Source organism: Chenopodium quinoa, unplaced genomic scaffold (assembly GCF_001683475.1).
Source record: "Chenopodium quinoa cultivar QQ74 unplaced genomic scaffold, ASM168347v1, whole genome shotgun sequence".
NCBI classification, from domain to species: Eukaryota; Viridiplantae; Streptophyta; class Magnoliopsida; order Caryophyllales; family Amaranthaceae; genus Chenopodium; species Chenopodium quinoa.
In genome coordinates, this window is record NW_018744239.1 from 12316289 (window position 1) to 12388377 (window position 72089).

Here is a 72089-nt window from a genome sequence, read left to right on the forward strand (position 1 = left end):
GTAATTATGTTTTAAAACACCTATTTCAATAATTTAAATCACCTACAATCAAATCCCATCAATAAACATTAATTTAGAAACCTAGGGTTTACAATTTGGGGCTTTTTAATTCAAAATCAAATCTGAAAATTTATATACAAAATACTTATTATTAAACATCCTAAAATCATCACAAAACCCAAAAACAATAATTTAATTTAGGTAGAGTTAATTAAAAATCAAAAGAAGGTTTTTTTTTTAAAAAAAAAAAAAGCGTGGCGCACGACCACCATGGTTGGGCGGCTGCCACACGGCCGTCTGGTGGCCGCCGCTACTGGTGTGCCGGTGGTGGTGGCCGCCAGCCGTGTGTGTTGTGTGGTGACGACGCCGACAGTGTGTGGTGGTGTGTGGGTGGTGATTAAAAGTAGAATAAATAAAATTAAGGGGAAAGAAAAAATTAAGGAGAAAAGAAAATAAGAGGAGAGAGAGAGAGAGTTTACCTTTGGGTGCACTCCACCTTAGGCATATGATGGGTATTTCTACCCCCTCTCAATCCCTCCTACTTAAAATTCCTTTACCACCCTTAATGATCTCTTTCCTAGTCAAACTTGTATTTTGACTTTCCATAAATATCATTGACTTTAAAATTTATCTTTTTATAAAATAATATGCCCCAATATTCTTAAATCGTTAAATAAAATATTTAAAGATTATTAAATAATTAAAAATAAACTTTTAATTAAAATAATTCTTTTTAAATTAATAAAAATACCATAAATAATTCATTTCGAATTATTTAAATACTTTAGGAAATACTTATTTAAATCAAAATACGTATAAAAATACGGGGCATTACAATCAAATCATGTTAATCGGATAGGCCAAATGCTTTCTGTGCCATTAATGGCATTTTCGTAATATTTCAACTTTATAAAGTAGTTTCCAATTTTATTTCTACAAAGTAAATGAAAAATTAGTAAAAGTAAATGAAATCAATCATAGTAAATAAAGTTGTCTTAAAAGTTAAAAAAAATAAAAAAAAAGGATTAAAAACTACAAAATTACAAAAATGCCATTAATGAGGGCGGGTGAAATGTGAGCCATCAGATGGAGCGCAATCAACGGCTAAGATCGGTTCTTAGTTCTTGATTAGGGGATTTTTACCTCACCACGTGGACCAATTAGAGTCCGACACGTGGGCCAATCTAAGTCCGCCACGTGTCACCCTAAGGAGAGCGTAAAGTGGACTTACCGGGGCTCGACATGTGGCAGACAAATATTCAGTAAGAGCTTGGCGACCTTCAAGGCCTAAATCCCAATACAACCTGTTAGTCCTAGGTCTCTTAACCTAGGATGGGCATGCATTTCGAGACCCTATAAAAAGGAGATGTTCCCACTTGGGGAACGAGAGCACTAATTATAGAATTAATTACCCACGAGAGTAAATACTCAGATATTGAGGCCGTCTGTGATAGCTGGATGATCATTTCTTGCCATAGAGAGACCTGATCCCACTTTACATTCTGCACTTTTTATCTTCCGAACACATTCTAACTTGATCATCAGAGGCGGACTCCAACCAACCGGAGTCGTCGTTATTTTGCAGGTACAGGCATCCGGAGTCCAATCTTGGAATTGTAACTCTCCCACAGGACACATAAAAACCCCAAAACATTTGGCGCCATCTGTGGGGAGAGTACTTCTAAGATGGTTTCACAAGAAACTATACCGCCTCATAATGAGAAACGACCTATGGACGACTTTGAGGTCTATTCGAACCATGACACTAATGACGACTTTGAAGTCAAAACCTATGTAGCTGTTGACGGTTCACTCAAAACCAGGCACACCCGTCCTTTAGAAATAAGGGAATGGGGAAAAGATCAAGTTGGTCTAAGCGAGCCAATTAAACAGCCGTTTGGACATCACCAGGCGGTAGAAAGCACAACCCCTATTACTCAAAACGAACTCATGGAATTGATGACAAGTTTCAAGGGGAAAATCAAAGACTTGATCAACAAGAAGATGGTTGGCTCAAGTAGAGGTCAGTCGGCCAAAAATAAAAAGCCAGTCAAGGACCGAGTGCCCACTCCCCATCCTAAATCAAAGGAGGAGAACCAGCCCTTGATTGACTTTTCCAAGATCCGATTTCCTGAAACATGGAAGAGGAAGGCCATCCTGCATGTTCGGTCGGATGGCTCAAAAAAGACATATTATGATGAAAAGTCAAAAATTGTCTAAGTTGGCTTCAACGTCGAATTACTCAGATAACTTTCAGAATAACTCAATGAGGTATTCGCAATCGAACCGGGAGAGTAAGTCAGGCGACTTGTCCGTCCACACTAGCCCTTAGATAATCCATTCGGCTCTGTATGTGCCTCAACAGCCATACATGTCGTATGGTCAACCATACATGCAGCCGATCGTCTTTGGGGGTCAAGCGACACAGAATGTCCAACCTTTGGACTGGCAGCTCCGTCTGCTAAAACTTGGGGAACAACCTTCTGTGTTCTCCAATGAAATAATCGAAGCGGCACGGCCGGCCAAGGTTAAAAATGTTCTGGTAGGTACCTATGATGGTACCACTAACCCAGAAGATCACCTAATGGCATACACCAACCTTGTGTACTTACAGGGGTTGGATGATGCTGCCTGGTGCCGATTTTTCCCGACCACATTGAAGGGCGTCGCCCAATGATGGTTTGGCAACCTGCCTACCAGATGCATCAATAGCTTCAAGACGCTTGCGTACTTGTTCGCTTCTAACTTCTCTATGAACATTCCTGCAAAGAAAACAAGTCTTGACTTGGGTGCAATACAACAGGGAGATAGAGAAGGGCTAAGGTCCTATGTTAGGCGGTTCAATCTGATGAGAATTCAGGTTCAAGGGCTGTCTAATAAAGTGGCCTATACAGACTTCTCCAAAGGTCTGAAGGACGGATCGGCCTTTAAGGTTGACCTCGTCAGAAAGAGGGTTGCTACCCTCCAAGAAGCTCTGATGGAGGCGGACGCCTATATACAGGCGACCGAACTCTACAACACCAGTAAGTAGTCGGACTTAAAGTAGTCTGACAGAAAAGAGAGTCGGCACACTCAACTGGCCTAAAAAGAGAAAAGAAGTCTGGGCGGTTGATGACCCTGAACAACCGTCCTAGAAGAAACAGAAAGAAAGTAAACTGTACGTCCCAAAGTACGAGTTTATTATGGACTGTTACTCCATCCTCATGGAGATCAAAGACCGGGTGACCATTGAGAAGACGGCTGCTATGAAAGATTCCGTCAAGAACCGAAACAAAAATAAATATTACCACTTCCATGAGGACATTAGCCATGACACCAACGACTGCTATAGTCTCAAGCGGCTGTAGGACTGAGTGGCTGATAAAGGGTGCTCAAGTCATATATTCTAAAGTCTAAGGTTACCCTGCAAACTAACCATGGGCGGTCGTCCAAAAAGAAGTCACAACCTACTAATAGTTCGGACACTGATGACGAACCGATCTATACAATAGCAGGCGCCTTTGCTGGAGGAGGCCCAACCATCTGGGGCACCAAGGACTACATCAGGCGGCTGGATGTCAACTCAATGGACGAGGGGAAGGCGTCTAAGGACACCTTCCCTGAAGTTGTCATCACTGACAAAGACAGGGGTAAGGTCAGGCGACCGCATGATAACCCCATAGTCATTGAATGCAAAGTGGCTAACCAGAAGGTAGGCCGAATCCTCATTGACACTGGTGGTTCGTCTGATCTCATCAGCAACAAGTGCTTGGCAAAGCTAAAGTACAAGCCTATCAGTATGCACAAATTATCTCATCCCTTAGTTGGTTTTGGGGATGGAGTTGTGCATCCGGTAGGATGAATCGACCTACCTATTCGGTTGGGGGAGAAGGGAGAAGGACACCACATGGTAGTTCGGTTCCTGGTCGTTCAAGACTTGACTGCCTACAATTTGATATTGGTCCGCCCCACTCTAAATGAATCCAAAGCTGTTATCAATCCATCCCTATGTTCCTTAAATTTGAGAAGGATGATGGAACTGTTGGCTCCTTAAAAGGAGATCAGAAGACGGCTAGAGAATGCTACCTCTCAGACGTCAAGCCTATTGTGGCCATATCCGACTAAGGTGAAGAGCCAATAGACCTTGACGAAATAGGATGTTGCGCCTATTTTAATAGCAGCCGGCAAAAAGAGAAAGGTCGAACAGTTGGTAGCTGTGAAAAAAGAAAAGCAATAGCAATCACTGACCGGGGAACAGTCAGATGAACTCCGTTCCAAGCCGGCTGGTGAACACAATGATATTACCCTAGACGACACTCGTCCAAAGCGAACTGTTAAGGTTGGGACAACTGCTTTTGCGAGATTGGGTGCAAACTTGCACAACCTACTGAAAGAATTAAAAGACATCTTTGCCTTTGAAGTAGAAGAGATGTCAGGTGTCAGCCCGGATCTAGCTGTTCATAAACTTGTCGTGGATCCCAAAAAGAAGCCGATAAGGAAAAATAAAAGGAACCACGGTGAGGAAAGAAGTCAGGCGGTAATCGCGGAAGTTAAAAAGTTGTTAGATGCTGGGTTCATTCGGTAATGCTACTTCCCGGATTGGGTGACCAATGTTGTACTTGTTAATAAGCCGAATGGTACCTGGCGCATGTGTGTTGACTACACAAATTTGAACTAGGCATGTCCAAAGGATAGTTACCCACTTTTAAAAATTGACAGTTTACTCGACTCTACAGCCAGCCATGCCTTGATGAGTTTTATGGACGCTTACTCAGGCTTTCATCAGATACCCTTGTGGAAGAAAGATCAAGAGAAGACGGCGTTCATACTGATTAGGGGTTATTCTGCTACACCATGATGTCGTTTGGTTTGAAAAATGCGCCTTCCAACGGATGATTAATATAGTCTTCATTAATCAAATTGGGAGGAATGTAGAGGCGTACATTTATAGTATGACAGTCAAATCCAAGCTACAGACAGATCACTTTGCTGACCTCCGAGAAACGTTCGCCACACTCAAGCGGCGGAAGGTCATGCTCAATCCCAACCCAGAAAAAATACAGGCGGTCATTGACATGAATTCACCTCGCACTGTAAAGGAAGTTAAAAAATTAACATGTTGTCTGGCGGCATTGGGGAGATTCCTCAGCTGATAAAAAGAAGAAGCGGGAAAAATGTGCTTTTGCGAAGGAAGAAGTAAGCTTCCTTGGACATTTTGTAGGAGGAGGCCGCATAAGGATGGATCCTAAGAAAATCCAAGCCATTAGTGATTGGCAAGCTCCGAAGAACGTCTCAGAGTTAAGGTCGTTCTTGGGGTTAGCTAATTACTATCGCCGCTTCATTCAAGGATACTCAGAGATAGCAAGTGCCCTCACGGACTTGTTGAAGAAAGACAACAAGTGGAATTGGTTGGAGAAACAACAAGGGGCTTTCCTCAAGCTCAAAGAAGCAGTGATGAAAGAGTCGGTTTTAGCCCTCCCTAACATCAACAAGCCGTTTGAAGTTTAGACGGATGCGTCCGACTATGCATTGGGCGGGGTCTTTCTCCAAGAAGGCCACCCAGTTGCTTATGAGAGCCGGAAGTTGAGTGGTGCCGAAAGAAGGTATGCTGCCCAAGAAAAAGAGTTGTTAGCCATTGTTCACTACTTAAAGGGGTGGAGACACTACTTGTTGGGGGCAAAGTTCATTGTTCGCACCGATAACACTGCAGCTAGTTACTTCCTCACCCAACCAAAGTTAACGGGGAAGCAAGCTTGTTGGCAGGAGGTACCAGCAGATTTTGATGTGGAGTTCATGTACAAGACAGGACCTAGTAACAAGGTCGCTGATGCTTTGAGCCGTCGCGCCGATCTGGCCCCCCTAAAGAAACTATCCCCATGTCAACCAGCAACGTCACCACCTCAGTCAAAGAGCAAGTCAAGCAACACCTCTCAGAAGACCCCATGACGAACACTATTAAAGGGCTGATAGAAGAAGGAAAGACAAGACGCTTCTGGATAGCAGATGGGCTCATTTACACAAAGGGTAACAAGCTATTCATACCAAAGGCGGAAGGCCTGCGGAAGATGCTCTTAAAAGAATGTCATGATACCCTATTGGCCAGACATCCAGGTTGGCAGAGGACTTTAAGCTTACTCTCTTTGGGGTACTATTAGCCGGGAATGAAAGAAGATGTCATTAGTTACACCCGGACCTGCTTGGTTTGTCAACAGGACAAAGTAGATCGTCAGAAACCTAGAGGTCTCTTAGATCCTCTACCTGTGCCGACGCGTCCATGGGAAAGAATATCTATGGACTTCATCAGTGGTCTCCCCAAAGTGGACCAGTACTCCGCAGTAATGGTGGTGATCGACAGATTCTCAAAATATGCCACCTTTGTTCCCATGCAGAAGGCTTGTGGTGCGAAGGGGACGGCGACATTGTTCTTCAAACACGTCGTGAAGTATTGGGGGTCGCCCCAAAGCATAGTCAGCGACCGAGATACAAGATTCACGAGCATATTTTGGACAGAATTGTTCCAGCTGATGGGGTCGGACTTAAACATGTCTTCAAGCCACCACCCTCAATCTGATGGCCAAACAGAGAGATTCAATGGTCTCTTAGAGGAATACTTGAGACATTTCATTTGCGCCAATCAGAAGGATTGGGTGAAGCTCCTTGATGTTGCTCAACTTTGCTTCAATGCCAAAAAGAGTACTGCATCCAACAGAAGCCCATTTGAATTGGTGATGGGCCAACAACCTATCCTGCCTCACACCATAGCCATACCTGAAGATGGGAGAAGCCGCGAAGCACGGGATTTTAAGCGAGAGTGGCAGCAAAACATGGAAGTTGCTTGCGCATACTTAGAGCGAGCATCGAAAAGAATGAAGAAGTGGGCTGACCAGAATAGAAGACCGCTAGAGTTTAGTGTAGGGGACATGGTGATGGTGAAAGTCCTCCCATAACAGCTCAAGTTCCTTAGAGGAAGAGATCGCAGACTGATCAAAAAATTATGAAAGCCCCATCCGCATCCTCAAATGGATTGGGAAGAATGCTTACAAGGTCGAGCCGCCCACGTGGATGAAGATACATCCCGTCTTCCACATCAGTCGTCTCAAACCCTATCATCCAGATCCAGAAGACAGCAACCGCAACACAAGCAACCACGCCAACATCAGAACCAGGGCAAGAGCCACACCAGCAACGGAAGAGTGAAGCTGTTATTTCTCTTTCTTTAAGTGTATGTTTTGTTTTGTAAGTCGACGAGGTCGTCGACGGCTTAAGTGGGGGAGGATGTTAGAATCCGCCTCTTTCTCTATGTAGTCCCCCCTTCCTTTTTCCTTGTATTTTCCTTATGTAGTGTCTTCTAAGTCTTTCTTTTTGCTTTCTAGGCTCTAGGGAAAATTATTGTGTTACTGTAGTTTCAGTGTTCACTAGTATTTCTCCATGTAATCAATATAAAGCTCTTTATGGGGCGAATGGTTGAATTAATGAAAGCTCCTATCCCGGTTGCCTTGCTTTAAGACTTGTGTGTTGATTTAAGCCTTTATAGATATTGTGCTTGCCTTGTTTTAAAGCATCCCCTCCAAACCAAGAGAATCTCAAAAGACGCCTTCTTTATCGTCGGTCCCGCTTGTGCCCGCTTCGAAATATCGGTCGTCACAAGCCCCGACTCCGCACCCGTTGTTGACGAGTGCTCCCTTAAGATACCTTTGTTCCGTGTTGCTGTGTGCCCACGAACCCCCTCCGCTCTAGGCTTGCGCCCTTGTCGCTAGAAGACAAGTGCGCGCCGCACGATCCGATGTCAAAACTCTCGAACCGTGACACTTTGGCATCACCACATGCATAAATGAGATTGAAATTTGATTAGAGAATCTCACAATCACATAACCGCACAACACCACAAAAGACAGGAATGGATGAAACAACAGGGAAGTAGCAGGGCCGCAGCAACATAGCGACATGTAGTAGAAGAAAAGGGGAAAAAAACTAAAAATAAAAGGTCGAGAGATTATGTTACCTCATGAATTGTTTCAATGGATTAGAAGAGGAACTAAAAAATTGCTTAAATGGAGAAGTTAGAGTTCCCGCATAATTCAGCTATCAAAGTGTTCTAAATATTAAAAAAAAAAAACAATCAGAATTATCGCAAAACAAAGAACAATTCAGCAATCAAAAATATTTTTAATAGAAACGATTTACAATTATCAAAAAAAGAGGATCAAAACAATCATACTCACAAAAGATCGAATACAATTGAAAAAATTAAGCCGAAAAAATCGAACACAAATCGAATAGATTAAACCGATAAAATCAAACACAAATTGAAACAAATTAAGCTGTATAAAATGGAAAAAATTGTATAAATTAAGCATTAGACATTGAAAAAATGTATTTACATAGAAGAATTTAATTGTGAATTCATGAGCTTACCAAAATTTTGTGATGTATTTCCGCCTAAAAATACGCTTGTAAGAGAGAGAAAATGAGAAATAGCTGCACAAATTTTAGATAGAGTGTGAATACTGTGTGATGCGGGAAAAAGAAAAAAGAAAATATAAGCTGCAAAAATTACAGAAATGCCATTATTAAAAAGGATCAATGGTCTAGATTTGTTCTCATATAGGTTAGAGTTCTCACATAAGGGGTGTGTTTTCACAGGATCCCATTTCTATATGTGTGTGTGGGGAATGGATTATGGGAAAACAAATCTTAGGGTGAAAACTGAAAACGATTTATCCTAGCCGTAAATTATAATATAGCGGATGACATCCCATCTAACGTTTATATGCTGATATGCTGATTTTCTCTCTCCTCCCACGAAAACATGTGTTGTTTTCTCTCTCGTCATTTTCTTTCTCCTCAAATCCCCAAAAATCTCCATAATTAGAGCACATTGAAAGACTTTTTCAGCGATTTCCAGTCATTTCTCTCGCAATTTGGTAAATTAAGGTATGTTTGTTCAAGCAACTTAATTTCAGCGGTTTTGTTAATTTATTTTTTTAAATTTTTAAGGAATTTGTTACGAAATTGCATCAATTATGTTTGATTTTTGTTTATGTTCGAAATTGCATCAACATTTTATTTTTTGCTATTTTAGGCCTCGATTTCTGCGATTTTTTTTTCCAATTTTTGGTTCGAATTTTCAACTGCAATTTTGTTAGATGTTTTTCGAATTTCCAATATTTTTGTACTCCAATTTTATTTGATTTTTACTGCAATTTTGTTCAATTTTGTACTGTAATTGTCCGAGGAATTTTTGATATTTTCACTTAGTAAGTTTACCTCTGAAAAATATACTGGAATGTTTGGTTTGGATAGTCCATTGTTAGAGTTCATATGAGATTGCAAATAATATTGAAGCATTTACTGTCAGTTGCACAAATTTGTTTTGAGTAACTTAATTGAGCTGTGTTATTGGGTTTTTTTTATCATCTAATTAGGTTCTGAATCTTAGGTATCATGCTATATGCTTGCAGAATATAGATACTTCAAATCCCGCAGCTTTCGTCAATGGAGAATCGATTCGCTTGTATGTTGGGCGGAAGGTTCAGGTAGTTGTACAGGTGATACAATCTGATGGCAGTTCTTTGATTGGGAAATCAACTGATGATCATCAGCTCGTCATAAAGGGTTCGCCACCAACTCAACCACTTACCAAAAATGTTGAGGCTATTGGTATTGCTAAGAGCAATCAATTGGTTCGTGCAGAAATAATGACCAACTTTGGCTATAATTTTGGTATGTATAGTGAGCTCGTCTCTTTATTGTGTCAACGTGTTTGGCTGTTTATTGTGACAATTATAGGTTTAAATTGCTTAACCTGATTTGCTAGAAATGAAATATCTTTCTTTGTTGCACTGTATGGGATTATTTGTAGGTGTAGTGATTCACATACCCTGTCCCAAGAGACACAACTCCGTTAAGTTGGAAATTTAGTTGTGTCCTTGTGTGTGTTGTCTGGTGGTGTGCTCTTTTCTGAAGTCGGTCATTATGGCTTGAATTACGCGTTGTGTTCTTGTTATATTCCTGTATCATATCCCATCTCCTACTGGCTGCTTTGCTTGAGGGGAGGTTTGGGGTTGTGAGTCTGTGATGTACTAATGTGCTCTTGTAGTGTCTAGGTTTTGATTCACTGAAGCATCTTACGTTGTTAGGTATTGAGTATTAACAAACTACCTACACCCAAAGGGGAAGTATAATGGTGTGTAGAGTGGTGACTGTGTACATATGTAAAATCTGATCAGAGACCACAATATAAATGTTGTACCCCAGGCACTGTATTGACGATATTTGATCGCTGTGTAGTGGTTTAATATGGTGATAATTGTAATTAAATCATCATATACATGGTTTTTTAGCTTGTGTAAAGTGTATCCGAGTATTAGCTCTACTTTTGTGTCGAGCTGTGCTGAAGACGTTATTTTGTTGTTGTTGATGGCCTTGCTGTTGATTCTATACATGCTGATGTGTTGAATGTTAATTGACAAATTCTAAACAAAAGCGTAATAACATATGCAATTCTACTATATGGTAGTTAGTCTAATGACTTATGTTGACTTGATCAAGGCTTTTAATGATTCTTTGTTTTGCGGTTTGTTGCAGATCCACAAAACTATAATCAATTGTGCCAGCTTATTGCAAATTTGCAATTGGTCGAGCACCGTGTAATCACGGGATGTAGGTTCGAATCCTACATAGACTTCTTTTAATACCCTTTAGTTACCCTATTTTTGTATATACCTTAATGTAAATGTTGTAAAGATTGATGTAGTTATCCTATTATTATATATAGTGACCTCTATGTAAATATGGTCAAAATTGAAATAGTTACCTATTTTTGTATATAGTGACCTCTATGTAAATGCTGTCAAATTAATATAGTTACCTTATTTTTGTATATAGTGACCTCTATGTAAAGTGGTCAAAATTAAAATAGTTATCCTATATCTTTATATAGTGACCTCTATGTAAATGTGTTAAAATTGATATAATTGCCTTTTCTTTTATATATATATTGATATTCATTACTTTTATATATAATGACCTCTGTATAAATGAGTCAAAATTGATATAATTACCTTATTTTTGTATATAGTGACCTTAATGTAAATGTGGTCAAAATAGATATAGTTACCTTGTTTTTGTATATAATGACCTCTAAGTAAATGTGATCAAAATTGATATAGTTACCTTATTTTTTAATATAGTGACCTCAATGTAAATGTTATCAAAATTGATATAGTTACTTCATTTTTGTATATAGTGACCTTTATATAAATGTTGTCAAAATTGATAAAGTTACATTATTTTTATAAATAGTTACCTTTATGTAAATGTTGTCAAATTGGATAAAATTGTGTTATTTTCTATATTGTTACCTCTAACCATTGAGTATGTATAAGGAAAAGTTGGAAAGATCATTTGGCTTTTAAATCGTTAGATCTTGTTAGTAATAATGGATGGTTGAGATTTTCTATTTGTAGTTTTCACCATAAGCCCTGTTTTCAGCGGAACTACCCCGTTATATTTATATATATATATATATATTATATGTACATATATATATATGTATGTACATATATATATATGTATGTATATATATATGTATGTATACACACACACATATATATATATTAGATTTCAGAAAAATTGTATAGGTAATTAAGCAATTTACGAATTAAAATTTTTTTCTATATAATTTGGCCCCCCTAAAAAATAATGTTAAGGTCTACCACTGTCCAAAAGTAATATTAAAGTTTTTTAGGGTAAAAATACTCCAAGTGGCCCAATTAACGGGCGACACGTGTCCCTATAGGAAGATGACATGTGTCAAGCATAAAGAGCACCTGAAATGAAAGAAAAGACCCCCTTACATCAGGAGGTCCAAATCCCTAGAAAGCCGCAAAATGGCGCCACTATTGGACACGTGGCATCACCTGATTGCGCCGTTAATCAGAGCCCAGCTTTTTAGGGCATTAACCCTACAGGGGCAAACATTTCCACCCCTATAAATACCCCAATCATTTATGATGGGAGGGGTAGATTAAGACATATCATTCTAAGAGCACTAAAAGCTCCAACTTCTCTCTACTTTCTCACTCTACATTTATTCCGTTTCCGGTCACTAACTTGATCGTTGGAGACAAATGTTCCGTCAAACGGAATATTCGTTATTTTGCATGTGTCCGCGTCCATCCGACCGTGTTCAAGACCAGTATCTTGAGTGATTCCAAAAAACCCGGAAACATTTGGCGCCATCTGTGGGGATACTCGTCTGAAATGGCTAAAGATGGTCAAACACCCAGTCCTAGTGAGGACGGACATGTAGAGAATCTCATTGCTACAATCAACATAAGTGATCCTCTGACTGCTTCATTCCATGAGGCCGAGGATCCTCCGGTGACTGTTGGTTCCTTGAAGGCCGCTTTGAGCAAGCTCCGAAGGTAGCTTGATAGTAAGATCCCTTCTTCTTCTAGACAGCCTTCCAGAAGGGAAGGAGAAGGTGCTCAAAAGAAAACTCAGAGCAAGGCGGTCAATGTTGAAGATGCTGGGAATACCCCATTCCGACGACATGCAAGGTCACCAAGGGTGCCTCGGACGAACTTATCCAGGCTCCTTGAGAAAACGCAATCGGCTGGGGGCAGATCGGGTAGCCTCTGAGGCACCTAACCGAGCCGTCCCAACGCTAGAAGGATGTGAGGGATTATCTCCAATACAAGCGGCGGGAGCAGGCACACTACTCGAACACTGCCTCCACTCCTACCATGCCGGATAATTTCTTAAACCACACCCTTTCCAAGCATACATGCTCGGCCAGGACCAGCAGAAGTCAAGCTCATCGCACTCCAACTCAAGTTCCTCTAACTCAACCACTCTAATACCAGATGCCCCAGAACTATGGCACAATTCTGCCACCTGCTCCCCCTATCTTTGGACAGTACGGTCAGTATGGCCAGCCGTATGACCAGGCAACTTCCCTGGGCGGACCGGCTGCACAACCTCAGCCCATTGATTAGCAAATGCGCTTGTTGAATCTTGGTGACAAGACGCCTCCGTTTTCTCAAGAAATTCTCAACTCTCCCCAACCAGCAAAAGTGAAGAGTGTACTTGTGGGTGCCTATGACGGTACGAGCAACCTAAAAGAGCACGTTACCTCGTACAAAAACCTGATGAACCTACAAAGTGTGGATGATGCCACATGGTGCAAATGCTTCCCGGCCACCCTCAAGGGTGTGGCACAAGACTGGTTCAGTAGTCTTCCGGCCGGATACATCAATTGTTTTACAACTCTCAGTTTGTTATTTGTTGGAAACTTCTCCTATAATATCCCACCCCAGAAGACTAGTCTTAACTTGGCGACCATCGTCCAAGGAAAGAAAGAGGGGTTGCGCTCGCACGTCTAGAGGTTCAATAAGGAGAAAGCTCAAATTCAGAATTTTCAGGATAAGATGGCCTACTTGGAGTTCCTTCGAGGTTTAAGGCATAATGGTTTCAAGTTTGACTTGGTCAGGAAAAAGATTCGGACATACGTAAGTGTTCTGCGGGAGGCCAAATCATATATAGAGGCACTTGATTTTTGTTCTCTTACGATATTAGAAGAGCCGACCAAGGGGGCCGAGAAGAAACAACCTTCTCGGCAAGACTTGGCCGGTAAAAAGAAGGAAGGAAGCAACCAAAGAAAAGAAGTTTGGGTGGCCGACTGCCAACAGACAAAATCAAAGAAAGCCAAGACCTATGAGCCCCAGTATGAGTACAACAAGAATTGCTATTTAATCTTGATGGAGATAAAAGACAAGTTCGAGTTCGAGAAGCCACATCCTTTGAGAGGGCCGACCCAGTACAGATTCAAGAACAAGTATTGTCATTACCACAAAGATGTGGGGCATGCTCAACTCGTACGTTCTAAAGTCCAAGTTCACCTACTCTCGGACAGACAATAAATCCTAGAAGAAGAGAAACAAAGAAAAAGAAGATGATGGAAAAAGCACTGATTCAGTGTTCGTGGCCGTTATATCAGGCGGCTTTGCTGCAGGTGGCCCGACCCTGAAAGGAATTAAGAAAGATCCTTGGAATTTTGAAAATGTGACGCACACCAAAGGGGTAAAGGCTGAGCCCTTCCCAGAAGCGACAGTCTATGAGACGGACCGAGGCAATATCAAAGCCACTCACAATGACCTCAAGGTGTTCATCTTGAAAGTCGCAAATTTGAAGGTTGGACGAGTGCTAATAGACACAGGCATCTCGTTAGATATAATCAGTTTAGCATGTTTGAAGAATCTGAAGTTCCCGGAGGACACCCTGAAGGATATATCTCACCCGTTGGCTGGGTTCGGTGGGAGTATCATTCACCGGGTCGGATGGATAGACCTGCCCGCCCGATTTGGAGAAAAGGGAGAGGGAAGGGACATGGTCGTCCTCTTTCTAGTTTTTAAAGAGCTTAGAGGCTACAATGTTATCATCGGCCGCCTAACTTTGACATCAGCTAAGGCAGTAATTGTCCCTCATTTGATGCTGATGAAGTTTGAGCGGTCAGTCGGAAAGATAGGTTCCATTAAGGGAAATAAAAAAATGGCAAAGAATGCAATTCGTTGGTCGTGAAGCCAACAGCGCGCGGACATAGGAAAGCGTCCGAGCGAAAGTCCGAAGAAGGGTCACTCCAAGCATACCAGGTCGGCCAGAAGCACAAGTCGATCAAGAAAGAGCAAGCATGTCTGCTAATGACCGTCGGCCGACCAGAAGAGTTAAGGCCACAGCCGGCCGACGATCATACGGACATAATGCTTGACCTAGACCAGCCTGATCGGATGGTCAATGTGGGCACTATGGCCATAGGCTTGCTTGGAGATGACTTGGTGAGTCAGTCAAGAGATTTCAAAGATGTGTTTTCTTTCGAACTTCATGAGATGCCGGGTATCAGCCCTGACTTAGCTATTCACAAGCTGGCTGTGAATCCGGTTGTGAAGCTTGTTCGACAAAAAAAGAGAAACCATGGTGAAGAAGGAATCAGGCGACCGCAGAAAGCTGTTGGATGCCGATTTCATTCGGCAATGTCACTATCCTGATTAGGTAGCAAATGTAGTCCTTGTTAAGAAGCCGAATGGAATTTGGAGAATGTGCGTAGACTACACCGACCTCAACAAGGCATGCCTAAGGGTAGCTTTCCCTTGCCAAAATTGACTGTCTGGTTGATTCAACGATCGAGCATGCCCTGATGAGCTTTATGGATGCATACTCCGGATTTCATCAAATTCCTTTGTGGGAAGAAAATAAAGAGAAAACAGCGTTTGTGACCAAGCAGGGGCTATATTGCTACAAGGTTATGTCATTCGGCCTGAAGAATTCCCCTACCACATTTTAAAGACTTGTGAATACGGTCTTAAGAGATCAGATTGGCCGGAAGATCGCCGAATAATAGGTCGTGGTCTACTATCCTAGATCAAATCAATAATTTATATTCCTAATCTTACTCTACCAAGTTTACACAAGATAGTGGAAAGCTAGGGTCGAACCACAAGGACTAAGTGTGTTTATTTGAGCTAATTAAACTAGTAGGAAAGTTGTGAGAAAGAGAGAGAGAAACGACTAAAACACTACTACAAGCAATCGACAAAAACTAGGGAAATTGGAATCCAATTACAATATTGAATTCAATAACAAATTACGACTAAAAGATCATGATCTCAATTACGAACAATCAACACATTCAACTCACTCCAGCGCAATTAAACATGTTAATTTATACTACTAAGCTAATTCACTCCCACACAACTAGCCTAGCAAAGGTATGGAAGAATCTAGACTCTCAATCAAATCACTTCCGCAAAATTGATTGAAAGCACAAGTAAAAACCTAGAATCAATTAGCTAGAAAGATTCTAATCAATGTAAGCATCATCCACACACAATAATCAAAAATCAATTGCATACTAATCATAATTAATCATTCAATTCATCAACATAACCTTCATCCATATCCCTAGAACAAAATCTAAGCAATCATAATGAAGAAAAACATGGAAAACAAGGTAAAACAAGAATTAAAGCAAGAATCAAACAACTAATCTAATTATCTACTCTAATCAACAAAAAATTAAGCAAAAACAAGAATAAAGGAAAGCAATAAAGGTGAAAGAAAGTTAGAAAAAACTCATTGAATAGATGAGAAGAGAATCCACAAAATTGCTTCTTCAAGCTCTAAAATCTCCATTGAAATCCCAAGCTTCTCTCTCTAAAACTACTCCTAAATTAGAGAGAGAAATTCCTAATCTAAGCCTAATCCTAATTAGAGGAGAGAGAAAATGTAAAAATCTTCTCAAGGAAGTCTTCCCAAAAGCCCCCACAAAAATAGGATTGTACACTCTTTATATTACAAGAAGAAAACGGAGAAAAATCGAAGATTAAACGCTAAGAAAACCCAAAAGGCCGCGCCCGCGCTCGACAAGGCTGCGCCCGCGGTGAGGCATCTCCAGAGCATCTACAAGAATCTAGTCAAAACTAGAAACACACTGCAGTCGTGCCCACGATGGCAGTAGCCACGCCCACGGTGGCCTGTGTTGTTTGCTGCCGCTTGGAAGGATGCTCGGGGGGTTCTAGCCTTAAGCGCTGCAATTGCTCAACTTCTTAGATTCTTCTTAGCTTCAAGGCTTCTTCTATTGAACTTTCGGCTTTCACTCGGGTCGTAAACATCGAGGAAAGTGCCAAGTACCTAGAAAAATAGAACAAGAGAGAAAAGAGTGAAAGATCACATAGAAAAGCACGTAAATCAAGCTAGAAACCAAGAAAAAAGCACATTGTTCACGACAAAGGCCTAAAAACATAAACTAAGACTATATTAACTAAAACAAGACTAAAAGGACTAGAAATAACCAAGAATGACCAAAATAAACCTAAAACTAAGAGAGAAAAACACCCTAAAATGTGTCATAAATGACTCTTATCACCGGAACATGGAACTTATATTGATGATATAATTATTAAATCAAAGAGGTCGGCCGAACATTTGAAGGACCTCCGAGAAACATTAACCGAACTCAGGCGGCATAAGATGATGTTAAATCTAAAGAAGTGTGTCTTTGGTGTTGAGTCCGACAAATTTCTTAGATTTTTAATTGATCAGCGAGGCATTGAGGCTAACGCTGAGAAGATCCGAGCGGTCTTAGACATGAAATCGCCCAAAACCATAAAAGAAGTTCAAAGGCTGACCAGCTGTTTAGTTGCACTCGGACGATTTCTGTCAAGATCAGGGGATAAGTGTCGTTATTTTTTCCAAACTATTAAGAAGAAAGCAATGTTCGAGTGGACAAAGGAGGCCGAGGAAGCCTTCGTACAGTTGAAAAATCATTTTCATACCCTTCCTTGGCTCGTTAGTCCACTCAAAGACGAGAAGCTATATGTGTATCTTGTAATTTTAGATCATTCCTTAAGCGTTGTCCTGCTTGCTGAAAGGGACGGCCATCAGATCCCTGTGCATTTCATCACCCACGTTCTGCATAATGTCGAGCTTAGGTATCCACCCATTGAAAAGTTCGGCTTGGCATTGTTCATGGCATCAAAGAAGCTAAGGCTCTACTTTCTTGCTCACTTGATTGTGGTCTACACGGACCAACAGTTGAAGAAGTCGTTCACAACATTAGAGGCCAATGGTCGAATGCTTAAATGGGCCTTAGAATTGAGAGGATTTGATATCACATTCAAACCCAGAAAAGCAATCAAGGGCCAAGACTTTGCAGATTTCTTGGCCGAAATGACACAGCCAGACTTACAGCCGGCAGGGGACCATATCTGGAAAGTTTTTGTGGGTGGAAGTGCAACAACGACCGGATGTGGCGCTGGTATCATATGTCAATCTTCGGAAGGAGACAGGTTTGAATATGCGTTGAGATTTCAATTTCAAGCCTCTAATAACGAGGCCGAGTATGAAGTACTCCTGGCCAGCCTTAGAATGGGTAAGGCGGTCGGGGCAACAAAAATTGATGCTAGCTCGGACTCTCAGCTGATAGTCAGCCAAGTGAATGGTGACTATGAGGCCAATGAGCCGGCCACGATGAAGTATCTTCAGATGGTGAAGGATGAGGTCAAGTGCCTAGAGCACTTCACGCTACAACAAGTTCCCCGGTCCGAGAATGATCAGGCCAATGCCCTCTCTAAGCTAGCTTCCTCGGCATCATGCGATACTCCAAGATCTATGTTCTGGGAGTCAAGGAAAAGAGGAGTATCAATGCCGAGCCTTTGCAAATCATTAACAGAAGCTCCACGTGGATGGATGGAATTATCTCCTATCTCAAGGAAGGAGTTCTTCCGACGACCCTAAAGAGACCTGGCTGATAAAGAAAAAGGCAACATAGTTTGAGATGAAGGGGGAGGACTTGTTCAAAAAAGCCTTTGTGGAGCCCTACTTGAAATGTATTACACCCGAGAGGGGGCATGAGGTGTTGGACGACCTTCACCAGGGGCATTGCGGATCACACATAGGCGGATGAGCTTTAGCTAAAAAAGTTACCCATCTGGGGTATTACTAGCCGAGCATGAATTCAGACGCCATGGAAATGGTGAAAAAATGTGACAAGTGCCAGAGATTTGCAACCCTCATTCACCACTCGGCAAATAGCTTTTCGGCCATAAGTAGTCCACTTCCCTTTACAAAATGGGGCATGTACATCTTGGGGCCGTATACTCCAGTATCCGGACAGAGGTGGTATGTGTTAGTAGCTGTTGACTACTTCACAAAGTGGGTTGAAGCTAAGGTCGTCAGGGATCAAATAGAGAGATGTATCTGCCTTCATCTGGAAGATTATTATCACACGCTTTGGTGTGCCGCAATCAATGGTGTTTGACAATGGACTGCAATTTGAGACCGGCCAGCTTAAAGATTGGTTAAGCAACCAGGGCATAACACATTGTTTTGCCTCGGTCGGAAGCCCAAAGGCAAATGGCCAAGTTGAAGCATACAACAAGTTGATCTCCAATGGCATCAAGCGCAAACTTGAGAAAGCAGGCAGCCTATGGGCTAATGAATTGGTCAATGTGTTATGGTCCATTCGTACGACAGCAAAAAGTTCAATAGGGGTGTCCTCATTTTTTCTGGTCTATGGCGCTAAGGTCGTGCTCCCAATTAAGATGTATGAGCCTACTCTTCGAGTAATTCTATATGATGAATAAGCCAATTGGGAGGCCGTAAAGACGCCCTAGACTTCCTTCCAGAAGCTAGGGGCAATGCGACGCTTAGACACGAAATTTATCATCTAAGGATGACGAGGGCATATAATCGTAAAGTGTCTAAGGAGCCGCTTAAGATTGGTGACTTGGTCTTAAGAAAGATGAAAGCGGTAGGCCGAGCCAATGAGGATGGCAAGTTAACCCCAAAATATGAAGGGCCTTACCGGATCAGAGAAGAAGTCTGAGATGGTACATAACGACTCGAAGCCTTGGATGGTCGTCCCCTTCCTCGTACATGGTATACAGACAATCTGATAAAATATCATGTATAAATCTTTGTACTTACCCAAAAGTTGTATATACAACTAGGCCTAAACGGCCGAGCAATGTAATTAAAGCCATACGGTAAAAAACAATGTAATTTTGACAATATTAGTGAAAAAGTCAAACATTGTTATTTTTGCCATTTACTTTGTACATTTACTTATTATTAAGCAGGAATTCCGACTAAAGCAATTACAAAGGTGGCTTGCAACTTAGCAGCTCGGCCCTTGAGAAAGGTAGAGTTGAATAAGTAATGCCGCCCAAAAAGAAAATTGAAGCTGCTTGCAATACAACAGCCCGACCACTGAAGGGGCATGATCAGATGGCCGAGTAAAATGCTTAGAAAGGGAATCCCCCCAGTTAGGAAACTCGGCCATAAATGCCAAAATGGCCAATCATTCCGTCCGGCCCTAGAACGGTCAGACGGATGAAAAATAAGGTAACCCATTAATTGTCTAAGGTATTTTTACCCAAAAGGAAAGGGCATACCTAGGCATCCGAGCCCAACAAATAATTAGAAATAATCAATTTGAAAAATTACTTGAGATATCATGAGTGGGTCTGAGAGATAGCATCAAAGGACGACTATGCACAAGCCAATAAAGCGGACGACTAACTGAAATTGATTCGGCATTCACCTAGTCCAAGGGAAATCATTATTATGATTTGATTAACTTACTAGTCGTCATACCATCTAAGGTATAAAATCTACTAAGTTAATCAAACCTTTTTGAGTATGGACTAGGCGAAATGCTGAATAAAGGGACATACCCCCAGTAAAGCATTTGTACGCAAAAGTAGAAAAATAAGGCATGAAAAATTGCTCAAAAATGCTAAGTATGAATGAAAAAAGAAACTTCATAAATTAAGGCCTTTCAAAACAGACGGAAAAATTAAAAAGAGAGTATATTACAAGACCGCTCAAAATAGGCAGCCAGAGATGAGATTGTTCAAAAACAAGAAAATAAAATTGAAGTTTAGAAAGCTTCAAAACAGCTGTTGGAGGACCTGAGCTCTTCACTCAGCCGGCTTATCATCTTTGGCAGGCTCCTCCTCGATCGACTTTCCATCGCCGGACACAGCGTCAGCAGGCTTTTTTCGGCCGGCTCCTCCTCACTAGTCGGCTCCTGCTCCTCCTCAACATCATCCTCCTCGACTTCAGAGTTAGAGGAAGTCTCATCAAGAACGGGAGGGGGTTGCCTGACGTAGTTGAGGCGCTTAGTAAAGCGCTCCTTATAGTAGGCTGTCGTACCCTCCTCGACCATCAGGGAGAAGACCTCGTAGAAGCGGCTCTTCAGCTTTTCCTCGGCCCTATGCTCTATACGGATGACCTCCATGGTATCTATCTGGCGAGGGGCCTTCAACTGCTCGGACAAGTCTGCAATGGACTTGTTCAAGTGCTCAACCTCAAGTTTGAAGGAGTCTGCTTGATCTAGGGTCATCTGAAGAGCTTCCTAGGACTAGGCCAACTCATTCTTCAGTTTCTCGGAGGCTTCAAAGCCCTCTTTCCACTAATAGGCATTTGCAACCGCCTCGTCCCACTACAGCTGAAGCGCCTGTCTGGCAAGTTGCTGTCGTTGGAGTGCCTCGCCAATCTTGACGATGTCCTTAATTTGCCGAGTTGACTTCTCGGAGAGAGCCTTAAGGGCCATTTTGTAATGGATTTTCTATAGGGCCAGGTTGTCGGTGTTCTCCTCTTGTAGCCGGTTGATGGTGGTCCAGGCCGCCTTGATCTTCTCATTCTCCTTATCATTCCAATCCAGGAAGGCACTGAGCCTGAGGAAGATCTGCATTCTGACGAAAACACATCAGCAAAAGCAAACTAGGAAAATAATCTAAGTATGAAAGCAAAAATAAGCCATGGAAATGCTACCTCGGCACTGCAGTTGATCATTGGGCCAAGGAGGCCCTCATTTATTCCATGGAATTTGTCCCGCTGCTCCTTAGGGACAACCCATTGCATGGCCTCCCTAATAGCTTTCCGGTCAGTGCCTGTGAGCGACTGGCCGGGTAGCTTCATGTGCATCTCCTCGGTAGTGTCTGCACAAAACCAAGAAAAGTGTTAGAGTGAACAAGCAAGTTCTTAAAATCACAATTCAATAGCCGTACGAAGATTTAGCTTACTGTCTGAGAAAGATGGAGGAGATGAAAGGTTGAATGAAGGAGGGGGCATTAGCTCATCCTCTTCCTCTTGTGTGCGGCTGCGTTTTCCTTCGGCTGACTGAGAAGAAGCTTTCTGCCACTCAGATTTATCTACTACCTCGATATGTGGAGTTGAGGCCGAGTTTCCGGTCGTTTTTGCCGGGGACGACTTACCCTCATCGTCCGTATGGACGGACTCATCGTGGACCGCCTTAGTTTGGGGATCCACGGGCTTGGAGACCCCACTAGGTGACAACAAGGGTGGCTCTCCTTCAGACTGCTTCGAAGTAGTTTGCGGCGTGACCTTGGCCGCTTTAGTGGAAGACTTAGCCCTTGAGGTTGTTGTCTTTCTGGGTTTGGACGACTGACCGTCCTAAGAAGCAGAAGTCGGCTGCTTTCTCTTCAACCGAAGAGTAAGAGTAGCCGCCTGAAAGAAATAGGATAAAGTCAAATGAAATGAACAAGTGTCCGAGTAAAGTTGAGACGGAACACCTTCTTAACCAATTAACTCGGCAAACAAAGACAAAAGACAGCGTTCGTGTGAAATCAGATAGCATATTATTCCTAACATATCGACGCAGCCTCAAAACAAGTTGAATTGTGTCCAAGTGAAACGGGGAAGGACTCTTCCTCAAACACACCAGCTCGACACAAAAAAAAGGGTTTTTCTATATAGTAACCCTGTTAATTTCACTTTTTTACATTGTGCCCCAACATATATCACTTTCCACACTGTAACCCCAATATACATTTTCTATCGATTTGCACGTTGGAAAATATTTCGTTAAAGGTTTTGGGGGCTATTTTGGCCCTTTAGGGTTCAAATTGAACTCAGATTTCACAAAAGAGAAAGGTAAATGCCTCATTTTGCATATTAAAATATGAACACGTAAATCGAGACATTTCTTAATAAGCAAAACAAGGCATTTAAGTTATTTTTTTTTTCCAAATCTGAGCTCAATTTGGATCCTTAAGAGCTAAAATAGCCCCCATTGACGGAAGGTTTTCCAACGCGCAAATCGATAAAAAAAATATTAATAAATGGAGAGTTTGCTCCACTAACGTAATTTTTTAACGACGGGATAACGGCAAGGTTACCGTATGGAAACAAAATGTATATTGGGGTTATAGTGTGGAAAGTGATATATGTTGGGGCACAACGTAGAAAAAAGTGAGATTAATAGGGTTACTATATAGAATAACCCAAAAAAAAAAGAACGGATTGTCAGTATCTCCTTAGCCAGGTCGTGCTGCTGTTGGCGGAGTTTGTACCGCACTAAGTCCAAATTCAGAGGACAACACTGCGTCCAACTCAACAGTTTCGGCCGAGCTTCCTCCCCTAAAGCCTTGGCTGCCTCTAGAAACAATGGTGCCTTCAGGCACCAAAGGCCTTTTGCCCTTATCTTTCCTTCACCCAGCGTCCGCCTGGTTTCCAGAAGGAGGAGCGCTGCGAGGGGCCATGTCGGCCGGTTCAGCAATATGAATGCCCGTTCTAGGTCTGGCCGACCTGGTAGTTTGGATTGGGGGTTGTTGAGGATTTTGGACGGACGCCCAGCGTTCCCCTGAGAAGAGGTAGGATGCCTTCCAGAAGATGGAAGCTCAGAAAACATCAAGACTGAGCTAGTGATTTATGAGAAGCGTGGTTCCGGATTTCGCCTGGACGCTTTCATGGTGGAAGAAGTGCCTTAATGATTTTGGCGCTCTTCAAAAGAGATGGTCACTTCGACCATGGAACATTCACTACCACTAATAGTAGTTGTATTTGTGTCCTCCACGTTCGTGTTACTCGGATCGTAGGGGACTAAAGGGTTTACCAGACTGTCGTCTGAGTTTCTAGAGGCCTCTTTTTCGTACGTCTGTCTCGTACGTGCCATGCTCGACTGCAAGGACAGAGAAGAATAAGTGGGGGTGAGTTGGTACGCACTAGAAATAGACCCACTCCATAGAGAGGAGGACTCGTCCTCGTCCATTCTACACTCCTTAGTCCCAGGCGAACGGCCGACCTCATGAGGAGAAACGGACGAAGCCGATTGTTGTGTCAGTTCGTGTTTATAAAAATAAAACAAGCAAAAGAAAAAGGGAAAAAGTAAAGAAGAGCAGGCGGTGACCTCTGTACGTGTAGAAAACTTTGAAAGTCTTTGAAGACCTTGAAGGTTGACCGGAAAACTTAAATACCTAACCGGCAAACTCAAAGAACGCGGTGGAGCTCTCAAACATTTGGGAGGAAAATAACTTTCTCTCTCTAAAAAAGCTCTAACTTCTCTCTAGAATACGCAAGTTTCCAAAGTATCCAAATGAAGTCAAACAACTTCTATTTATAGACCAAATTTATAACAGCAAAATGGTAAAACCATCTTTCCCACCCAGAAGTTCGAACGGTAACTTTTGAAAACAGTTAACCAAGAAGCTGAATGGTTAAAAAACCGCTCCGTCATATAAGACGGGAAAAGGTACAGACCCACTAACGACGTGTCAAAATAGACGACCAGGTCATTGGAATTTGAACCGTCATTATGCTAAATACGGATGACAGGTGTCCCCCTCAAACCAGTTGGCACAACCTATCCGCCCAATTTTAAGACTCAAGTCCATTAAGTAAAATCAGGCGGACTAAACAAGGCAGACAACCCAAAGGAGAAATCCCTCTGATGGACGGACGACAACGTTCGTCTTCCACCAATGATAATGCTCCATCCGCCCGACACTCGGACGACATCGGACAAGTAAAAGATTAGAGGAGGCGGCCCGTATGGTACGAGTCACTCTCTCTTAGGGGCAAATGTTTGGGGTAAAAATACCCCAACATGTGGTCCAATCCCATAGTGACACGCTACCCAATTAACGGGTGACACGTGTCCTTATAGGAAGATGACATGTGTCAAGCATGAAGAGCACCTGAAATGAGAGAAAAGACCCCCTTACATTAGGAGGCCCAAATCCCTAGAAAGCCGCAAAACGGCGCCACTATAGGACACATGGCATCACCTGATTGCGTCGCCAATCAGAGCCCAACTTTTTAGGGAACTAACCCTATAGGGGCACACATTTCCCCCTATAAATACCCCAATCATTTATGATGGGAGGGATGGATTAAGACATATCATTCTAAGAGCACTAAAAGCTCCAACTTCACTCTACTTTCTCTCTCTACATTTATTCCGTTTTAGGTCACTAACTTGATCGTTGGAGGCGAATATCACTAATTTTGCAGGTGTCCGCGTCCATCCGGCCGTGTTCAAGGCCAGTATCCAGAGGGATTCCAAAAAACCCGGAAACAAAAGTCTTTTTAGGTGTACAACACATTCTTTGACTTACTTCCCCCGATTTTTTTTAGTTGAAATGTTTCTTTAGTCACATTAACCAATGCACAAATTCAACAATTCATATCTTTAATTACCGATAAGCAAAAATTTTGAAAATTTGATATTTTGAAAATATATATCGTGACGAATCTAATAAGATTCCACACGACTATATATTTTATGACGTATAAAGCACAAAATATGGTCAAAGAAGAATAGGTGAATAGTGCTAAAGTCAAAACGTGTCAATTAAAAAAATTGGAGGAAGTATATAATTAAGATGATATTTTTTTTAGGGAAAATATTATCGAGATGATTGATTGATGCAAAAGGTATTATTTTACAACGAAAAAGGAATATTGAGTGGTTTCCTTGAATTTTTTTATACGAATAAAAAAAAATTATTTTAATACTTGATCGGAACAGTTATGAAAATTTTCAGTTTTTTTTTCCTTCAACTGAAAAGTCAAAAAATCTGAAAGGGGCGGTCCTTGTTATTTAAAAATTAAATAAAATATAGGAAAATTGAGAGGAAAGTATTTCAGGTTATTACAAAGTCTTCCAGAAAAATTGAATTTCAGAATCATTCGTTCATAGGTAAGTCGATGGATATTGAATAATCTTACATATTCTTATTTATTTGATCACTCTTTACATAGCCAGTTCAATGATTGATTTTGTTTTCAGATTTGGGGGTTGTTTGAACCCATTGAAAAATACGAATTTACTAAAATAAACTTGATCAAGATTTTCTACTTTGTTTCATGTTTTCAGAAGAAGAAAATTTAATAATTGTATCACTGATTTATGTTTTCTTTTGGTATGAATTGAGGGTATTGATGATCTATGGCTATATTTGTGATTTGTATATGATATTTGTTGGTGTAGAATATGGTTAACCCAGGGGAACCTGTAAAACCGAGTTGGCAGCGGAAGCTTGACCATGACGAAAAAGTTCCTTCAGAGTTCGGGCTAAGCGTCAGGGAGTGTGTTCAATTGGTGTGTTATTTGATTTCAAGTGTGCAATTAGTTTTGTAATTAGAATTTATCTTATTCTTATTGAAACTTATTTATTGTTTTTTATTTTTTATTTTTTGTTTTTTATTTTTTTGGCTGCATTCTGAGCTATTATATTTTGTATTTAAATCATGGAGTGGAATTGAGTTTGGCATCAGCGTAGCGTCTGAGATTGTTTTCAATCAAGGAAATTCTTGAAGATCTATAACTAGTTTTGATGCTTTTCTTGATTTGTTTGTTCTTAGTTTTCAACAAGCTTCACTCGTTTGTTTAGATTAGCACTATTTTTGGATAGAGAGAAATGGAGAGAAAAGAAGAGAAGAGAAAAGGAGGGATGCATATCCTTTGTTTGGATATCTAATGCAAGGAGGGAAGGGGAGGGAATTGGAAGGATGCATTTTTCTTCTCCTTTAAATAAACCAAATCCCTCCATTGTTGGAGAGGTTTGGAAGGAAAATAGGTCACCTTCTCCCTCCCTTCACCTCCCTTTCCCTTCTCTCCGTTTCTTTCCCCTCCCTTTCCCTTCACTATTGTTATTCATACACAATGTAACACCTTGTTTGGATCAAAGGAAATGGAAGGACAATCAGGGAAGAGAAAGGGAGGGGAGCAAACCCTCTTGTTTGGGTAAATGATTGGGGGAAGGAAGGGGAAGGATTCATTTTCCCTCTCTCTTTAATAAGCATAATCCTTCCAAAATTGGAGAGATTTGGAGGGAAAATGGAGCTCACCTCCCTTATCCCTTTCTTTTCCCTTTCCCTTCCCTCCCCTTCCTTTCTCATCTTATTTTCTATCCAACAAAGCGTAAGAGTTCTAAATCTGATTATTAAAGCTTCACTCACCTTATTTGGGGGGTTTTGGAGGATGGTTTGAATTAGCTTCACTCACTAATTAATTTAATTTCTCTTTGATCAGGTGTCACTCGCCTAATTTAAGGGTTTTTATGCCTAACGTCACTCGTTAAACACAAAGAAATTAGTCTGGAAAATACGTCCAAACTAACAAAGAAATGAATCTAATTTAATCAAGAAACAATCGTTTTATTATTAGGGGAGATCATGCCTTTAAATTACTCTTCTTTACCCCAATTTGGTACTTTGTGGCTATCTTGGTTTCGAAATGGTTAGGCTATTAGATCTTTAGCCATTGTATTAATATAAGGCATAAATTTTTCTTGATTTGCTCATTATTCATTTCAAGTATCACCCTTTGCTTAAATTATGGCAGGCCCCTATAGGTTATAGGCTTTGGCGTCATGTCCGAGAAGAAGCTGGCAGAGGAAGGGTAATTTTGCCCTTGTTGAAAAACTTGTGTAAAGATTTGATGATGTTTTTGTGTTTACATGACCATTTTTGTTAGTCTTATAACCGAACCTTCTATTCTCAGGGGGCAATTATTGATCCTTTCTTCAAGCGTACTGTCACATCTGACCATGGAGTTCCCCTTGGAGGAATTGGGTAAATTTTTGATTTATTTTTCTACTAAATGTCATTAATGATGTACCATCATTTAATCTTTACTTAGACCTGCAGTTAATTTGTGAAATTTTTTTGGAATCTTGCCATTGCTTTCTTCTCATGTTGTGTTATTGTGTGACATAACTAAAATTCATTTCCTGAGGCTGTACTCTTTTTCTATGTTGAATATTGAATTGCCAAGTTACCATCTTCTGCTCATGAAGGTAAATCATACTACTATAGCTGATTTTTCTTTCCTTTGAACCAATTTGTAGAGCTGGAAGCATAGGAAGAAGTTACAAAGGCGAGTTTCAGCGCTGGCAACTTTTTCCTAGAACATGTGAAGATAAACCTGTTTTGGCAAACCAATTTTCTGTAAGTGCTGACATTAATCTATATGGTTTGGGTGAAGCACGTAACAGTAATTTTTTTTTACGTAGAATATCTTCATCTCCTATTGTTTTTGATGGAATTTGTTTTTTAGTTAGCTGTTTCTCTTGAGTAGGATTTTCTAATCTATGTATTTGGTGCAGAATTTTCCTTTCATTTTCACATCAAGTTTGTGAAAAATAAAGCTGTATACTGAACTGTTACTGATTAAATTGGCATCCAATGTGGTCTTGACTCTTCTTTATGATAAAGTAATTCTTTGCATATGTTAGTGGTGTGTAGCTAGTATGGTGCAGAATATGCCTTTCATGTTCACATCGAGTTTGTGAAACTAAAGCTGTAATGCTTCGGAACTGTAATATTGATTTAATTTGGCATCCAATGTGGTCTTGATTCTTCTTTATGATAAAGTAATACTTTGTATATGGTAGTGGTGTGTAGCTAGTATGGACTTATTGAGCTATTGCTATTGTAGGCTTCATTTCCTACATACATGCCAAATTTAGTGTTCAACGGAGTCAACATTATTGATGAATACAGGTTAATAAATTTCTTTTCATTTCTTGTGGGGCTATAACGCTATACATCCTCTAGCTAATACGTGATGTAGTTTAGCCAACAAGTGTGCAAATTTATTTCTTAAATTTTTTTTTGTTCTTCGAGTTTTATGGATCTCAGTTTAAGTTGTTTTTGAGTTAAGTGAATCAACAATTCTTATATATCAAAGAAAATGATTTTTGCCAATCAATTGAAATGTAACATAACCAGAGAATTGATATATAATCAATCAAATTTATCCCCCTTCCAAGACACTATCATTGATTTTTTGTGTTTTGATGAACAAGGAAATAAACAAGCAAAAATGATATACCTTGTCTCAACAGTCATAATGTTTTAAGTGGACAATGCTTCAATCGCTAATGTGTCGCAAAGTTTGGTTATAGATTAATTCATCACAAAGAATAAGGCTTTTTGTCAAAGGAACACTCACAAAGATGCAAATGGAGAGAGAAATTCTCATGTATTCATAATTCATTAAGTTAATACAAAACATATCTCTCCTTTTATAGGTGGCTACCATAACACTAATCAATTTTTATTAAGAGCCCTTGGATTACAATCAAATGGTTAAGATCAACTTCATTATAAACAATGAATGCCGAAAATTTCATAATAGGGATGTTGCCTGACTCTAGGACCAAGTCATGCAAAAAAACTTGAAATATACAGCGAAACCATAAAAAATTAGCTTTACCAAAGGTGAAGTTGTTCAATTAGGTGGACAAAGGAAGAAATATTTCCTCACATACTAATCTTGAGGTCTCACCACTATTCCTTGACCTTCCTATGAACCCTTATTCATTTAAGCCATGTTATAAAGTAGGATAATCATCCAAATAGCTGTTTTGGGCAAAATATTAACGTTGGAAACCAGGTCAAGTATTCATATATAATCTATGAGTTTCTTGGATGCTATCACGTCAATGAACTAATGAACTGATTTTGCTAATCAAGTGAAACATTGCATTACCAAAGAAATTAATTTGTTAACTGCGAGATATTCTGATGACAAGCTAGAATAATTTTCTGATGACAAGTTAGAATAAAGTTTTTTTATTTCCTGAATTATCCTATAGGCTTACAATATGTTTTGTGTGCTAATTATAATCATGTTGCAGTTTTTAAATTATAAGAGATCTGTGTTATATTCAGTCTCTCATTAATCTGTACCAAATCATTTTGATGGACATACTCTCGCTACTTAGCTCACCTTCAATTTTAATTTGTGCTATGGCTCTGAAGCTGTGTTGTTTGAGGAACATTAGCTATGTTTTGACGAATTCTTTATTATTAGCCTTTTATATGTTGGAATGCTGGATAGACTATAATACTGCAACTCTCCCTTTTTGTAGGTTTTTGTTTCTCATCCAAATGGTGAAAAATACTCTTCTGTGCTATGTCCACCAAATCCTGAGATGCTCAAGTATGTATATTTCCATGTGTTTACTTTATTTGTTTCTAATTCTAGAAATTGCTATTGATTGCATTGGGGATTAAGTACATAATGTCAATTCGATGTTGTGGCTGCAATTAAGATCACTTCTGGGCTGAAACAGGGGAACCACTGCAAGAGGTATTGAAAGTTGGGATTGGAATTTAAAAGGAAATAATTCTACATATTATGCTCTGTATCCAAGGTCTTGGACTGTATATGATGGTAATATTTGCTTGATCTTCAACTTTGTAGCTTTGATAACAATCTTTCTGTTGCATCTGGTCTCATCGGTGGTCTTTGATTGCAGGTGAACCTGACCCGACGCTTAGTATTGTTTGTCGTCAGCTTTCACCTATCATTCCCCACAATTATAAGGAGAGCAGCTTTCCTGTAGCAGTATTTACTTTCACGGTAAAATTACTGGTCCTATAGCTTTACTAGTCCAGGTTCATAGTACTTTGACCAGGCATCTTTTTCATCCAAAAACTCAAATTTGCTTCAGCTATCAAACTTTGGAAGTACAGAAGCGGAAGTTAGCTTGCTTTTCACTTGGACGGTGCGTTATGAACTTATCTATCATGCCTTTTCATATTAAAAGTTCTAAGTTGTTTGTTATTTCTTATGTTGTACATAAATAATAGTCTTGATCCACTTTCAGAATTCTGTGGGTGGAAATTCTGGATCTAGCGGTAATCACTACAATTCAAAAATCACGTAAGAGTAGCTAGTGATTTCAGCTCGTAGTCTCTTATATTTGCTTTTCTTGTATCTATTTTGACGACACCCATTATTTTTATCTGACATAAAAGGCCATATATATAATATCAGGATGAAGAATGGCACACGTGGTGTAGTTTTACATCATAAGTGAGTGACTCTACTTTTTTGCTACAAGCCTACAATCTTATCTATTCTAAGTAAAGCTTTCCAACGTGTTATATTTTTGCTAAGAATACATGCCTTCTCTAATTCTCTGTTTCTTGTACCTTTTAATATGTAAGAAGACTCTGAAAACACAACGCGTAATTGATTACGACGAGCAAGTAATTGGATGTCAAATCATATTGCATATTAGATTACAAGTGTTAGCCAAAAAGAAAAAAGTGTAATCAAAGGTTGATAATCTAAAAAAAGTTTTATCAAAAGTTGTTAATCTAAAAAACATTAGAGAAGGTACTCCCTCCTTTATCCGACTGCTTCACTTATAATTTTTGTTCTTAATTTCTATTTATGTAGAATATTAGTGCAATAGTTTGCTAGTTTAACCAATGCACTTTAATCTGGATCTTAAATTCCAATGCAATAACTAAGAAGTTCTTATTGGGTCTGCTTAACCTTAAAATATATGTGAATGATGGTAGTAGACTAGTAGTAAATTTCTGAAATTTCTGTATATAAGCTATTGAATGACCATTCCACATTTTTTGTAAATTTTTCAAAATTGCTTATTTCATATACTCATCAGTTTTGAAACCTCATATGACACAGAACAGCAAATGAAAATCCCTCCGTCTCCTTTGCCATTGCCGCAGAGGACAAAGATGGGGTTCATGTCTCAGAGTGTCCATGCTTTGTTATTTCTGGAGATTCAGAAGGTATTACGGCGGAGGATATGTGGAAAGAGATGAAAGAGGTTAGTTCCTTATTGATGTGTAACCTTCACCAAAACAATCAATATTCAGAGGACCAAAGATATAAGCAGAATATATATACTTGGTTCACTAATTAATTAGTTTAATTAAGTAAAGACACTTAGTCTTAATCTCAATACCGCACACAAAATTTGAGTACAGATTGATTAACCCACAAAGATTAAGACTTTTTCACAAATGAAAGCTCACAAATATGCATATGGAGACAGAAATCTTATGTATTCATAGATCATCAAAATTTGTTCTTACAAAACACTTTTCCTCACTTTATAGGTGGCTTTTATTATCCAAATGGAAGAGCCTTAGGATTGTTTTTGATTAATCAAGATCAATTAGTTAAATACCAAAAATACAAAATCTGCTGAAAATTCGCAGAAGTTCCACCCAAGCAATGGTCCCCTAATTAAGTGGGTTGAGGTGTTTGTGAAAGCTATCAATCAATCAAAGCCTTAATCCCATAAGTGGGGTCAGCTACATGAACCAAAAGTGTTTGTGTAAGCTAAAATTTGAAAAAAACAAAAAAAGAAAAGAAAAAAGAAGTAAATCCCTGAAGCAAGGGTAGTCCTACATGTGCTCGAGGCATGGGCAACCCTTTTATTCCTGCCAGCTCAATTTGTAATGCTCATAACTCCATTTTTTGACCAAATTGAGCTTATGACCTTGCTATGGAAAACTCTTAAACTCAATTTTCATTTTAAAGTGAAATCACTGTGAAAGGATTTGTAACAAACCAATTATTGTTGTCTGAAGTTGAGCCCCTCACTAATGACCAATCACTTGTGTATGTTTTAATTCTTATATGTTTACATATCCACCATCAAAGGTAATCTTAGGACACTAAAGTCACCCTTATTACCCAAAGCCACATCATAAAGCAGCCGACTAAATATTTGTTTTTATAATAAAATATAACACCATTTAGAAACTAGGTCAAACATCCAATTTCAATCCATGCTTTATGGATGGTCCCACTTCATTTTATCTTGCCCATTTTATTATGTATTATTAGAGACAACAACTTCTTTTGTTGTGGGAACCATTGAGATTGATGCCGTAGAGAGGCTCCAAGTCATATGATGATACCAGAATGGTCCCCTCTGATGGTTAATTTAGTATGAATTTGAGGTAATGTTAGAGAGAAAAAGTAGAGAAAAGGGAGAGGATTTGCTGTATCTAATTCAGGTGGGTAGAAAGCTGTCCAATTATCCTAAAATCTGGAGCATTTATAGCACATCATTGGGTCTGATGCTCCCAGGAGGCGACCTAATTTTCTGCGTTATGGTTGACGGACTATTCCTGAGAGACACTTTAGGGCTGGACTCCTGAAGCCCAAATATCAGAGGAATAAAGGGTCGTCATTCCTCTGATTTTCAATGACATTTCCCTTGGGATTTCTAAGTGTTATGTGTATGTGTTGACTTGTAATAGGAGATGCTTGTGGTCATTATTCCCTTCATCAGCTCTGATTTCATGCATATCAATGGTAAAGACCTCTATGATAATTTGATTTACATTATGAGGTTTATAATATTTCATATTTTTCCCATACTGCTTGCATAATTGTGCCAGAGTGCTAGTTGCCACTTGTCATGCTATGTTGATCCTGCTTTGAGAGTTTGCAGTTGTTATGTATCTAAATCCCTTGTTTATTCAAATATTCAAATATCTTTGAATAGATCTAATATATCAATATATGGGTATCTTTTGATTTAGTGTAACCACTATTTTAACTAGTTTACGGTTTTGCGCACTTTTGAAACAAACGAATTGAATCCTCAATGTCTCATAGATCATGCCTAATTTTAGCATTCAAGGAATACTCCTCATCCACTCGTGAATTTAGTTTAGCAGTTAGCAGCTTGTAGTTTTACAATTGTGTTTTTAATGGTTGGGTCCACAAAATTTTATTGTAACTCTTTAGCTCTAATTTACTATGCACAAAATTAACAAAGCAATTAGGCCCAACTATGCACATACTACTTGGACTTAAGTGAATGGATTAAGCCCAATCTACAACATGCACTATGTAAAAATTCTAAGGCTTGTGGGCTATGAAAACCATGAGCTTATGTAATAAACTAAAGACTGATTGTATGAAACAGGACACTATAACAGTGAATGCAAGTCGAAAGCTTGACTCTTGATTAAACTAATTTACAAAACTTACAAAAGGGTAGTAGGTTTAGCCTACAAATCTCCTATTAGCAACTTGAGGCTGCCGCTCTATTTTCCAAATAACTCAATTTACGCATACCCCATCAAGGCTAGTCCTCCTTTATATACTGCAGTAATATTACCAAAAGTACTCTTAACATTAATGACTATTTGTCTCTTACCGATCAAGTATTCAGAGCTCAGTTTGTCACTCCTAGTGCTTCATGAATTGCTACTGCCCTCTTCCCCTTTTTGCCGATTCTGCTCTTGTCCTCATCTCCCTTTTTGCTGATTCTGCTCTTGTCCTCTTCCCCTTCTTGGTGATTCTGTGCTGCTGCTTGTCCCCCCTGTTGCCTTTGCCTTGTTTCTGTTCTGCCTTCCTGTGTGACCCCGTAAGGGTGGCCGAGGTGGTCTCATGTCCCCCGGATCCGTCACAGCTTATTGACAAGCTAAACTAGAATGCAATTAAAATTCAGTAAACAGGGAATCAGTTGAGCTGTTTAACAAGCCCAAGGTACACAAGAAATTTTTGCTTAGAAGCAAACAAATTGAAGTTCATTGAGTTCAAAACCAAAGTGATGAATTCTGCCATAGTTGTTGCCTTTGAATCCATGGAGTTTGTAGCATGTGTTTGCCTCTCTTTTCTAATATTCTTGAATATAACTAATGGGGTGTCTACTGAGTAGTCTGGATTGTATGGGCTCTTTACTACTGTTGTGTGCTGAGTCTTGTTCTCTTGATTTAGCATGGATCCTTTGATAACCTCAACTGTCCAGCGACATCGGCTCCATCAAAGCCATCTTCTTGTATTGGAGCAGCAGTTGCAGCTTCAACTATTGTACCATCAGGATCTACACGTACTGTCACATTTTCATTATCATGGGATTGCCCTGAGGTAACATTTTCGAAAGGAAGAACGTACCACCGGTAAGTCTAAAGACTCATAGGATATCTTTGACTATGATCATGCTTAGACTTTGTCTTATTCTCTATTATGACTGGTTCAGGCGGTATACGAAGTTTTATGGCACTTCTGGTAACGCAGCGGCAGATATCGCACATGATGCTATAGTTGGTAAGTGATGTAATTTTGAACATCATGATCGATTGAGTTATCTCCGCTGAGACAATGCTTTTGGTTCCTATCCTATGTAGATAATCAGCGTTGGGAGTCTCAAATTGAAGCATGGCAGAAACCTATACTTGAAGACAAGCGATTTCCAGAATGGTGAGTCTGGAACTGCAATTTTGCACTTGTGTTGGGTCTTGTAACTAGTCTGCATTTCTTTTACCATGTGACTTTTTTTCATTTTTGTTTGTTTTGTCAGGTATCCTGTTACTCTTTTTAATGAGCTTTATTACCTTAATGCCGGGGGAACTGTGTGGACAGGTTTGGAATTGGCTTTGTGACTTCAGTCTTAGTAATCAGTATCGTTTGGTAAATTTGACATAAACTTTTATAATTTATATACATTAATTGCAGATGGCTCTCCTCCACTGCAGACTACAGTGACTATAAAGGAAAAAGAATTTTCACTTGAGAAGTCTAACTCTGATTTTGTAAACACTACCACCAATATCACTACACAAAATGATATGGCTGTCGATATCCTCGAGAAAATGACTTTGATACTTCAGCAAACGCATATAACAGCTAATTCTAATTCTGCTTTTGGTCCCAATTTGATTTTAGAAGGGGAGGAAAACATTGGTCAATTTCTTTACTATGAAGGCATTGAGTATCACATGTGGAACACATATGATGTTCATTTTTATGCGTCGTTTTCTTTGGTAATGCTATTTCCAGAGCTTGAACTTAGCATCCAGAGAGACTTTGCTGCAGCAGTTCTACTGCATGATCCTAGTAAAATGAAACTTCTACATGACGGGAAATGGGCGTCAAGGAAAGTTCTTGGTGCTGTTCCACATGATATTGGGCTTAATGACCCATGGTTTGAAGTGAATGCTTACAACCTCCATAACACTGACCGATGGAAAGATTTAAACCCAAAATTTGTTCTCCAGGTATACAGGGATGTCGTAGCCACAGGTGACAAGAAATTCGCACAAGCTGTTTGGCCTTCTGTTTATGTGGCGATGGCCTATATGGATCAATTTGACAAGGATGGGGATGGTATGATTGAAAATGATGGATTTCCTGATCAGACGTATGACACATGGTCAGTCTCCGGTGTGAGTGCATATTGTGGAGGGCTTTGGGTTGCAGCACTTGAAGCAGCTTCAGCCCTAGCTCGTGAAGTTGGTGATAAGGGTTCACAGGATTACTTTTGGTTTAAATTTCAGAAAGCAAAGGCTGTTTATCTGAAGTTATGGAATGGTTCGTATTTCAATTACGACAGCAGTGGTGGTAGTAATAGCGCATCTATCCAAGCTGATCAATTGGCTGGACAATGGTATGCTCTAACTAATTTGTATCTTGAAACATAGATACAGCTCACGAATTGGAGGATTTTATCTCTGAATATTCTATCAGAACAGTTGCAGTGGGATTTTTCATTTTACTGTGGACCAACTATCCTTTGGTTTAGAAACCAAGTATGAAGCAAACAACTTTTTTGGATGAATGCTTCCCAAAAATGTTTGGGCTTTTATCTTAGGGAAGAGAAGAACAAGTTTCCAAATTGGGCTGTGTATCCATCATGATAATGACGATGATTCTTTATAATTTATTTTCTTTTCTTCTTGCTTGCAAGAGATATGTGTAAATAAAGCTCACTTCTGGTTGCAGGTATGCTCGAGCATGTGGTCTAACACCAATCGTTGACGAGGAAAAGGCAAAATGCGCCCTTGCCAGTATTTTTGAGTTTAATGTGATGAAAGTAAAGGAGGGGCGACGAGGGGCTGTCAACGGAATGCTTCCCGATGGAAATGTTGACTTGTCATCAATGCAGTCAAGAGAGATATGGTCTGGTGTTACTTATGCCCTGGCGGCCACCATGATTCAAGAAGGATTACTGGATATGGGTCTTCAGACTGCATATGGTGTTTTTGAAGCCGTTTGGTCAAAAAAAGGACTTGGGTGAGTTTTCTTACTGTTGCTTGTTCTTCTCCATATTTGTTGTTATAATAAACATAGACTTCATCCCACATCATGATATGTTTGACATTTGTGCAAGTATAAATGCGAAGTCCACATGGGTGCATTTAGAAAGGCATTAAATAACCGCCTTGCACTTCTAATTGGAACTCATTATGAACAATGTTGTGTGATTTCTACTATTAGAATAATGATTGAGGCATCCAATTCTATATGGAGTTATCAAGAAAGGAATTACAAAAATTCAGTTAGTACTACCATAATCCTGATGTTGTGAATATAGATCCAAGTGAAAAATTTGAATGTAGTAACTGCAATGCTTAAAATAATTGTTAATGCTGAGGGTTGTGGTGAACCTCACGATTGTAAATTTTTTGACTAAGAATGGAGCGATTTTATGTGGAAAGAAGAGGTGACAAATCTCATAGGGGAATTTTTACTGAATGCTAGGGCATAGAGTTCCTTTAAACCTAATTATTTTGTGAATCAGATTGGGTGTGTTTTTTTTGATATAGAAACCACATTAATTGACCCAATTCAAGATTTTTTGGAGGCTTAGTTTACTCTTTTAATGTTGATCGATTTTGCTAGTTTAAAGATGCAAAATAAGCAATAGGAGTTGATTAATGTCAATTTCTTTCTAATGTCTTCCACAAAATACTCTAGGATAGCCCTAATTTTAGAGCATTAAAGAGAAGCAAGGAACAACACTATTATGGAATGGCTCGTGGCCTATTTACCCATAAATCTGAATATTGGATCATCAATATCCACACTTAGTTTTAAATATTAAAGCTAAGGCGATAGGGATCCCCTATGCCTTTTTGTGCCTTAATGAACTTCATTAAAGCGAGGCACACTTATAAATTTTAAGAAATTGGTACAAAGAATTTGTCCTCAGCCCACCTGTGCATCTTTTTATTTTATTTTTTATTTTTATTATTTATTTTTGTTTATATACCCTTCTCACTGTAGGATTCTCCATCTCTCATAACTCTAAAAGCACAAAAGACACAATAATGAGGAAATGGGAGTGGTATTCATATTGTTTATTTATTTATTCGACAATATGACAATATATTTAGGACCAAACTTTTCTTAGTGAAGACTGGCTTAAGAAGCTGGAAATTACACCCCAAATCTATTCTTTGATTAGATAGTCCACTTATGAGCTAGCTTTAAGGATCCTAGTAATCAATACTGTTCCACAAGTTGACAAGTCAAACGCTTGAGAGTAAAGGGAAGATAAGGGTATCCCCTTCTCTCTAGCACAAGTAGATGTGAACTTGTGAATTCGAAGTCGCAAGGTAGGTTTTCAATTATCTCCACTAACCTTTGATGGTTGCCATGTTCTGATTGGAGTATCACAAGATATACACAAATCTAAAGGTATGTATGCTTCTAGGGTCATCCTAAAAGTTGACCTTCCTCGGAAAATTACCTCCGATGACTTGAACTCCTGGTCATTTACAATTAGACTATTGGCATTATGACAAAATCAACAAAAAGTTCCCCGTTTCTACACCTAACAATAGCTACTTGGGGGAATGTAGGGTTGAAAAGAACAACTTTGTATTGTTTGGTGTTGAGAGTGAGCAATTATATGCTATCTTTGTCCTAGTTACATGTTCATGTAAATGATTGAAGAGAGACTGTAGTTTCGGTTATTGGAGGTTTTTCTAAAAGTGGATTGTTCCATGTATCAAACTTCACCGTATTCAAAGATGAGCCACTAGAAACGTTTTTTGCTTTATTTATTTATTTATTTATTTTTTAATTTATTTTTAAGAAAAAGTTTATTATTTTATTTTTGGTGGCAAAATCTAGAGCCATTTTCTAATCCAAGCAACAACTCTTTTCATGCCTAGCATTCATAGCACGTCTTGTCTCTAGCTGCAGCCTATAAGATTTTCTCTTCACTCCTGTTCCTACCTCTAGATAAAAAAACATTACTTATGTTTCTTCTGAATTTTTTGAAGATGAAATGACAAAATAAAGAGACTGGACGCACAAGAACCAGTAGATTAGGGTAAAACGGACCCTGTATGAATGAATTTATGTTGTTCGGTTGACAAAATTGTAAATTATGGAGCCTTTCAAGGTCTTCATCCCAAAATAACTAGGGTAATCGAACAATACAATTGACTTCCAAAATTCACGTTGCCTTTGGTCATCAATGGCCAGTGGTGACCCTCTTGATCACCAGGTTGCCCAAATGGTGATTCTTTTCGGCTCACTAACTATGAGAATACCACGAGAATTAAGTGCATGGCTATGGGTTTCACACCATGTGAAAAAGTCAAAGACATGAAAGCTATCTATTGGCTTTCAATGACTTAGTTTTGTTTTACATGGGTTTCCAATTCAACCTTTTAACTAGCCTTCTAGCACTTGCAATGCACGGGTTGCTCATAGGTATATAATATAATTTTTTGTTTTATAATATGTTTTAAATTTAATGGAAAAATAAATAGTTTATATAGGAGAAAAAGGGGTTGGAAATTGAATAAAATTGAAAAAGCTATAATTAGGGGAAAATGAACTAAACAACATTTATATATATATGTATTGAATTAAGGCATTTTTTTTTTTTAATTTTTTTTTTTATTAAATGTTAGGAGGGGGATACAAAGGATAGGGTAAATGAGATGACATGTGGCATTGTTCAAGAAGATGGTTTGTGTTTTTAAATACTAGGTATAGATATATGTTATTCTAGCAATAAATGAGATTATCTATCTATACTTAGTATATAAATAACACAAACCACAAATAACATGTGTCCTCCTTCCCTTTATTCAACTTTTTCTTTTTTTTAAAAAAAAACTATTAATAATTCACTATATGTATTTAATTTTCTTCATATCCCCTAACTTAATACAAAAACTATTTATGGGTGCATTTCAATTGTCACTCATTCCTCTTCCTTTTTAATTTTAAACTCTTCATTTTCCTCAAGAAAAAAACATGTAATAAACAAAAATGAAATAACAAAAACATTTTTTTATTTTATTTTATTTTATTTTCTAATTTTACTATTAATATTAATCGCACGGGCCAAAATGCTAGTTATCCTTAGAATAGCATGAAGTTACTGATTCTTCAAAAGAAAAAATTATATTAATAATCTCAATAACTACTAAGTTTTGAATGGTCAAATTATGAACTTAAGGCATGTTTCATGAGCCTGGCTGTAGTCATGAGCAAGATCTTGCAGTTGTAGCTTCTTTCAGCAATCAATTGACTAATGAACATAAGTTTGAAAATATGTTCTCTGTTTTAACCCATAATTCTTGCTATCGTAGGTACTCCTTTCAAACTCCAGAAGCTTGGAATACCAATGATCAGTACAGGTCGCTCTGCTATATGCGCCCGTTGGCTATTTGGGCAATTCAATGGGCATTATGCCGGCCAGAGCCCTCAGAGTCGGAAACACAACCAGAAGTGAACGAAGAATATTTGGCTAGATGTCACTTAGGATTCTCAAAAGTTGCTCGTCTTTTGAAGTTACCGGAAGAGGTAGCTTCCACAGGTCTAGTGCAGGTTCTTTATGATAAAACTTGCAGGAAGATGTGGAATTGATTACACATTATTTCAGGGATTCATATTCTTGGTTTTTCCCATTATTGTATACTTGTATTGTCAGAAGTCTTTCTAGACCATATTCGCTGCAAAAATGAGTACAATTTTATTTTCATTGAATAACTTCCGGGATAATTGTGGATGTTACCATGTTTGGCCATCCTTTATCTCTGTGTTTACGTGATACTAGGGCCATATTATACGACTTTAAGGTGGTCAGCTAGTTATTGTGGCTAGCATATTTAGTCAAGTATATTTTTCTGCCGTTGTAAGAGAGAAAATTGCCAAGAATTCAACCTGATGAGTTTAGTAAACAAACAAGATTGTACAATCCCAGTAATGTTTGAGACCATATAGTGATTAATATTGCATGGACAAACTCATTTGAACAATGATCAATCTGAATTTTATTTGAATAATGTAGTCAGATTGGTTCCAACTACTTAGTTCAAGTGTTTCAAAATTAATACATAGGGATCAAATGAACCCATTTCATCAACTATAAGCAAATTACTTCAAACAAAGTCAAATAAAATCTGAAAGCAAACAAAAACAACAAATTATCAATATTGAAACAGACTAAACCAATATGGATCAATTTAACTTCAATAGAACAATGTAAACTAGATTTGTCGTGTATAATTTTGAATAGTTGAATAAAATGTGCTAATCAAACCAATTCCAAACAAACATAAGAGCAAAGTAACTCAAATGGTATTCAAATAAAAAAAGTACTACTTATTGAAATTAGATCAAAGAAAACCAACGTGGATAAACTAAAACTTGATCAATTGTGTAATAAAATTTGTCCATATGATTTAATAGACCCATTTACATAAACTATAAACACATAGGATCATTGTAATTAAGATAGCATCTGAGTACATGTAAGATGACCAAATACCCTGTATGATAAAACTAAACTATCTTCGATCAAATGCATTGGGTGCGTGCTAGGCATGGATGCTTCGCGTTGGAAGGGCGCTAGTTGTTTCGGGGTTTTTTGGAATCCCTCGGGATACAGGCCGTGAATACTGTACGGCCGCAGACACTTGCAAAGTAACGAATATTCCGTTTGACGGAATATTCGCCTCCGACGATCAAGTTAGTGATCGGAAAACGAAAGTATTTTAGAGAGAGAAAGTAGAGAGAAGTAAGAGTAATTTAATATGCCTTTAATGAGATGTCTCTATCCACCCCTCCATCATAAATGATTGGGGTATTTATAAGGGTGGGAATGTGTGCATTCTAGGGTTGGTGCCCTAAAACGGAGTGCACTAATTGACGGCGCAATCAGAGGGAGGTACGTGTCTCTTGGGGGCGCCATTATGGTGCCTTTCTCGAGATTTGGGCCTCTGGATAAAAGGAGGCCTTCTCTCTTTCAGGTTCCATTATGTTTTTCCACGTGTCTTCTTCCTATTGGGACACGTGTCGTCCTTTAATTGGGCCACGTGTCACTATAGGATTAGGCCACATGTCGGGGTCATTTTTACCCTAAATATTTTCCCTTCAGAGTGGTTGGTTTGTACTATATGGGCCACCTTCTTTGACTTCTGCTCATCCGAAGACCTCCCGATACTGCTGGGCTTTTTGAACAATTTTACTGAAAGGGACAAACTGTACCGTCTACCTGGATTTCGGAAGCATCCTTTGGGCTAATTGCCTTGGGCTGTTTGCCTGATTATAGTTTGGACTAAAGTCTTGAAATCAGACGGAATGGTGCCGCTTGTCATCAGGTGAGACACTTGTCTTTCGTATTTTCCGGACCAATGGTTTTTATTCATTGACATGGCCGTTTATTTTGACGGTCCGTCAGGATAATTGTACACCTTCTCCTTCTTTGTTGACGAAACGATTTTATAACCGTTTAAGCTTCTACGTTAAATTTTTGAAAAGGAGACGTTTAGTCTTCGGGGCGGGAAAGGTAAGTTTACTATTTTTCCCTATAAATAGGACTTGTTTGACTTCATAAAAACACTTTTGATTTTTGTGTTTTCTAGAGAGAAGCCAGAGCTTTTTGAAAGAGAAAGTGATTTTCCTCCTTCATCTTCGAGAGCTCCGCCATGAGATTGCATTTTTTGTTCGTGTTCTTAAGTTTGCCGGTCAAATTATTAAGATCTTCAAAGTCCCTCAAGTTTTCTACTCGTACAAAGGTAACCGTCTGCTTCTTCTTTTGCTTCTCCTTTTTCATATACGAACTGGCACACCACTCGAATTCGTCCGTCTCTCCTCATGAGGTCGACCGTTCGCCTGGGACTAAGGAGTCTAGGGTGGACGAAGACAACTCCTCTTTACTTTGGAGTGGGTCCATTTCTAATACGTACCAACTCACCCCACCTATTCTTCTTTGTCCCTACAGTTGCACATGGCATGTACGAGAGGTACGTATGACCGGGAGGCAGCAAAAACGGAGGTGGTCGCATAACCAATCATGTAGTTCCCTTTAATCCAAATGACACGGACGCTACATTCAGTGGTAGTGCGTGCTCTATGGTGGAAATCACTGCCACCTCGCTTGAGCAGAACACACAACAAGTTCCCCCTTCTCAGTCTTCAACCAGGGACTCATGGAGACCAGGGAAAGAGATGCTATGGCGTCCGACCAAAATCCGAAACAACGCCCTTCACAATATACCAGCTCGGTCTTGATGTTCGAGCTGCTTTCTTTTGAGAGACCTCCTTCTTCAATCTTGGCGGACAAGAGGAGCGTCTTGCCAAAATCCCCAACAACACTCAACATAAAACACCAACTCGGCCAGTCCGACTGGGCTGCGTATCTCTAAGAGGCCTTCGATAAACATTCAGGAAGACGCTACTAACGCGTCCGACCTGCCTCCTTATGGAAATCGGGTAGACGTTGATGAGATGAGAAAGGATAAGGGTAAGAGTCACTTAGTGTTAGAGAGCACTGTAGTTGTTAAGCCAGGCTAAGGCTCGAAGGGAGGCAGCTCGGCCGAAGCTGCTGAATTGGACAGAGTGTTGTCCTCTGACTTTGGTTCGGCAAGGAACGCCGAACCACAAGCTACAGAGCAAGAGGCAGAGAACCCAGACGCTAGACCAGCAGATGAGAAAGCTAATACAGTCAACCTCAATGACCCATTTTCCTGCACGGTTGGCGATGTAGCCTTCGCCTTCCTTCATGACAAATTTGAGAAGTTCAAGGAATTTCTCATGCTTGGGAGAGGCTACCATATCCTGCCACTGAGGCACTCTAACTCGATGGCCGTCTCAAATGATGAAGGGGCTCAAAGAAGGAGCTTCAATGTGTATCAAGCCGCCTTGGAGGTGGGCCTTCTCTTTCCCCTTCATCCATTCGTAAAAGAGCTGCCGGGGAATACGACATTGCATTGTTTCAGCGAACAGCTGGGCCAACATTGTTTCACCCCTAACTTCCTGGTCTTCTGCGAGATGCATCATATGGTGCGAAAGAACGCCCAGACGGACGGCTGGTTCATTCTTAATACTCGTTCCGACTACTTAGTAGTTTTGCACAAGCCGTCCAAATGGCGCGCTTGGAAGCATCGTTTCTATTGCATCAAGACCAGTAACAAGGAGTTTAACCCGTGGATGAACATGCTTATGCCGAGCCTCTTCAGCTCGGACAGGGTGATCACAGGCTGACTAGGCTGCCTGTTCACTCGGTCTATGCGCACCAAATTGACTATTTCTAGGTGAAGAAAGTGTTCATTAACGGGAAGCTGGTGTCGTGTTGTCTAACCGGATCCCATTAACTGACTGGCTTAGGGATCCAACGTTTATGTCGGCGTTCGACTAATATCGGAATTACCCTTAAGGTGGAACTTCGTGACTTAACTGTCCGAATATCTTTTGCTTGAAATATATCCTAACTCTTGACTTTTTTTTTCTTATCAGACGAGGCCATGTCGAATCTGGACAAGGAACAAAAAGGCGAGACGGACATGTCTGAGTTCCAGCTTGAACGCTACCGGCTCCTTCGACAGAGCTATGAGGCGCCCAAGGAGGTACTGCAAGAAATGGTGTCCTTCTAACAAGTGTATTATTCTAATAAAGGGTTCAGAATTATTACAGAGCTAATTCTTCAGTAAGGTCAAGTGATCAGAATGCCTAGGTGGAGGCCGCTTTCGATCAATAATATTAAGGTATAATTAATATTACAACTTAATCTTAACTGAACGCTTCGGGTCGAACCCAATCGAACAACCGATCCGAGACGACGAATTAATCCGAAGGATTCAAAGAGTCGTCGGAGTTTTACGAACACAGCCGTCGGATATCAAGCCTAGGGCGTCGAAACTAAGCGTCGCAAAATCACAAGCAACAAGTACGAGCGTAGCCGTAGCATCACATTGGCCTAGTCATGTGAGTGCTAGGCTAGGCTAGTTCATCGCAAGCCTAGGCGCACCATGTGTGTGCTAGGGGCGCCATGTGTGCTGGCAGCACCATCGCAGCAACGTGCTTGCGTGTGTGCGTGCCTTCGCATGGCATAGCATCACCATCGCACAACCCTTCGCACAAGCATTGCACCATCGCAAGTGCTAAGCACTAGCGTGTGTGCCTTCGCACAGCTCCTCGCTAGCACACCACCAAGCATAGCATGCTTGTGCGTGTGGCTGGCGAGGCAATGCCCAGCATGCGTGGTTCGCTAGCAGCACGCATGCTGGCTGTGCGATGTGTGTGCGAAAGACTGGGGCCAGCACTATGCACCAGCCAGCAAGGTAGTGCGTGTGTGTCTGTGTCGGCCAGGCAGCAGCACTACGCTAGCAGCGCCAAGCAGCCCAGGAGCACGCAACCCGCATGTGCTGGGCGTGCTAGGCCAGTGCGTGCTGGCACTGCTTGCTGGCTGCCCAGCCTTGGTGCTAGGCGCCAGCTGGCAGCCTTGGCAGCCAAGGCAGGCTGCCAGCCCAGCTGCCTTGCTAGGTGGCGCATTGAGGTGTGGGGACCAAAAGCCTCAAGGCTTCCCTTGGGGAGCAAGGCAATGGTCCCCCAAGGGACATGGTCCTCACCTAACTCTCTCTATCCTTTTGCCACTTGTTGCATGGTGATTGCTTTTGATTAATTATTTAATTTAGAATTAAATAAATTATCACAATTGCACATGATCTCACATTGATCATGTACAACGGGTTCAAGTCCCCATTCCCTATAAATACCCCTTGAGTGGGATTTTGGGAATACACACTTGAGTAGAACTATATAGGAATCTCCATTGTTGAGAATACCTTAAGTTCGTAAAACTCTAAATTTTATATTTTGTTCGGGTCTCGACTAACCTTCAGGACTTAGGACGATCGGGTCGGGTTCGAGGGTACGAACCGTCGGAGGCCTTGAATTTGCGAGGTTGAAGTAAGAGCTCTTTTAAGCGAGCGAAGCACGCATCTAGGGTATAATTCTTTATCCCTTCTTCTTTTAATTATGTATTAATTATATTTGCATGCTTTAATTGCTTTAGTTATCGGGGCGGGTCTTGGTGGGTTTCCTTCCGCGTAGTGAAGGTCACTACGAAACCCTACAGCGGTATCGGAGCCACGCTCCTTTTAATTATTGCAATTATTTATTAATTATGGTGTTTTAAGTGGATTTAAATTCTGGTTTTGCTTTTCTAATTAGATTAGAAGTACGTTTTAAAATAGTTTTAATCTCGTATTTTACGATTTTTGGTCTGGGAACTGGGATTTTGGCTCAAAAATAGTGTTTTTTGGGTGGAATCGACGTTCTGAATCATTTTCAACTCTCTTTGCGGGCTGTCCAGAAGCCAAATTCGAACCAGAAATCCAGTTTTTTTAAGGGTTTTTTCGTTTTCAACGAAAATTTTAAATCTTTTATGCCTTGATTAATGCAAGCATGTTAAGGGTAGATTAAATGCATTATTGCATCTCTAATCTACTGCAATTTAAATATCTTTTAAGCATGATTATGGAGTTATAATATGTGCTTAAGTTGATATGTTCTTTTTCACATAAACTTGTCTTTCACAATTATGCAAATAAATTGCATTAATGTGTGAATACTTGTTGTGAATATGTAATTTTTAAGTTCCTAGTATGTTAAAGATCTAATCTTTAAATGTTTAAATGATTGGAACTTTAATCCTAAATTCCATGTTGAACTAACTTTGAATTTTTTCATAATTGGTTGATTAAAATCCTCAAAGTTCAAATTCTTGTGATTATGTTGATTAATCTTCATATTGGAAGATGTAATCTTATTATTATACACAAGTTCAAAAGTTGGAAAATTTTCATTGGATGATTAGTTTATTTTTCCAACTCCCTATTTGTCAAATCCATTATTAATTTGCATATTGGTTAAATTAATTATGGACATAGCTCTTTAAATTTTAAGCATAAAGAAAGACCTAAAATATTCCAAGGTAATTTTGGAAATTTAGGCTTGTGCACCATTAAAATTGAATTTAATTAAGTTGGACTTATTTTGTTTTCATTTTACCCTAAATTAATTCTAAAATAAATTTAGATTAATTTTACGTCGCACGTAAATCGGGATTAAAATCCCGAAAAAAATGCACGCAAATCGAGGCAAAACCCCAAGCGTCACCAAGGCTAGCCGGGCTGCCCAGCAACCCGCATGTGGCTGCCTATGGTGCGCACAGGGGCCATGCCATGATGCTGCGTTGCTGTGTGGCGAGAAGGTTGTTGCGTGCTGCCGTATTGCTGGATGCGTGGCCTTAGGCTGCTGAAGGCTTGTGCGTGCTGCTGGGCAACGGGGCAGCAAGCCCCAGCCAGCTAGGCCACTGTTGCCTGCGCCAGCGAGCAGCTAGCATGCGTAGCATGCTGCTGGTGCTGGCTAGCAGAGCATGCTGCGCTAGGCGTGCTTGCTAGCAGCCAACACCACACGCAACACTAGGCTGCCTAGCAGCCATGGTGCACAACCCGCTAGGATACGAGTGGGCGGTTTTGGCTTAATTTCGGGCTATGTGTTTTGCGAAATTTTTTGCTGTTTTAAAATATTTATGTAATTATTTTAACGAGGTTGGACATCGATATTTCCGGCTCTTGCAAAATTTTTTATTTTGACAAATTTGGGTTAACCGGCTTAATTAATTGGATTAATTAAGTTGGATGCGGAATTTAGTGGGAGCTTAGCTAATTATGTGAACAAATCGCACCTTAGTAATACAAAATTTATTAAACAACTTTGACTAGTTTTAATTAGGCGCGATAATCGGATTAACCACCTAAGTTAGTTACTAGTTTTGCGTGTTTACTTGTTTTATCTCGTAAAATGCATGGGCCATTCACAAATAGTGAATGGGTGAATGAAAGATTGTTTCAAAACAGGTTATTGAGAAAATGGCAACTAGTGGGACCCGACTAGGATAGAAAATACGGACTGCGTTCCGTTATGTATTTTTGTAAATCTAACTACGGTCTGCGAACCGTTAAGTATTTTAGTACTTTAGATTAATCTTAGTCGTAGTAGCTAGTAATTTTATTTTGGCTAAGATGTTTCAAGACGGAGTTTCAATGAAGACAAGCTAAGATGAAGGCCCTTGAAGATTTGAAGATTTGAAGATTTCAAGGGGTCATGCTAGTTGTTAAATGCGTCAAATTTATGCCTTATATATATATATATATATATATATATATATATATATATATATATATATATATTGTTGTTATATATATATTTGAATGATAGATGCATGTCTAGGATTTCAAATGTTGCGATGATTAGTTAAGTTCACTTAAATCAACCAACATAGAAACCCTAGGTCCCTTAAAATATTGAGCTAAAATTTGTCGTTCCAAGAACAACACTTACCGAACTAATGCGCGTATGTGATGGGCTACGCTAAAGCGAGGCATCACTACTTCCCTAGGAACGTAAGGTATACTAGGTATACAAGTTGTCTTGGTTAAGCTCAACGATCGATATCAGTAAGGAGTCCTTAGATGTCGTGGTAAAAGAGATAAAATGTCAAGAATGCATTAGATGCGACATTTTATCAAACCGAGAGTAGCTTAGAGCTATTAGCAATTAGATTGCTTACCTTAAGATATTTAATGTTAATATAAGCCAAAGCATGCTTAACCATTTCTTGATCTTTAGGATCTCGGAATCATTTTATTCTCGCCTAAAGGGACAATATTAATGCGTGGATAAAATGCTCAATAAGATTGAAAATTTGCATGAACGCTTTTAAATTTCAAACTTATTGATTATATGAATGGTTTTTCATTTCAAATTCTTTCAATTGTAGAACAATGTCTGCAAGTAACTCAAAATACAATTCTATGTGCCCGAAACTCCCCAACAAGTTGGCATTTGGCCTTAACTTGGTCAACTTCAAGGAGTGGGAGGAGGAACTCAGGAAAACTCTTCGAAATTGTTCCTTGGAGTACACTCTTGACACTCCCATTCCAAGCTTCTTCTTTAAGGGGGTCATGACCGATGAGGCTCATGAAGAATGGTCTTCCAACTGCAAGAAAGTCTCACGACTCATGGCCAATTCCATCATAGAAGATTGGAAGGAAAGCCTTTCCTCCTACCTTCTGGACATGTTCCTCAAAGCCCTTGAGGACATATTCAATGTAAGAGTCACCAAGAGTGACAATGGCAACTATGATGGACTCGTGTTTGATTTAACTAGGTCACTCTCAAACATGAAGATAAAGCCACCGAATGTGGGTTGTCTTGTTAAGGAAAGGCGTCGGCTTTGGACAAAGGTCTACAATGCAAAATTGAGACCCGACATGCCCCTCCGACCTCATGTGCTTGGAATGACTAGGCACTTCAAACACATGTAGCTTGTCGGAATCTCATTGGAGGATGAGATGGCGAGGCATATCTTGCTTGCTTCGCTCCACTCGGGCTATGATGCACTTAGAGTGCATATAGCTGCGGGAAGGGAGACACGCTCCTTAATGGAGGTGGTGCAACTACTTAGCCGAGCCACCGTTTATGGAGTGACCGAGAGGCCCTTGAGAGTAAGGAGAAGGGAGTTCAAGAAGGTCAAGGCAAAGATGCGATGCTTCTATTGTGGTGGGCAAGGTCACTACAAGAGAGAATGCAAGCTCTTTCAAAAGGAGGAGAGGAATGGAGCATCTGCCTCAGGTATCTTCCTTAAACATTTGTGAATTAAGCTTATCATAGGTATTATTAGATACCAAGTATGACTCACTTTATGTTGCCTTGTCAGGGACCAAGTGAGAAGCTTATCAAGTGTACGTGCAAGGAAAAGTAGACGACGAAGATGGTTTTTCGGTCGTGCTTGCATGCACTATTTTGTCTATGACATGTAATTAAACTAATCTTAGTTTCATCATGCTTTTGAACATACTATGATCGATCTATGGTGTTGGACACCTAGTTATTTTGAATGTAAGACTTTGACAATGGTTGTTTCAAAATTGTCTTGCAAATATATGTTCAATGAAAATTGCATGATTTTGACATATGATTAGACAAAAGTTGATACCACTACTTAAACTAAGACCACTAAGAATTCACCTTCGTCAACAAACATTAGTAGATATGGCTATGTCTACCTAATGTCGAATAAATCTGAATCTTTTGAGAAATTCAAAGAATTTCAGAGAGAAGTTGAGAATCAACTTGGCAAGAAAATTAAAGCACTTCGATCGGATCGAGGTTGCGAATATTTGAGCCATGAATTCGATGATCACTTGAAAGAAAATGGTATTCTTTCAGAGCTGACACCTCCCGGAAGTCCTCAATGGAACGGAGTATCACTACTAGAAATAGGTCGTTTTCCGAGGGAATCGTTCCGACGGACCTAAATTACGTTGGAAAATCCGAACTTTCCGACGGAATTAGGGTCTGTCGAAAATTTTCGTCGGAAACGGTTCCTTACGATGGAAAATCCCTCGGAATCCTTGCGACGGAAATTATTTCCCTCGGAATAATAGGCTTCCGACAGAATATTCCGTCGGAAAGTTAGTTTTCCTACGGAATTTAAATCTGTCGGAATTTTCCTACGGAATTTTCCCTCGGAAAACCTAAATATAAATCCGTCGGAACTTTCTAATATATAAAAAAAAACGGACATTTCTAAGATTTGGGAACCCTAATCTTCTCCCCTTCCGCCTCTTTTCCCTATCTCTCTCCTCTCCTCTCATGTTCTTACTTTCTCCCTCCTCCTTCCTCTTCTCTTCCTCTACTTCTCTGATCTCCTCTCCTCTCCTCGATCTTCTCCCTTTTTCTCTCCTCCTCCCTCTTCTTCTCTGATCTCCTCTCCTCTCCTCGATCTTTTCCCTTTCTCTCTCCTCTTTCCTCTTCTCTTCCTCTGTGATCTCCTCTTCTACAACAACAACAATCAACAAAAGGGGGTCGCAACAACAACAATCAACTGCAACAAGCAACATCATCAACAAGCAACATCAATTTGAATGTAATTATAATTGTGTAATTATATAATTTTTTTGATTTTCGTTGTATAATTTTCGGTTTTTTGAATTTTCGGTATTTTTTAAATAAATTGTGTTAATATAATTTTGTTTTTTAGTTTATTTCGGTTGTTTAATTTCTGATTTTCGTTGTTTAATTTTCTGATTAATTTGTTTGATTTTTTGCGTTTATTTGGGTGAATTTGTTTTTTTTTTTGGGTTAATTTGGTTTTATTTGTGGGTGGTGGTGGGTATGTGTGGGGTGGGTGGGTGGTGGGGTGATGGTTTGCTGTGTGTGTGTGTGGGGGGGGGGGGTCTGTGTGGGGTGGTGGGTGTATGCACTACTACATTTAAGAGCTAATACAATGGCTTTTTTTGTTGTATTAGGTGTCAAAAACCGTTGTATTAGACCTAATACAACGGTTACCAACCGTCACATTTGCAAGGGTTGGATTAGGTCTAATACAACGACTAAATAGACCTAATCCAACGGATTGAGCAATCCGTTGGATTAGGTAGATACCTAATCCAACGGTTTCTTCAATCCGTTGGATTAGGTTCCCTTTTGTTTTTTTGGGAATAATTGGACCTAATCCAACGGATTGATGAATCCGTTGTATTAGGTATCTACCTAATCCAACGGATTTTTCGCCCAATCCGTTGGATTAGGTCCTTTATTTTTTTTTACATCCGTTGTATTAGCCCCCTTTTTTTTATTTTTTATTTTTTTATTTTTTAATACTGTTGTATAAGCCCCCTTTTTTTAAAAAAAAAAAAAAAAAAAACCGTTGTATTAGACCCTTTTTTTTTTCTTTTTGTTTTTTTAAAACCGTTGTATTAGGTAAATTTTTTTTAAGTCTATAATAATAAATATAAATTATATTAGTATATTTATAATTTAAATAAACAAAGTACATATAATATATTTTCGTTGCATTACAAAATAAATGAAGTACATATAATATATCTTCGTTGCATTGCAAAATAAACGAAGTACATATAATATATATTCGTTGCATTACAAAAGTAAACGAAGTGTCAATACTAACTAATTATAAATAAAAGTTCACTAGCTAATTAATTAACAAACGTTTAATTTGAAAGCTCTCTAGAAGTTGCAATAGATACATAAAATCAACATTAGTCCTTACTTCATTCATCCTGGGGTAGCTCATCGTCATCAACCACCTAAGTAAAAAAAGTAATGCATAAGCCACAATACCAACAACAATAACACCAATTGGGGAAATTAAAGAACGCACAACAACACACAAATCAGTCATTAAAGTACAAAATATACAATAAGAGAACAAAAATCAGACATCCTTGGCAAGATATCATAATTTTAACAGTTTTCCACATCCAATGGTAAGTGGAATCAAACAAACAAAAGACATCAAAAGGCTATATCAACAGTTTGAGATAATGCTATGTTTAAACAGCTCGAAGTTGTTAAATACCAGGAACATATTAATGTAGAATGCTGTAAAGATTTAAGCAATACTTGTATGCAGTATAGTATTTTTACAAGGGCCTCGGCCCCCTTGGGATAAAACAAAGCTTCATCCCAGGCTAAGAATTACTTAGAGAGATTGATTACTTTCTGACAGAAAGAAGTCATCTTGAATATTGGAAGATAAATAAAAGGGGAGAGACTGACTATCATCCAAAGATAAAGGTTTTATGAGATTCCTCAGGAATCCAAGTTATCAAAATGGAAACCCACTTCCAGGATTTAATACATCAAAGAGATAAAAATAGAAGTTAAGGCATTTTAGATGTCTCACATGGGAGACAAGATCCAGCATAATGTGATCAGCATACGACATTAATTATCGCACACCTGATTGTTATGCTCGGGGAATGCTAGAGGGAGATAAGGAGTGGAATGATGCAACTTATGAGGCGTCTATATGGGCAAACTCAGCATAACTACGCCAGCCCCTTCTATAGTAGGCAGGCAGGCAGGTAAGCAAGCAAGCAGGCAAGCAGTCAGGTAGGCAGGCAAGCTTTCAGTCAGGCAGGTAAGCAGTCAGTCAGGCAGGTAGGCAAGCAAGCAGGCAAGCAGTCAGGCAGACAGACAAGCTTTCAGTCAGGCAGGTAAGTAGTCAGTCAGGCAGGTAGGCAAGCAAGCAGGCAAGCAGTCAGGCAGGAAGACAAGCTTTCAGTCAGTCAGGCAGGTAGGCAAGCAAGCAGGCAAGCAATCAGGCAGGCAGGCAAGCTTTCAGGCAGGCAAGTTAAGCAGTCAGTCAGTCAGTTACTTAGTCAGGCAGGCAGGCAGGCAGTCAGTCAGGCAGGCAAGCAGTCAGTCAATCAGTCAGGCAGTCAGTCAGTCAGTCAAGCAGTCAAGCAAGCAGTCAGGGGAAGTTTAGAAATTAAAGTTTAGAGCAGAGAAGTGCAGATTATACCTGATTAAATGATTTTGAAGATTGTCCACTTTGGGCAGTATTTCGATTTGGTGCACTAGATGCATCATGCGGAGTCAATTGCTGTAGAGTACTAGGAACCACAAGATTAATCCCAGGGTTCACCTCGCGAATCGAATCCAAAACTGCAGCGGTGATGGTAGGTGCAATTTCTTGGACTAATTGTGTTTTTATGCCTACCAGGAATTCCTCCGGGAGTATGTAATTTGACTTTGTATCTTTGTTCTTCAAATCACTCTTCTTCACACCCGAGCCACATAGATGCAAACGACTTTTGCGTTTAGGAGGTGGAATCACTTCACTGTAAGGGTCATTGCATACATTACCATCTTCTTGTGATTGTGCTGACTCCAAAGCATCAATTTTGTCCTGTTTAGGCAAACATAGTAATATGTTACTAATTATCGAATAACTAACAATATTTAGGCGTACAATGTTACTAATTATCGAATAACTCACAATATTCTCTTTTGCTTTTTCAAAGCTGCTAATGTATGTCCTTTCAGCACTTCTTTTTCTTGATTCCTTGTAAACCTTTGCTTGAGAAGGTTCTTTCTTGTCGGGATCTTGTTGTTGCTATATATATGTGAATCATAATATATGAAATTAGAATAATAAAAATATATGCAACATGCCTATAATTTAGATTTTAAAAAATGTACTTACCAACTCATGGCGTAAAATAGCATATGATTTGCGTCCCAAAGTGTGCATATCATCTAACATTAGACGATTGCTTTTGTTGCTTTGGCTAATTGCCTAGGGAAAATCGGAAACCACCATTTAATTCAAAATTAAACACATATTAGATAAAATTATTCGAGAGAATTAGATTAGAATCAATATACAGTACCTTCGCCTCATCGGTATGCCAATATTGTAGAAGATCTAGGAACATCTGATCGGAGATTGTATCTGGATAATGTTCCCACTTTAAATCATCCGTATCATATGCATAGAAGTGTTTCTTCTTGATTTGGCATTTATAATATTTCCAACTATTTACAGCATCCATCACCCAATTTAACCCGGCATGGGGGACCATATACTTCTCCTGTTCAAGCTAAAACATCAGTAACGTGTGGAGGTGTACGTGTAATGCAACAGTATCATTGTATACTACCTGGACATAATCCAATATCTTATCAAGTGTCGGTAGGCTAGGAAAATTTCTGTAGTTAAGCGGTGCAAGTTCGGAATCCCTTGCCACTGTTCCCAGAAAAAACTTGAACTCTTGCACAATCTCCTTAGTAGGTCCAACGACTGACCTAATGAGTTCAGAACAATCACAGGACGCTCCTCTCTTGAACGTGCGTGAACTCTGTGGAGTATTGTTCGTCCTCGATGTTTTTTCCTTTTCGAGGACAATTGACTTGATGTTTCTTTGATAATGACAAGTTTGACATGGACAACAAATTTGATTTCCTTGAGACTTAATAGCAAAAGCCCTTTTGACATATTCGTCGACTCCTTGTTCATATTCATCGCTCCATTTGGCAAACATTTACCAATTATTAGTTCCACCTTCCATTCCTTAGGGTAAAAATAGAAATTAACAGTGTAAATAGGTGCCAAAGGATAAAGTCACATAACCTGTACAACTCTCATTATTTTTCATGGAGGTGTTCTCGTGGAGGTGCAGCACAAAGGTTATTAATGAACTATATAACTCTATCCCAGGCACTAAATACACCCCTTCTAGATAAGGGAGTGTTATTGTCAAACAGCTAACATATAATGCAGGAAAATTACCAAAACACAAGATGAACACCAAGCTAGCCTATACTAATATAGTGTGTAAGCAAACTCAGAATTAATGACAGGATACAGAGTTATAGACATTAATTGGGTTTTACACATATTCCCTACATAAGTAAAGATTAGAGAGCTTTAAACACAAAAAATTAATGGTGGCCAAGGGAACAACGTTGCACCCACAGGTCGGACTTAAATTACATACTGTCCATTCTTCATTAAATCCAAGGGCCTTAAATCCAAAAGAATTACAAAAAAAAAACATTATTTGCATCAAAAAAAACATCGTAACATTCCACAAAAACAGGGCCAGTTTAAAATTACATTGAATACAAGACCCAAAAAAAGAAAGTAACATGTAAGCAGACTTTGAAGATCAAATGCTAACTAAACGCACACAACACAGGTCACATGCAAAAGCATACTATGCACATCAATACCAAAGAAAAGTAGACAACACCACCCACAACATACACTCAACACATGACTAGTTCACAAATCCAACACAGGCACACATCATCCTTGCTGTCAAGCATAGCAAATAACAATGCATAGAATCAATCAGATGTTCATTGCCACCAACAACCTTAGATGAAGAACTAATCTAAGAAGTCCTAAAGAAGCAATAGAATAAATGGATCTTTTTTCCAATTCTATAACAGTTGCGACATCTAGCGATCTCACACAACATCCCCCATTGTAAGTTGATAAACAAACCCAAACTGCAATCGGCATAACCAGAATGATGACAGAAATAACAAATTTCAAGCAGACTGGTTAAGCATGTGCTCATTCCAATATCATTTCCTGGTTGGAACTTGTAAAAAAAAAGTTGGCCTTTGAGAGTTCTAACCACAATCAGCAATTATTTATAACAATAGTACAAACATCCATAACATGCAGATATCCAATTCAAAATTTCAAATTAGCCAATAAGTTGCATTTCAACTAAATAACAAATTGCTGCAACCAAATGGAAATGCTTTAAAAACTACCCCTGCAAAAGAGAATTTAGGGAAATAGAACAAGCAGCCTAACCTTGAGTAAGGGATGCAAATGACCACTTTCAGGTGGAAGACCTTTAGCTTTAAAGTTGTATTCTTTGAGTTCCAAATCCTTCCAGGCACCACTGAGATAACATGCCAGCATTAGAAAGTCAAACAGCAGGAAAAAAGTAACTAAAACCAAGCTCCCGCCACAATGTCAACAAGTCATAAAAAGTTTGCTCATAGCAACACAAGAACAGATTACACTCATTACAGAGCACCAAGGCACAAAAGGCTAATTGGTAAGTATGCCAAAATTGGCGAGAGGGTATGTCACAATGTAAACTGTGCAAAGGGATCACATGACACAACAACTTCACAAATGGAACAAGGCCTGAAGGCCAACAGATTTTCAAACCAATTCATCACTGAAGCTTAAAGATCACCACTGGAAATACCATCAATTTATCAGAGCAATACCAGGCTTATGCAATAAATGCCAACATGTATGTGTGTGTGTGTTTATGTTGCATGTCAGCTAGGTGAGCTAACCATATCCAATTTGTGAAGATAGAGAAATGTGAGTACAACACAATTAGAATCAAAATACAAATGACTGAAAGCTAGTTTGAATATGCACTTATCAGACAGTAACAAAATTAGATGAAAATCAGACACAAGCATGCAGTAATCAGTTTAGTTGTTCACTTACGCTTAGAAATTCAAATATGCACTTATCATATCCTCTCAAGAGTATGAAACTACAATTACTGAACTAATTTACAAAAAGTGAAGTAGTTTCTCCGAATGGATCACTTAGTTAGAGAATGGATCACTTAGGTGTAACAACAGCACACAGGGTTGCGGTTAGCTAGCAAATCAATCACTTAGGTGTTGATACTTGCTACAACACAGGGATTCGCAGCACAAATCAATTAGCAGATCATGTTAGTGTGGAGATAACCCATTTCTGCTAGCCTGTTATGATCATAGATATCTGCTCATGCAATCCTCAGGTTTCTAAGAAAAATGGGAAAGAGATATTTGATGTTGACTGAATGTTCTAACTACAACAGAAATGCACCTATCAAGCACCTCCAAATCATCATTCCTCAATTGATAGAAATGTGAGTCTAAATTCAGGTTTTTCCTCCAGAAAAGAAACTATGTGTCTATGTTAGATGTCGAATTTAAGTCCATCCCACAAAATTACTAAGCACTTAAAAGATAGATGACTTCATATTACAAAATCAACAATGGCAACAACAGCCACTAAGTAGTACCTATTACAGTTTTGATGGGAGTGTGGAGAGGTCTACATTGATACGACTCCACCGGTAAAGGCATACCCTCAGTCGTAATCAAGAAACAAACAGAAACTAAAAAAGAGACTCCACCAAGGTAGTGTTTCAAACAGGAAGTCATGTCTATTTTCTTCTAAACAGGTAGTCATGTCACTCCTAGTTGACATATATTTAGACCCGGAAAAGCACGGCAGCATTGAAATTGCTCTTCACATTATAAAATGGGAGTAATGCACCACGAATAGAGAACATCCGTAGCTGCAGGCTGAACATTGCACTGATGCAAAAAAATAACCTTCGAAGAAAATTCTCCACTTCTTTCCACAATACTAATAATTCAGTTCTCCACTTGTTTTCGCTCTTTAACATTTCACTTTAGATGTGGCAGTAGTACTAATAAAAATTGACCAAATTCTCCACTTCTTTCCACAATACTAATAATTCAGTTCTCTGCTTGTTTCCATTCTAAACCCCCAAAACTTACAGAACCTTTCATTTCATTCATTAATTTTTTTGAAGTTTTCAACTTTATTCTAAAAGAAAGAAAAAAAAAAAAGAAGAAAAGCAAGTATGGCAGTTGTAGAGATGGTAGTTTCAGCAATGTTTAAAGAAGTGTTGGAAAAACTGGTTTCTGAAGGAGTGAAGCAGTTCGCGAAGCTAATTAACAAAGGAAAGAAATCAGCTAACTAAAATTTCACAAAGGACTTTTCATTGGTGACATTCAATGGGAGATAACTAAAATTTCACAACAAAAATCAGCTAACTTCAACAGGTATATGTCAAGTATTCCCAAATAAACCCCCAAAAAAAATTAGGGTTCATGAATCGAAAAACCACCCCAACAACCACCCTCAAGCAAGCAATCAGCCACATGCAACATTCGAACAAATCAACAAATCTAAATCCAAAGATTCGAGCAATCAGCCACATGCAAGGTTCAAACTAAAACTAAATACAAAACAAAATCAACCTACCTCAGATAGAGATTCGAGCACAGCAAAACGAAACGGCGAGGAAGGAGAACGAAGCAACGGCGGCGGCGAGGGAGGAGAACGAAGCAACGAGCAGCAGCGAGGGAAGAGTACGAAGGAACGAGCAGCAGTGAGGGAGGAGAACGAAGGAAGACTGCTGAGAAGTTTGGGAATTGGGGTTTCAATTTCATTTTTCAATTTCATTTTTGGCTCTAATATTTCAGCATTCCCGGTTTTTTTTTTTACTCATCCGTTGTATTAGGTATTATTATTTTTTTCTTTTTATTAGTAATTGGGGTTGATCCATTGGATTAGCTATAGTGATCCGTTGGATTAGCTCCAACTGAAAAATAAAAAAAAAAATTTCCGGAACACTATCCGTTGTGTTAGAAGAATAATTCGTTGGATTAGCTCATCTAATACAACAGATTAGTTTATCTAATACAACGGTTAGTATAAACCGTTGTATTAGCCCTGTTTTAGTGTAATACAACAGATTAGCCTTGTCTAATACAACGGTGTAAAATTAGCCGTTGTATTAGCTATTTTGTACCGTTGCATTAGATAAAAAATGTAGTAGTGATGGGGGGTCTGTGTGGGGTGGGTGGGTGGGTGGTGGTTTGTTGTGTATGGGGGGTCAGGGGGGTCTGTGTGGGGTGGTGGGTGTATTTGGGTGTCTGTGTGGGGTGGGTGGGAGGTGGGTGGTGGTCCGGTTTTGTGGGGTGGGCAGGTGGCGGTGGTGGGTCTGGGTGGGGCTGGTGTGGGCTTTTTTTCTTTTTTTTTTTTTTTTAATTTGCTTTTCCGACGGAATTTTCCGTCAAAATATACCACCTCTGACGGAAAATTCCGTTGGAAATACCAACTCCGACGGAATATTCCGTCGGAAGGAGTTTAGCTTCCTACGAAAAAGTTTCCGTCGGAAGGAGTTTAGCTTCCTACGAAAAAGTTTCCGTCGTAAGCTTGCGACGGACTTACGATTCTAGTCAAACTAGGGTTCGACAAGATATAATCCGTCGGAAAACACTGTTCCGACAAAAATTCCGACGGAAATGGTCGTTTTTCCTACAAAGGGTCTTCCGACAACGCGTTCCGACGGAAATTTCGTCGGAACAGTGTTTTCCGACAGAATTCAGGGTGTTTCCGACGGAATTTTTCCGTCAAAAATGGCCTGTTTTCTAGTACTATATTCGAACGAAGGAATCGAACCTTGTTAGACATGGTTCGATCAATGATGGGTCTTAGTGAACTTCCTATCTTTTTCTGGGGACATGCGCTACAAACCGCGGCACTAACACTGAACCGAGCTCCGTCAAAAGCTGTTGAAAAGACTCCATATGAATTATGGACTAAGAAACCTCCTAGGTTGTCTTTTCTCAAGATTTGGGGATGCGAAGCATATGTCAAACGATTAATTTCGGACAAACTTCACCCCAAATCAGACAAGTGTTTCTTTGTGGGATACCCAAAAGAAACCAAAGGGTATTACTTCTACAATAAATCCGAGAACAAAGTGTTTGTTGCTCGTGATGGTGTCTTTTTGGAGAAGGAACACCTTTCCAAAATGACAAGTGGGAGGAAAATCGAACTTGACGAAGTTCGAGAGGACGAGCAACAATGTCAACCTGATAAAACTAACAATCTAAGTGCTTTGGAAGCAGCTGAGAAGAATTGGTCAGAATAAAAAAGACAATGTAAATGCTCAACCCATTACCCTTCGTAGATAGCAACGGCTAAGATCTCAACCAGACAGATACCTTGGTTTGTCTTAACCGATGATCAGGACATCCTAGTTATGGATGGTGATGAGCCAGGGACGTACAAACAAGCTATGACGAGCCCCGACTCTGCTAAATGGCAAGAGGCCATGAAATTCGAGATGGACTCCATGTCTGAAAATCAAGTCTAGGACTTGGTAAATTTGCCTGAGGGTTACACACCCATCGGTTGCAAATGGATCTTCAAACTGAAGACAGACAAAGATGGAAATGTATCAATATACAAAGCTAGATTGGTGGCAAAAGGTTATAGACAAATCCACGGGATTGACTATGATGAAACTTTTTCACCTGTTGTAATGCTAATGTCTGTCCGGATTATCTTAGCGATTGCTGCATATTACGATTATGAAATATGACAGATGGATGTCAAAACCGCCTTCCTGAATGGGATTTTGGAAGAAACTGTATATATAACACAGCCAGAAGGTTTTGTTGATCCAAGCAATGCTGGTAAGGTATGCAAGCTTAAGAAGTCCATTTATGGACTGAAGTAGGCAAGTAGAAGTTGGAATCTGCGATTTGATGAAGCCATCAGCAAGTTTGGTTTTAACAAGAATCCAGATGAGTCTTGTGTCTACAAGGTCAGTGGGAGTGAAATCGCATTCCTAGTCCTATATGTCGATGACATACTGCTCATTGGAAACAGCACAAAATTAGTAGAGTCCGTAAAGGGCTGGTTGGGAAAGTGCTTTTCAATGAAGGACTTAGGAGAGGCACAGTACATATTGGGCATCAAGATCTATAGGGATAGATCTAAGAGGATGATTGGATTGAGCAAGAGTACTTACATTGATAAAGTACTGGCACGATTCAACATGGAGAATGCCAAAAGAGGGCACCTACCCATGTCCCATGACGTGACTCTTAGCAAGAAACAGTGTCCACATACACCTGTTAAGCAAGAGAGAATGGATCAGATTCCATATGCTTTGCTAATTGGGTCGACCATGTATGCCATGATATGTACCAGGCCAGATGTATCGTATGCTGTAAGCGCTACGAGCCGATACCAATCAAACCCAATAGAGGCGCATTGGATTGCGGCCAAGAATATCCTGAAGTACCTGAAAAGGAGCAAGGATAAATTCCTGGTTTATGGTGGCCACAAAGACCTGGTTGTTGAAGGTTACACCGACGCTAGCTTCTAGACTGACAGAGACGATTTCAAGTCACAGTCAGGGTACATATTTTGCCTAAATGGAGAAGCGTTTTGCTAGAAGAGTGCCAAGCAGAGCACCACTGCAGACTCTACAACTGAAGCCGAATACTTGGCTGCTTCAGAAGCCGCTAAGGAGGCTGTTTGGATTCGCAAGTTCATCAGTGAACTTGGTGTTGTACCCTCCATCAAGGGTCCGATAGACCTTTACTCTGACTACAATGGAACTATCGCTCAGGCTAGAGAGCCAAGAGAGCACCAGAAGCTCAAAAATGTCCAGAGGCGATTTCACATGATAAGGGAATGGAAATCCAAAGGTGAAATCAGAATTTGTAAGATCGGAACGGATGATAATGTGGCCGATCCTTTGACTAAATCTCTGCCTCAAGTGAAACACGACAAGCACATTAAGGCAATGGGAATCAAGCACGTTGGAGATTGGCTTTGAAATTCCCTGTACATGTGTTTTAATTAAACTGGTCGTTTTAATGTAAGACACTGTATTGAAACCATTCATTTATGGAGTAATGAATTATATATTTTCTATTCACTCCATTGCTATTTAATTGTGGTTTAGAATTAAATAATGAGTCCATTCGATTTATGGAAATATTCAAAACAGGGTCTCAAGACCATGTCTTGGATAAAGAAACACCTGTTAAGTGAACGTTGAATATTTAAATCGAAAATTATCCCTAATCAAGGTCATTTAACTGATGGACAATTAATGACCACTGAAGATTAGTGTGTCGTATGATTTACAGCACCGTTTCTTGTGCGGCAAGGACATAGTAGTCATAAATCATTTGCACAGGTGTCGGTTTGGAACTGCACCGGATCGACCATGAGTACATTTAAGAGATTTAAAACGTCATAAGTACATTTCTCATTATGGCTATCGGAACTTATTTCCTCGACCATGAGTATTGTGAAGTTTTCTTGTTTGAGCACTAGTCTCTTTGATGTTGCCTAACGTCTGCCGTAACTGGGGATCATAACGGGAAAGCTCGGGAGATTAGGTCCTCTTTGTAAGTGAAACTTACAGTACAAGATTGGGAATGTCCCCCTATTAATAATAGGGAACATGAATTTGTTGTTTACAAGGCCGCTCGAAGAGCGAGACTGTGAAAATGCATGGCCGTGCTCAGATGGATTTTAGAAATCATCTGCTTATTGACAGTCGAACTCGGAGATCGAGAAACACTTCTGAACGTAATAAGGATGACGATGAATCTTACCTTATAGTTCACGAAGAGATATTAAGTGACATAGGAAATGGGCTATACACTGTATGCACACTTGTCCGGAAGGACAAGTAGGAGATTGAAAGGAATGGTGTCCTTCCAACAAGTGTATTATTCTGATAGAGGGTTCAGAATTATTATAGAGCTAATTCTTCAGTAAGGTCAAGTGATCGAAATGCCTAGGTGGAGATCCGACACAAGGCAGCCCTCAATGCATTGAGCGAGAAGTCCGCCGGGAAAAATGAGGACATCGTAAGACTAGGCGATGCCCTTAAGTAGGAATGGCTTGCTCGCGAGGCCCTGAAGAGAGAAAGAGATGAGGCGGTCTCCATTGCCTCTCACTGGAAGAAAGGCTTTGACGCCTCCAAGAAGCTCAAGGCCGAGCTTGAGACCAGCCGCCTTGCTCTTGAGATAGCTCTGAAGGGGGCGGACGAACTCAAACAGGAGATCGAACGTCTTAGAAAGGAGGTGGAGGACTTGAGAGAGCAACTCAAGGCTCCCAAGCTGATCACTCCTCAAGAGATGGTCGAGATTGAGCAATCGGCTGAGAAGAAGCTCCAGGATTAATTTAAAGAGGCATTCACTATGATGTTCGACATTAGTAAAGTGTCATACTATCATGAGGCTTTCGTCCGGCGGTTGAACCACGTCTCCCTCAAGGAGGAGTTTGCCGCTGTCGGGCTGCCTGCTCCCTAGTTTGTGAAAACTCCCTCCCCTTCTCAAAGCGATGCAGACAATGATGATGATGATGATGAAAAGGAGGAGGAAGAGCCGGCCAAGGGAGATGATTCGGACAAGGAGGATGGTAGCAAGGGGTCGGACGAGTGAAGAGCTCTTGTTTTTTCGTACAATTGTTTATGTTTAAGCTTTATATTTTTTGCTTCGAACAATTTCCATTTCTGTCGCTTAAGCGGTTTTGTATTATAACAGTTTCAAATTTGCCGCATGTTTAAGAGGCTTTGTTTTATGCTAGTTCTCTTTTTTCTCTTCATTCATACTTAGCATATTTTTGCAACTTTCATGCCTTTATTATGCGTTTTCTGCGTACGAATGAATGAACATATACTGATTTGATTAACTTAGTGGATTTTATACCTTGAAGGGTATGAGGACTACTAAGTTGATCAAATCATAATAATGATTTCCCTTGGACTAGGCAAGTGCCGAATGAATTTTAAGTATGCATGCGTTTTATTTGGCCTAACATTTGCCTATGCCGAGTCGTTCTTTGATACTATCTCTTAGACGTACTCATGAAATTTCAAATATGATCTCAACCTAATAATTTCTAAGTATTTGTAACGCTTAGGAAGCTTAGGCATGCCCTTTCCCTTAGACAATTTTGGGTCACCCTATTTCTTATCCGTTCGTCTAGGTTTATGGACAGATGAATTGAGTAGCAATTTGACCATTGTGGCCGAGTTTCTTTGCTAGGAGAGACCTTTGTTAGGATTTTCTCCCGACTTTTCACACTTGCCCCATTTGAGGGACGAATTCCTAGGATGGGAGAGGCCTTGTCGGGTTTTTCTCCCGGCCATTCAACCTTGCCCAATTAGGGGGCCGAGCTGCTATTTTGGTAGCAACATTCGTTTTCATTTTGGGCGGCATTTCTGCTTAATATTTGTTAGTTGAACGCAATATAGAAGCGATAGAAACTTTAATAACAATGTTTGACTTTTTCATTAATTTTGTCAAAATTACATTGTTCTGGCCATACGACTTTAATTACATAGCTCGGACGCTAGACCTAGTTGTATTTACAACTTTTTGGCTAAGTATAAAAAACTTTATGCATAATATTTATTGAGATTGTCCGTATTCCACGTATGAGTAATAGAACAACCGTCTAAGGCTTTGAGACGGTAGATACCATCTCATACTTCTTCACTAATTCGGTAGGGATCTTCCCAATTAGGGGTTAACTTGTCATCTTCCTTTGCTCGGCCTACCGCTTCTTTTTTTTTTCAATACCAGAACCCCCATCTTAAGCGGCCGCTTTGAAACTTATCGATTATATACCTTTGTCATTCTCAGAGAATATATTTCCTATCTAAGCGCCGCATTTCCCCTAGCTTCTGGAAGAAAGTCTAAGACAGTCTACATGGCCTCCACATTGGCCGATTCATCAAATAACATCACATGAAGAGTGGGGTTGTACATTTCAATTGGGAGCACGACCTCAGCACCATAAACTAGAAAGAATGGGGTTTCTCCTATTGACCCTTTGACTGTTGTTCGAATTGACCATAACACATTAACCAACTCATCAGCCCGCAGACCGCCTGCTTTCTCAAGCTTCAGCTTAATGCCATTGGAATTCAACTTGTTATAAGCTTCCACCTGGCCTTTGGCTTTTGGCCTGCCGACCAAAGCAAAGCAATGTGCAATGCCCTTGTCGCTAATCCAATCTCTGAGATGGTCGGTCTCAAACTGTGGCCCATTGTCGAACACCATTGACTGTGGGACACCAAAATGTGTGATTATGTTCTTCCAGATGAAAGCAGATACATCTTTCCACTTAATTCCTCGGACGACCTTGGCCTCTACCCACTTTGTGAAGTAGTCAAATGCTATTAACACGTACCGCCGCTGCCTTGGTATAGGAGTATACGGCTCTAAGATGTCCATGCCCCATTTGGCAAAAGGGAGTGGACTACTTATGGCTGATAGGCTATTGGCTGGCCGGTGTATGAGGGTTGTTAATCTCTGGCACTTGTCACATTTTTTCACCATTTCTTTGGCGTCTAAATTCATGCTCGGCAAGAAATACCCAAGATGGGCCACCTCTTCAGCTAAGGCTCATCCGCTTATATGTGATCCGCAATGGCCTTGATAGAGGTCGTCTAGAACTTCTTGCCCCCATTTGGGAGTAACACACTTCAGATAAGGTTTAACAAATGATTTTGTGAACAAGACTTCCCCCTTAAGTTCAAATTATGCCGCCGTCTTCTTAATCACCCAGCTTTCCTTTGGGTCGTTCGAAATAACTCCATCTTTGAGATAGGAGATAATTCTGTCCATCCATGTGGAGCTCTCGACATCAATGCTCCGTTTCTCCTTCATTTTCTAGAACATAGATCTCGGAGTATCACATGATGCTGGAGAGGCTAGTTTTGACCGGGGGACTTGTTGTAACGTGAAATTTTTTAGGCCCTTGGCCTCTTCCTTTACCATCTGGAGGTACTTCATCATGGTCGGCTCCCTAGCCTCGTAGTCACCGTTCACCTGGCTGACTATCAGCTGAGAGTCCGAACAAGCATCAATTTTTGTTGCCCCGGCCGCCTTACACATTCTATGACCGGCCAGGAGGGCTTCGTACTCGGCCTCGTTGTTAGAGTTTAGGAACCGAAATCTCAAAGCATACTCAAAATTATCTCCTTCCGAAGATAGACAAATAATACCAGCATCACACCCGGTCACTGTTGCACTCCCATTAACAAACACTTCACATATCTGATCCCATGCCGGCTACTTGTCTGGCCGTGTCATTTCAGCCAAAAAATCTGCAAAGGCTCGACCCTTGATTGCTTTCCTAGGTTCAAATGAAATGTGAAAACCCTCTCAATTTTAAGGCCCATTTAAGCATTCGACCACTAGCCTCCAGTGTTGCGGACAACTTCTTTAACTATTGGTCTGTATAGACCACAATTGAATGAGCAAGAAAATATGGCCTTAGTTTCTTTGATGACATGAATAATGCCAAGCCAAACTTCTCAATGGGTGGATACCTAAGTTCGACATTGTGCAACACATGGCTAATGAAATACACAGGGATCTAATGGTCGTCCCTTTCGACAAGAAGGACGACACTTAAGGAGTGATCAGAGATTGCAAGGTACATGTACAACTTCTCATCCTTGAATGGACTTATAAGCTAAGGGAGAGTATGTAAATGATTCTTCAACTGGATAAAGGCTTCTTCGGCCTCTTCAGTCTACTCGAACATAGCTTTTTTTTTATTCTTTGAGAAAAGTAGCGACACTTATCCCCCGATCTTGACACTTCTTTTATGGTTTTGGGCAATTTCATGTCTAAGACCGCTTGGATATTCTCAGGGTTAGCTTCAATGCCGTGCTGATCGATAAAAAATTCGAGAAATTTACCAGACTCAACACCAAAGACACACTTCTTTCGATTTAACATCATCTTATGCCGTCTGAGTTCAGTAAACGTTTCTCGGAGGTCACTCAGATGGTCTGCCGACTTTTTTAATTTAACAATCATATCATCAATGTAAGCCTCCATGTTCCGGCCGATCTGACCTTTGAAGACTGTATTCACAAGTCTCTAAAATATGGCTGGGGCATTGTTCAGGCCAAATGGCATGACTATGTAACAATATAACTCCTACTCAGTCACATAAGTTGTTTTCTCCTAATCTTCTTCCCATAAAGGAATTTGGTGAAATCTAGAATAGGCATCCATGAAGCTCATCAAGGCATGCTCGGCCGTTAAAATGACTAGGCGGTCAATTTTGGGTAAGGGAAAGTTGTCCTTTGGACATGCCTTGTTGAGATCAGTTTAATCAACACATATCCACCAAGTTCCATTCGGCTTCTTGACCAGAACTACATTACCCACCCAATCAAGGTAATGACATTGCCAAATGAAACCCGTGTCTAACAATTTCTTTACTTCGGCCTCGGCCGCCTAATTCTTTTCTTTGCCATGATTTCTCATCTTCTGCTGGACATGCCTCACGGCTGGACTCACTGCCAGTGTACGACCAATTCTGGGCTTATACTCGGCATCTCATGCACTTTGAACGCAAACAAATCCTTGAACTCTCTTAACAAATTTACTATGTCATCTCCAAGCAAGTCTATGGCCATAGTGCCAACCTTGACCGTCCAATCAGGCTAGTCCAGGTCCAACACTATGTCCATAAGATCGCCGGCCGGCTGCGACCTTAACTCTTCTGGCTGGCCGAAATTCATTATTTGCTATTCCTACTCCTTCTTGATTGACTTGCGCTTTTTGCCGACCTGCTGTGCTTGGAGTAACCCTCTTTATGAGTTCTGCTCAAACGTCCTACTATGTCCGAGTGATGTGGGGTTCACGGCCAGCTGATTACACTCTTTTGCCATTACTTGGTCTCCCAAAATGGATCTTATTCTCCCGTTCGACCGTTCAAACTTCATCAATATTAAGTGAGGGATGATTATTGCCTTTGCCGAAATCATCGTCGGTCGGCCAATGATAACATTACATCAGGTGAGCTCCTTAACAACTAGGAAGCGGAAGACCATGTCCCTTCCTTTTTTTCTCGGATCGAAGTGAACAACCAAGTATATCTATCCCACTGGATGGATAATGCTCCTTCTAAAACCAACAAACGGATAGGAGATATCTTTCAGAGCATCCTTCGAAAGCATCAAATTCTTCAAGAAATCTAGGCTGATTATATTGGACGAACTACTTGTGTCTATCAACACTCGTCCAACCTTTAGGTTGGCAACTTTAAGGATGAACACCATTGGATCATTATGGGGAGCTTTAATCTTGCCTCTGTCCATCTCGCAGATAGTCACTTTGGGAAACGACTCTACCTTAACATTCTCAGCATGCATCACTTTCCCCATTTGCCTTTCATCGTCCTTGATTCTCTTTATGGTTGGGCCGCCTGAAATAATGGCCACAAACCCTAATTTTGTGCTATTCCCATCATTATCATCATTTTTCTTCACCTTCTTTTTCTCGGATTTGTTGTCCGTCCAAGAGTAGGTGAACTTAGACTTCTAAACATACGAGTTGAGCATGCCCTTCTCGGCCAGCTTGTCCAACAACCTTTTCAGGTTATTGTACTCGTTCGTATCATGCCCCACATCCTTGTGGTAATGGCAATACTTGTTCTTGTTGCAGTACTAGTCCACCCCTCTCAAAGGCTAGGGCTTCTTAAGCTCAAACTTGTCCTTGATTTCCAACAAGATTGAATAAAAGTCTTTGTTATACTCACACTGTGGTTCGTACGTTTTGGCTTTCTTGGACTTGGTTTATTGGCCATCAGCCACCCAAACTTCTTTTCTTTTGTTGTTTCCTTCTTTCTTTTTGCCGGCCGAGTCTTGCTGAGAAGAAAGTTTCTTCTCGGTGCCCTTGGCCGGTTCCTCTGCTTTTGTAAGCGTACAGAAATCTGCTACCTCTATATATGATTCGCCCCCCCGCAGAACACCTGCGTATGTCCGAATCTTTTTCCTGATCAAGTCAAATTTGAAACCATTGTGCCTTAAACCTCAAAGAAACTCCGAGTAGGCCATTTCATCCGGCAGGTTTTGAATTTGTGCTTTTTCCATGTTAAACCTTTGAACGTACAAACGTAACCCCATTTTCTTCCCTTGGACGATGGTCGCCAAGTTAAGACTAGTCTTTCGGGATGGTATATTGTAGGAGAAGTTTCCAACAAACAACAGACTAAGAGTTGTAAAACAGTTGATGCATCTAGCCGGTAAACTATTGAATCAGTCTTAAGCCACACCCTTGAGAGTGTCCGGGAAGCATTTGCACTAAGTGGCATCATCTAAATTTTAAAAATACATTAGATTTCTGTACGAGGAGATATGATCTTCGGGGTTGCCCGTACCATCATATGCACCTACAAGTAAACTTTAAACCTAACTGGATAGGGGAAGTTAAGAATTTCTTGAGAAAACGGAGGCGGCTTGTCACCAAGAGTCAACAAGTGAATTTTCTAATCAATGGGCTGAGGTTAAGCGGCTAGTGAGGCCAGGTAAGCTACCTGGTCGTACGGATGGCCATATTGCCCTTACTGCCCGTACACTAGGGGAGTAGGCGGCAAAATTGCACCATAATTGTGGGGCATTTGAAACTAAGATGGATGAGATAAAGGAATTGGAGTTTAAGTATAATGAGCTTGAATCATGCTGGTCTTTGCCGAGCTGGTATGCTTGGAGAGGGTATGGTGTGACGATTCATCCGGCATGGTGGGGGTGGAAGTAGTATCCAAGTAATTGGACCGGGCAAGCTCCTACTCCTTATGCCGAAGGTAGTCTCTAGTATCCTTGAAGCGCTAGGATGACTCATTTGGCAGCCTCAGAGGTTGTCTGGTCTGTCCCCCAGCCGATTTCGACTTCTGAAGTAGCTTTGACCAATCGCCCGAGGCACCCTTAGGGACCTCGGCTGCCTCTTGAACGGAGTAGCTCCCGCATCTTCAGTATTGGCTGCCTTGGCATGGGGTTTCTTTTTGGTACCCTCTCCATGTATCCTGGGCGGCTATCCGGAAGAAGAGGGTATCCTGCCCTCAAACTCCTTTCGGAGCTTAGCAAAAGCAACTTGCAAAGAGCAGGCCGTCATAGAAGGATTCTCAGCCTCATGGAATGAGGCGGTTAGAGGATCGTTGTTGTTGATAGTAACCTCAATATTCTCTACATGTCAGTCCTGACCGGGACCGGGTGTTTGACCATCTTTACCCATTTTAGACGTGTATCCCCACAGACGGCGCCAAGTGTTTCGGGGTTTTTTTTTGGAATCCCTCCGGTTAAAAGTCGTGAATATAACGAGACAGTCGCAGACACCTGCAAAATAACGAATATTTCATTTGACGGAATATTCGCCTCCGACGATCAAGTTAGTGATCGGAAAATGAAATTATTTTAGAGAGAGAAAGTAGAGAGAAGTTAGAGCAATTTAATATGCCTTGAATGAGATGTCTCAATTCACCCCTCCCATCATAAATGATTGGGGTATTTATAGGGGTGGGAATGTGTGCATTCTAGGGTTGGTGCCCTAAAAAGGATTGCACTGATTGGCCGCTAAATGAGAGGGAGACACGTATCTTTTGGGGGTGCCGTTATGGCGCCTTTCTTGGGATTTGAGCCTCCTGATGTAAGGAGGCCTTCTCTCTTTTAGGTGCCCTTATATTTTGCCACGTGTCTTCTTCCTATTGGGACACGTGTTTCCCTTTAATTGGGCCACGTGTCACTATAGGATTTAGCCATGTGTTGGGGTAATTTTTTTACCCAAAACGCTGGTCATTTTTTTGGTGCTTGGAAAGTTTTATATGGAATTTGGATAATCTAAACTCGGAAATTTGGCATAACCTTTTGGCGCAAAGGTGAGAAATTAAGGAGACCTTAGGAGGATACTTCCTAGTGTAGATATCTACTTTTGATAAAACTAAACTATCTTCGATCAAATGCATTGGGTGCGTGCTTGATAAATTTTCTATTTAGGAGGCATGGATGCTTCACATTGGAAGGGCGCTAATCATTTTTTGGTTCTTGGAAAGTTTTATATGGAATTTGGATAATCTAAACTCGGAAATTTGGCATGACCTTTTGGCACAAAGGTGAGAAATCAAGGAGACCTTATGACGACACTTCCTAGTGTAAATATCTACTTTTGATTTCTTGTCCCAATTCAAAAGTGCGATGATCTAACAAAAAACTCGCTTTTCAGGCTAGATCAATGTTGGAGTGTTTATGAACTTCGATAGACATAAGGTGATCTGATGAAACCCCATTTTAACCTAAACCTATTTTAAAGCTTGATCAACTTATTAATTAGTCCTAAAATATGCTAACACATGTTTAACCTGGATTAATAACAGACCAAAACGCGTCAAAAGCTTAGGTAAAAAAGGCCTTCCATTGTAAAGCCTGGGCCAAAAGGATATACAAACCTTTTATGTGAGACCTATATAGATGGCTATCTTTTTCCATAAGCTTTCCTACGACATATCATAAGCCCAACTTCGATTGAAAAGGAAAGATATATGAACAAAATAATAAGCTTGACCCAAGACCGACACCCTTGCACAATTTTAGTACGTAATACCTTAAAATTAAAAAAAAGATTTTGACCTAATTTTAGTTGGGTTGGAAGTTAAACGTCCAGATTATTCTAACGATAGATCATTTGTCTTATTCTGAGTTCGGGAGCAAAAGTTTTGGATGCTTTGGTGGACGACAATTCGAACATTAAAAAAAATAGCAAATGGCGAGCGCGACACTCAAAGTTACGCTCATCGGCGAACGCGGGCTCGACTCTAAAAATAGCACTCACTAGGCAAGGGAGACTTTTGATGTTGCGCTCACCACCTGACGCGATGCCTCTTAAACCTAACCCATATTCCTACACTTATAAATAGGGGTCTCGCTTAGACCTAAAATGACAACAGAAAATGAACCACGAAGTTGTGAGAAAGATACCCTAATATCTTATAGGAAAATTTGCCGTGAATAATACAACCTTTCAGCCATCTTCCATAAATTGAACAACCTTTTGTTTGTTTCAAAATAATACCACCTTTGATGCCTATCTGCTATAAAGGGAACAAAAAATCGGTGACCTGTTTTACAAGTTACAATTGTCACATTTTGATTGGTCAAAACTTCTTAAAAACATTTTTCTTAAATAATAATGATTTTAAATTAAAAAAAAAAATTTAAATAACTTAAATTTTTTTTTTAAAAAAAAAAACTGAAATTAAAAAAAAAATCCTCACTACCTATCCCTTCTCGGCTGACCTCCAACTCCATCGGACCACCTCCCCCACCAGACCATCGCGCACCGAAAACCACTCCCTCCCCTACCCCTTTCTGTTTCAGGCCACCCATCTCCTTCCCCTTTCCGATTTCAGCCCTCTCCCCTTTCTCTTTTGCGATTCCCCTTCCCCTTTTTCAATTTTATTTCAGCCACCCCTCTCCTTCCCCTTCCTAATTTCACACCTCCCTCCCCTTCCCCTTTCCGATTTCATTCCCTCCTCCCTTTCCCCTTTCCGATTTCGGTCCCCTTCCACTTCCCATTCATGCAACCATAATTTTCGGTAGGTTAGGGTTTCGCGGAGGTGGTTTTGCAGTTTCCGGGTAGGTTGGGGTTTTAGGGAGGTTGGTTTCGGGAAGGGGGGCCCCGGAATTGAAGAAATGAAGGGGAGGGGGAGCAAGAAATTAGGGTCAAAGGGGGGATTGGAAAC

The 72089-nt window shown here is 40.0% G+C and overlaps 2 protein-coding genes across 4 annotated transcripts; one reads left to right on the forward strand and one right to left on the reverse strand.

The window, feature by feature from the left end:
- Positions 1-25306: 25306 nt before the first annotated feature.
- On the forward strand, positions 25307-40584 carry LOC110694513 (non-lysosomal glucosylceramidase-like). Of its 2 annotated transcripts, XM_021871701.1 has the most exons (19): positions 25307-25483; positions 25775-25885; positions 27131-27187; positions 27290-27360; positions 27636-27735; positions 29664-29734; positions 29868-29968; positions 30054-30157; positions 30249-30302; positions 30405-30460; positions 30575-30613; positions 31235-31379; positions 34298-34479; positions 34560-34627; positions 34708-34780; positions 34881-34942; positions 35036-35966; positions 36302-36592; positions 39916-40584. In XM_021871701.1, the coding sequence occupies exons 2-19, from the start codon at positions 25778-25780 to the stop codon at positions 40190-40192; spliced, it is 2790 nt and encodes a 929-aa protein (XP_021727393.1). In that variant the 5' UTR covers positions 25307-25483; positions 25775-25777; the 3' UTR covers positions 40193-40584. The 2 variants fall into 2 exon arrangements, with proteins under 2 accessions (XP_021727393.1, XP_021727394.1); XM_021871702.1 differs by lacking the exons at positions 25307-25483; positions 25775-25885; positions 27131-27187; ... (3 more) ...; positions 29868-29968; positions 30054-30157 and having other exon boundaries at positions 30277-30302; positions 30556-30613.
- A 10922-nt stretch (positions 40585-51506) lies between these two features.
- LOC110694514 lies at positions 51507-58186 on the reverse strand. 2 transcript variants are annotated; one of them, XM_021871704.1, is made up of 8 exons: positions 57987-58186; positions 55761-55851; positions 54091-54500; positions 53821-54021; positions 53634-53726; positions 53427-53543; positions 52950-53336; positions 51507-51729 (listed from the first exon to the last, which is right to left on the reverse strand). In XM_021871704.1, the coding sequence occupies exons 3-8, from the start codon at positions 54469-54471 to the stop codon at positions 51694-51696; spliced, it is 1215 nt and encodes a 404-aa protein (XP_021727396.1). In that variant the 5' UTR covers positions 54472-54500; positions 55761-55851; positions 57987-58186; the 3' UTR covers positions 51507-51693. The 2 variants fall into 2 exon arrangements, with proteins under 2 accessions (XP_021727396.1, XP_021727397.1); XM_021871705.1 differs by having other exon boundaries at positions 57983-58186.
- Positions 58187-72089: the final 13903 nt, after the last annotated feature.

What these genes read in the sequence shown, in the direction of transcription:
- LOC110694513 (XM_021871701.1), top strand. Translation starts at nt 25,778, where the DNA reads ATGGTTAACCCAGGGGAACCTGTAAAACCGAGTTGGCAGCGGAAGCTT. An exon ending in TCAGGGAGTGTGTTCAATTG is followed by an intron (nt 25,886 to 27,130) that starts GTGTGTTATTTG and finishes AAATTATGGCAG; the next exon opens with GCCCCTATAGGTTATAGGCT. An exon ending in GGTGTAGTTTTACATCATAA is followed by an intron (nt 30,614 to 31,234) that starts GTGAGTGACTCT and finishes CATATGACACAG; the next exon opens with AACAGCAAATGAAAATCCCT.
- LOC110694514 (XM_021871704.1), bottom strand. Translation starts at nt 54,471, where the DNA reads ATGTTTGCCAAATGGAGCGATGAATATGAACAAGGAGTCGACGAATAT. An exon ending in CTATTTTACGCCATGAGTTG is followed by an intron (nt 53,544 to 53,633) that starts GTAAGTACATTT and finishes ACATATATATAG; the next exon opens with CAACAACAAGATCCCGACAA. An exon ending in CTTCAAAATCATTTAATCAG is followed by an intron (nt 51,730 to 52,949) that starts GTATAATCTGCA and finishes TTTTTTACTTAG; the next exon opens with GTGGTTGATGACGATGAGCT.